Here is a 71,043-nt window from a genome sequence, read left to right on the forward strand (position 1 = left end):
GGCCATTCACATTGAGAGTGATTATTGAGAGATACATTTTTATTGACATCGTGTTACCTTTGAAGTCTTTTTTCCTGTAGATTGTCTCTATATTTCTGTTCAATGCTATTCTTAGGATTTTTCCTCTTTTATAGAACTCCCCTTAATATTTCCTGCAGTGTCAGCTTGGTGGTTGCATAGTCTTTTAAGCCTTGCTGGCCTTGGAAACTCTTTATTTCTCCATCCATTTTGAATATCAGTCTTGCTGGATAAAGTATTCTTGGCTGCATGTTCCTCTCATTTAGCGCCCTGAACATATCTTGCTAGCCTTTTCTGGCTTGCCAGGTTTCTGTGGACAGGTCTGATGTTATTCTGATGGGTTTTCCTCTGTACATAAGGAGCCTCTTTGTTCTAGTGGCTTTCAAGAGATTGTATCTACAATTATGATTTCTCAATTTTACTATTAGGTGCCTTGATTTTTTTTTTAGTATCTATAGTCTTGGGGGGAGTCCATTCTGCCTCTAGTACATGAATGCTGGTTCCATTCATGAGACTGGGAAATTTTTCATGGAGAATTTGTTCCACTATATCTTCTAGACTTCTTTCTTTCTCCTCCCCTTCACGGATTCCAATAATTCTGATGTTGGAACTTTTCATGACGTCATTTATTTCCTTGATTCTGTTTTCATGGGTTCTAAGCTGTTTGCTCCAGGATTCCTCCTGGTCTTTTCTCTCTATCTGTTTGTCCTCCAGATCATTAATTCTATCTTCTGTCTCAGTTACCCTAGCTTTTAGAGAATTCAGATTGGATTGGAACTCATTGAGAGCATTTTGAACATCATCCCTGGTGGCTTTCAGTTCTGCCTTAACATTGTGAACATCATCCCTGGTGGCTTTCAGTTCTGTCCTAATCAATTCCATTTTGTATTCCATGGCTTTCTCCAACCTAGCTATTTCCTGGATAATTGTTAGCTGAATTCCTTTTCTGACATATTGTCTATGTTGATAGCAATTAGCTCTGCTGCAGATGGCCCAGCCTCTGAATTTTTCTTCTGTTGGGCATTCCTCCTCCTGGTCATTTTGGTGAAAGATCGCTGAATGGATGTAGCTGGATGTATTGACTGTGGTGCAGTCGAGGTGCACCCTGGAACACTTCTGAGCAATCAAGAGTCCCCACCTCAATGAAAGAAAAAAGAGTGAGATAAAAAAAAAAAAAAAAAAAAAGAAGAGAGAGAGAGAGACAGGAAAAAAAAAAAGATAAAATAAAAGAGAAGGTCCAGCCCAAATGGGCCCCAAGGTAAGATTTATGAGGTAAACAAACAAAAACAGACAAATAAAAAGACTGAGAAAAGTAGATGACAAGAAAAAAAAAATATATATATGTATAAAAGCAAGACAAAAAAAAAAAAAAAAAAAACCTCGTCAAAAAGAACCCCAAGTTTAAGATTTATATACTACTAGGACAAACACAAATACATAGAAACACTGGTGGAAGAAAAACATGAGAGAGTGGTTATAAATTCTCAGTGTGGGGGAAGAAATTTATTTTGATTCTTCCTGGATGTATCTTGATATCTTTGTTAAGGGACTCAACTTTCCTAGGATAAAGAGGGATTAAAAATTGGTTTACCTATAGGGTTAGCATTGATTGGGGAAAAGGGACTACATTGAAGTTTAATTCTATATGTATATTAAAAAACAAAAATAAAAAAAGAATCAACTAAACTAAAATGAAATTTAAAAAAATTAAAAAATAGAAAAGCAAAAGAAAAACGAGGGTATATGTATCAAAAAGTTCAGGTTAAAAGGTTATTATGGAATTTGATGTACTGGACATCTTACTGTGATGTAAATAGGTTTAAAAATTATCTATAAAAAAATGAACCAGAATGGTGGGAACGAATTAAAAATAAAAGTTGTATCTATGAAGGAGTGGTAGTTGTTCTCCTGTCTTTTTTTTTTTTTTTCTGGTTGGCTTTCTGGGGGAGGGGTCTGCCACGTGGGTTTTCAGGCAATGTTTCCTGAGTTAAGTCCTCCCACTTCCCTCAAGGGTGTGGGCTCTGAGGAAACCGGTTTTTCAGACTTTTGTTCTCTGGAGGTTTTGTTTGTTTTTTCATTTGTTTTCTCTTGCCTTGACAGCTTTTGATGGTTTTTGGAGGTTTAGAGGAAAGCAAACAGCACCCAGACTTCCCTCTCAGAGACAAGCCTCAGTCTGTTCTCTGGGTGTTACAGAGCACATAAGTTCCCCCTCAGCTGCTGGCAGAGTACGTTCTGTTTTGCAGTCCCTGGGGACAAAGGAACTCCTGCTAGTACCCAAAACCACAACAGCAGTGGCTTTCTGGGCAGCTCCAGACTGCCAGAGAGGTTCCAAGCAGCGATAGCACACTGAGATTTTCCTGCTGGCCCAGGCTGGGAGTACTCAGCCTTTCCAGGACCAAGAGTGCCAGAGAGCCGGGCTGGCACCTGCACGCACCTCTCTCAGGGGAAGGTGTGGGGCGCGACTCAGACTCCAGTAGCATGGTGCAGTGTGCACGTGGAGTCTGCAAAAAGGCTGTGTTTCTGCCAGCTGGCGAGGCTCCCAGCCCCTCAAGGGAGCCACACCCCATGCACTCTCAGGTGTGCTTGTGGCTCAGGGACCAAGATCTGGTTTCTTTGCTGCACTCTCTCTGGCTCAGCGCCAGGGGTGGCTGTCCTGGGTCTGGGGACTTAAGCCCCTGTACCTAACTGCCCTGATTCCCACAATTTACCCCTATGATCCTTTGCTCTTTTTGAGTGCTTTCAACCAGACTCCAGGTTAATGCTGGTCCCCAGTTGCAGGGCACTCTCGTATTGGGGTATTACTTTCCAATGGGTCGCTTCTGGTGGCTCTCTCCCCCTTTTGTTTATCTTCCAATATCAGTCCAATGTTCCCACTTCGCTTTACCTGCCCACTGGCATCTTCTGCCCCTGTAGAGATCCAGACATGTATAATTCTAACCTCAGGCTGATTTCATGGGTGATCAGGGTTCTTTGGTAGATAATCAGCTCACTTTAGGGTACAGGTTGAAACGGCGCCTCCTCCTAGTTCTCTGCCATCTTGCCCCCCCCCAACACCTGTTTTATATTCTGTTGTTAATTTTAGCCATTTTGTCAGGTGTCTGTTGATATCTCACTGGAGTTTCCATTTGCATTTCCCAGACAACCAATGATTCTGAGCATCTTTTCATGCCTGTAAGCAGTGTTTAAGTCCCCTTTGGAAAATTTTCCATTCATGTGTTCTGCGCATTTTTTAATTGAATTACATTTTTTTTAGGTGTTTGGTTTTTTAAGATCCTTTTATGATTTGGATATTGAGCCTTTATCTGATATGTCATTTGCAACTAGCTTTTCCCATCCTGTCGTTTGTCTTTTCATTTTGTTGATAGGATCCTCCACTGTGTAGAAGTTTGTTATTGTTTTTGTTGATGATGATCATGATGAAGTCCCATTAGTTTATTTTTGCTGATGTTTCCCTTTTCTGAGGAGACGATTTAGTAGGAAATTTTTATGGCCAAAGACAAAGAGTTTACTGCATGTCATCTCCTCTAGGATTTAAAAAAAAATTTATTTATTTATTTTTTAAATTTCTTTTTAGTGTTCCAGAATTCATTGTTTATGTACCACACCCAGGGCTCCATGCAATACATGCCCTCCTTAATACCTACCACCAGGCTCACACAATCTCCCACCCCCATCCCCTTCAAAACCTCAGTTTGTTTCTCAGAGTCCACCGTCTCTCATGGTTCATCTCCCATCTCCCCCTCCAATTTCCCCCATCTGTATTTCTTCTTTGGAGAAATGTCTGTTCATGTCTTCTGCCTACATTTTAACTGGAGTATTAGTTTTTTTTGGGTGTTGAGTTGTATCAGTTCTATATATTTTGGACAGTATTTCTTTTTTTTTTTTTTAAAGATTTTATTTATTTATTTGACAGAGAGATATCACAAGCAGATGGAGAGGCAGGCAGAGAGAGAGAGAGAGAGAGAGAGAGAGAGAAGCAGGCTCCCCGCTGAGCAGAGAGCCCGATACGGGACTCAATCCCAGGACCCTGAGATCATGACCCGAGCTGAAGGCAGCGGCTTAACCCACTGAGCCACCCAGGCGCCCCTTGGACAGTATCTCTTTATTGCACAGGATATCTTCTCCCTTTCAGTAGGTTGTATTATTATTACTTTTTTCATTGTTTTTCCACTGTGAAGAAACTTTTTATTTTGATGTAGTCCCAATAGTTCATTTTTGCTTTGTTTCCTTTGCTTTAGGAGACAGTCTAGAAGAATGTTGCTATGGTCCATGTTAAGAAGTTACTGTCTATGCTGTCTTAGAGGATTTTTATGGTTTCAGGTCTCACATTGAGATCTTCTAACTCTTGAGTTTGTTTGTCTGTATGGTATTAGGAAGTCGAGTAATTTCATTCTTTTGTGTGTAGCTGTCCAGTTTTTCCAACACCATTTGTTTTAAAGATAGTCCTTTTCCTTTTTGATATTCTTGCCTGCTTTGTGGAAGATTAATTGACCACATAATTGTGAGCTTCTCTCTTGTTCCCTTGGTCACTGCATTATTTTTGTGCCAGTACCACACTGTTAGGATGACTACAGCTTGGTAGTATAACTTGAACTCTGGAATTGTGACTCCTCCAGCTTTTTCTTCTGAACATTGCATTGGCTGTTTAGTATCTTTTGTGGTCACATACAAATTTTTAGGATTGTTTATTTGAGCTCGTTTTGTTTAATAGAAATTCAATAAGCCAACTTATCATTAGTTTCAGATGCAGTATTCAATAATAGGTCAGGTGTGTATAATACCCAGGGCTCATTGCATCATGTGCTCTCCTTAATGCCCATCACCCAGTTACCCCATCCCCCATCCATTTCCCCTCCAGCAACCCTCAGTTTTTTTCTGTAGTTAAGAGTCTCTCATGGTTTTCCTCCCTCTCTGATGACTTCCCATTCCATTTTCCCTTCCTTCCCTTATGATCCTCTGTGCTGTTTCTTATAATTCACACGTGAGTGAAACCATATAACTATTGTCTTTCTCTGATAGACATTTTACTCAGCATAATACCCTCCAGTTTCATCCAGGTTGATGTGATGGTAAGTATTCATCCTCTCTGATGACTGAATAATATTACATTGTAGATATGAACCACATCCTCTTTATCCATTCCTCTGTCCATGAATATCTGGGCTCTTTCCATAGTTCGGCTATAGCAGATATTACTGCTATAAACATTGGGGGGCAGGTGCCACTACTTTTCTAAATCTGTATCTTTGGGGTAAATACCTGGTAGTGCAATTCCTGGGTCATAGAGTAGCTCTATTTTTAACTTCTTCAGGAAGCTCAATACCATTTTACAGAGTGTCTGTATGAGCTTGAATTCCCACCAACAGTGTAAGAGGGTTCCCCTGTCACCACATCCTCACCTTTATTTTTTGTTCCCTGCCTTGATAATTTTAGCCATGCCAACTGTTGTTAAGTTGGTATCTTACTGTGGTTTTGATCTGTATTTTCCTGCTATTGATGTTGAGCATTTTTTCATGTGTCTTGGTCACTTGAATGTCCTCTTTGTAGAAAGGTATGTTTGTGATTACACTAATGTGTTAAGCTAGAACAAATCTGCTCTGAAACCTGTCCCACACTCTATCTCATATTAAAACAGAAACAATATTAGCTTTCTAGATTATGAAGTGGTATCTGTCTCTACTTATGCTCTTGAATGCATAGGTACTGAGCTTGGACAGAAAGAGACCATGGCTCCTGTGGGCTAGAATTAACAGATAAGAGTATAAGAATTTAGAGAAATTTGAATTCCAGGCATACAGTGAATAATTATTGTTGAGTAAATACTCCCAGGTAGGGCTTAAGAACATTACATAACAATAATTTTTTCAAATAGGTTACTGGGTGAAAAGTCTTTTTCTTTTTAAGGATTTTATCTATTTATTTGACACAGAGAGAGAGATCACAAGTAGGCAGAGAGGCAGGCAGAAGGAGAGGGGGAAGCAGGCTCCCTGCTGGGGTCTGGCAGGCCCAATCTGCAGGCACTGAGGTGAGCTCCCCACTGGGATGAGTTGAGGACAGGGGTCAGGCTGAGAGTCAGGCTGCAGTTTTGTGTCCAGGGTTGGGGGGCTGAAAGTGGGGATGGCCTCAGGGGGCCATGCAGGATTCTCCTGCTTAGAGGTTTTTACACAACTTCAAATGGCATGGCTTCCTTCTTGGGAACAAGTGGAGACCTGTGGTGTAGATTAGGGGTTCCCAATCTGGAGGGCTTGGAGGCCAGGACTCTGAGAATGGAAGCCTGAAAACCCAACCTAGGGTTAGGGTTAGGGCCTAGGGTATGGCATGCTCGATCAGCCAGCACTGAGGTGAACTCCCAAGGGGGCTGACTTGAGGGCGGGGTTCAGGCTGAGTATCAGCCTGCAGATTTGGGTTCAGGGGGGCTGCTGATGGTAGGGGTGACCTCAGGGGGACTGCAGGTTTCTCCTGGTTGGAGGGTTTTGTGCAGCTCCAGTTGGCACAGTTCTCTTCTGGGGGCAGCTGGAGTACTATGGTGTGACTCATGGGTTCCCATCTGAGGGCTTGGGTGCCAGGCCTCAGGGGATGGAAGCCTGAAAACCCAATGTAGGTTTAGGATTAGGGCCCAGGGTCCTGACAGGCATGACACGCCAGCACAGAGGTGAGCTGCTCTGGTGCCTGAGTTGAGCATGGTGGTCAGGATGAGTGGCACCCTGAGGGTTTGTATACACAGGGACTGCTGATGGTGGAGGTGAACTTAGTAGGACATGCAGGTTTGTCCAACTTATATAGTTATGCACATCTACACTGGCATGGTTTCTTTCTGGAATACAGCTGGAGTCCTGTGGTTGGCTCAGGGGTCCCAAACTGGAGGGCTTGGGGGCCAGGTCTCTGGGGACAAAAGCCCCAAATCCCAGTTTAGGGTTAGGACTTAGGGGCATGGCAGCCCCGATCTGCTGGTGCTGAGGCGGGATCCCCATGGGGCTGAGTTGAGGCCAGGTGTCAGGCTCCGGGTTTTTGGCCAATTCTGATGAGCTTTCTGCCCAATCAATATCATTTTGGGCAGAAAGCCTATGAGCATTGGTTGGCATTGTGTGGTGACTCGGGCCATATGCGACCCTGGCATGTGAAGAGCTTTCTTACTAAGTGGGTATTGCAACTGTCCAGGACCATAGGCCGCACCCACACAGCTCCCCTGATGGCCCCCGCTGAGGCAAGCTCCCGGAGGGCAGAGTTGAGGGAGGGGGTGAGGCTGAGAATCAAGCTCCAGGTGTGTGGCCTGGTGCGGGGATGGTGGTGGTGGCCTCACAGGGGCATGCAGGTTTCTCCTGCTCAGCAGGTTTTGCACAGCTGCAAAAATACGGTTCCCTCCTGGATGGCAGGCAGAGACCTGTAGTGTGGGTCAGGTTTCCCTAATCTGTTGGGCTTGGGGGCCAGGCCCCTGGAGATGGAAGCATGAACACCAAACCTAGGGTTTGGGTTAGGGCATAGGAGCATGGCAAGCCCAGTATGCCAGCAGTGAGGCAGGGCTCCCCAGAGGGCTGAGTAGAGGGCAGTTGTGGCTGGCCTTCTGAGGCAATTCAGGCCACATGTGTGCTTGGCCTTCAGGGCACTTGGATAGGGCTAAGGCAGCTCCCCTGAAGGCCCCTGCTGCTGGAGGTGAGTTTGCCGTGGGTTTCCTGGCAATTCTCACAAGCTTTCTGCCCAGATCCATACTGATTTGGGTAGAAAGGTCATGAGAATTGGCCAGTGTTGGGCAGAAATTCAGGCCGTGTGCGCACTCAGAGTTTGTACCTTTTCTCCCTAAGTGCATGTTTTACTTCATGAAAAGTGGGGTAAAAATGGAGTCATTTTCACTCTCCTGTTCTGTAGATGATCATTTTCAAACACACTGTGGTAGGATACACTAGTTTCTGATTGCATAAGGAATCCTCAGAAAGCTGCCATGAAAGATTCAGATTTCAGAGCATGTACATGTTCTATTGATATGTTCCTTTCAGTTTGCCCAGGTACAAAGGTTAAGTGGAGAGAAATATGGCAGAAGAGAAAAGGAGTTATTGAGCATTCAGGAGGTAGTCTTTTCCCTTTCTCATGAAAGACATGGGCCAGCATAATTTTAGAAGAAGGAGGGGGGATCCCAGATCTTTATGGCAGAGAGGGGAGCTCTTGGTCTATCTAGAGCTGACAGGTCCCTGAGGAGAGCTGAGCTAGAGGAATGGAAGGGAAGAACTGTTGGTGCTGAGGTGGGTTCCCCAGGGGGCTGAGTTGAAGAAGGGGGTCAGGCGGTGTGTCAGCCTCCGGGTTTGTAGCTCGGGGGGTGCAGAAGGCGGGGGAGTCCTCACGGGAACATGCAGGATTATCCAGCTCTGAGGGTTCTATGCAGCTCCAAATAGACTGGTTTCCTCCTGGGTGCAGGTGGACTTCTAGGGTGTGGCTCTGGAGTTCCCAATCTAGAGGGCTTGGGGGGCAGGTCCCTGGGGATGGAAACCTGAAAATGCAACCTAGGAATAAGGTTAGGGGCTATGGACATTGCAGGCCCAATCTGCTGACACTAAGGCAGAATTTTGGGGGTCAGAGTTGAGGATGGTGATCAAGCAGCATGTCAGGCTCTGGATTGGTGGCCAAGGGTGCCACCGAAGGTGGGGGTGCCCTCTGGGAAACATGCAGGTTTCTCCTGGCCTGAGGGTTCTGAGAAGCTCCAAATGGCACAGTTTCTTCCAGGGCTGCAGGTGCAGTCCAGGCCTGAGTATCAGGGGTCCCCAATCTGGTGAGCTAGGGGCCATGCCTGTAGGATGGAGGCATGAAAACCCAACATAGAGTTAGTGTTAGGGCCTATGGGGATGGGAGGCCTGATTTGCCGGTGCAGAGGTAGGATCCTCCAGGGTTGGAGTTGAGGACAGGGGTCACATGGTGCATCAGGCTCCAGGTTGGTGGCTGGGGGCAGAGGGTGCCAAGTTTGTGGATCGCCTCAGGGAGACATGCAGATTTCTCCCCGTCAGAGGGTTGTGCATAGCTCCAAATGGCAGAGTTTCCATCTGGGTGGCAGGTGGATTTGTGGGGTGTGGCTCTGGGGTCCCCAATTAGGAGGGTTTGGGGCAAAGGCCCCCAGGGACGGAAGCCTGAAAACCCAATATAGGGTTCAGGTTAGGGCCTAGGGGCATGACAGGCCGAACTGCCAATATTGAGACCAGTGCCCCAGGTGGCTGAGTTGAGGGAGGGTTTGTCCATGTGTGTGCCTGGCTTTTAGAGTGCTTTCTTGCAAGGTTAGGGCTGTGACTACTCGGGACCTTGGGCTAGGCACAGATGGTTCCCCTGAATGTCTGCACAGCCAGAAGGGAGGTCACCGGGTGTTTCTGCCCATTCTCACAAGCTTTCTGCCCAAATTGATATCAATATGAGCAGAAAGCTCGTGAGAGTTGGCTGGCATTGTGTGTCTGCTTGGGCCACAATCCCGCCTGTTGTTTGGAGCACTTTCTGGCTAGGTGAGTGTTGTGACCATCAGGGGACTTGGCCAGGAGCAGGCGGGCCCCATGTGGGACCCAGCTGAGGGGAGCTTCCCAGGGACAGAGTTGAGGGAGGGGCTCAGGCTGAGCATCAGGCTCTGTGTTTGAGGCCCAGTGGGGCACCGAAGGTGGGGGCATCCCAGGGGGCATGCAGGTTACTCCCACTCTGAGGGTTTTGTGCAGCTCAAAATGGCACAGTTTCCTCCTGGGGTGGCAGGCGGAGTCCTGGGGTGTGGCTCCAGGGTCCCCAGCCTGGAGGTCTCATGGGACAGGCCCCTGGGGATAGGAGCCTGAAAAACCAATGGAGGGTTACGGCCAGGGCCTAGGGGCATGGCAGGCCTGATCCACCAGAGCCAGAGTGGGCACCCCAGGGGGCTCAGAAGTGGGAGGCATTGGTGTCGCAGGCACCTGCCTTGTAGAGCGCTTTCTCACAGGGTTCAGTGGGTGACCACAAGGGACCCCGGGCCAGGCCCAAGCAGCGTCACTGCGGGACCGTGCTGCTGGAATCGAGTTTGCAGGGGATTTTCTGGCCAATTCTCATGAGACTTCTGCCCAAATCGAAATTGAGCTGGGCAGAAAGCTTGTGAAAATTGGCCAATGTTGGGTGGCGAATTGGGCCCCACTGTTACCCGTGGTCTAGAGCCCTTTTTCATTTGGTGAGTGTGGAGGCCCCCTGGGAAATGGGTCATGACAATGCAGCGCCCCCGAGGGCCCCAGCCCAGGGGTGCTTTCTTGGGGCAGAGATAAGTTAGGGGTCACAGCTAGAACCCTGTGAGAAAGCCCTCAATGAGTCAGGCGCATGCAAGGCCAATGCCTCCTGCTCCTTATCCTCCTGGGTTGCCTTCCCTGCGCTGGGAGATCTGGCCTGCCATGCCCCTCGGCACTGGCCCTAACCCTCAGTTGGTTGTTCAGTCTTCCTTACCCAGGGGCCTATCCCTCGAGCCCTCAACTGGGGGAATCCTGAAACACACACCATAAATCTGCCTGCCACATGAGAAGAATCAGTGCTGTTTGGAGCTGCAGAAAACACTCAGAGCAGGAGAAAACCAGCATGCCTCCACTGAGGCCATCCCCCACCTTCGGCGCCTTACTGGGCCAAAACTTGGAGCCTGATGCCCAGTAGAACTCCTCCCTCAACTTTCTCCCGGGAAAGCTGCCCTGCGCGGGGGCCCTCAGGGTAGCTGCATGGATACTGCCCATTTCCTAGGTAGCCGCTACACGCATTGAAAGAATTATCACTCTAGACCAAAGGTGACAGTACGGCCCGAATTGCAACCCAACACCGGCCAATTCCCACAATCTTCTTTGCAAATTGATATCAATTTGGGCAGAAGGGTGGCGAGAATTGGCCAGAAAACCCATGGCAAACTCGCTTCCTGCAGCGCCTGTTTGCATGGCTTTTGTCTGGGCCTGGCCTGGTGTCCCGAGTGGTCATGGCCCGAATCCTGTGAGAATTCCCTCTGTGAGTCAGGCACATGCTAGGCTAATGCCTCCTGCTTCTCACCCTCTAGTGTTTGCACCCCAGCACTGGTGGTTCAGGCCTGCTATGACCCTAGGTGCTGGGCCTAACCCTTGGTTGGGTTTTCAGTATTCCTTCCCCAGGGGTCTCTTCCCTGAACCCTCCAATTGGGAAACCCTGAGTTACACCCCATGAGTCCACCTGCCACACAGGAGGAACCTGTGCCTTTCTGAGCTGCAGAATACCCTCAGGGCAAGAGAAACCTTCTAGCCCCCACTGAGGCCGTCTCCAACCTTCCATGCCACACTGGGTTGAAAACTCAGAGGCTGATGCCCAGTGAGAACCCCTCCCTCAACTCTGTCATGCACCACAGAAGCGAGTTCTCTGGGGGTTTTCTGGCCAATTCTCACAAGCTTTCTGCCCAAATTGAAATCGATTTGGGCAGAAAGCTTGTGAGAATTGGCCGGCATTGCGTGGTGATTTGGGCCCACCTCTCACTCTGTGGTCTAGAGTGATCATGGGCTTGGTGTGTTTCTCTGCCATTGAAAACATGGGCTGTGACCATGCGGCCCCTCTGAGGGACCCTGCCCAGGGTAGCTTTCTGAGAGCAGAGTTGAGGGAGGGGTTCTGGCTGGGTGTCAGCCTCCGAGTTTTCGGCCAGGTGAGGCACCAAAAGTTGGGGATGACCTCATGAGGGCATACAGTTTTCTCTCGGTCTGAGTGTTTTCCACAGTTCCAAAGGGCACAGTTTCCTTCCCGGTGGCAGGTTGACTCATGGGGTTTGTTTCAGTTTTCCCCAAATTGAGGGCTTGTGGGATATGCCCCTGGGTAAGGATGTCTGAAAACCCAACAGAGGGTTATGGGCAGGGTGTAGGCACATGGCAGGCCCAATCCACCAGCTCAAAGGCTTGCTCCCCTCAGGGTCGAGTTTAGGGGATGTGTCTGGCAGTCCAGCAGAATCGGGGGTTCTTTCCAGGGGGACCTCTGATTTTGAGGGTGGCTTTAGAAGCATATAAAGGTATCTTCCTCTCTGAGGGCACTGTGGAGCTCCAAATGGCACAGTTTCCCCCCCGCATGGCAGCCAGTTTCCTGGGTTGTCACAGAGATGCCCTTAATCTGGGAAGTTTGGGGGCCAGGCCTCTTGGGATGGAAGCATGAAAACAGAAACTACAGTTATGGTAAGGGCCTTTGGGCATGGCAGGCTTGATCTGCTGGTGCTGAGGAGGGCTCCCCAGTGGGCTGATGTCAGGATGGGCATCAGGTGGCACATCAGACTCTGAGTTTGTGTCCGGGGAGGCTATAGAAGCTGGGGGTGTCCTCAGGATGGTATGCAGGTTTCTCCTAGCCTGACGGTTCTGCAGAGCTCTAAAGGGCACAGTTTCCTCCCGAATGGCAGCCACAGTCCTGGGGTATCACTGAGGCATCCTTAATCTGTTCCAGTGTGAGTCTCAGATATGCCCAATCTGGCGGGCTTAGAGAACAGGCCTCCGGGCATGGAAGCCTGTACACCCCACCTAGGGTTAGTGTTAGGGCCCAAGGACATGGAAGGCCCAATGGGCTGGTGCTGATGTGGGCTCCCCTCAGGGCTGAGTTCAGGGCATGCTTCCAGCAGTGCAGAAAAATCCGGTTTTATGGTCAATGGGGCCTCTCATTGTGGGGGTGGCTTTAGGGGGACTTGCAGGTTTCTCCCCCTCTGAGGGTTTGGTGCAGCTCCAAATGGCATGGTTTCCTACCACCTGGTTGCTGGAGTTTTAAAGTTTCACTCAGGGGTCTTTAATCTGGTTGGCATAGGAGTCAGACCCCTTGGAATGGAAGTCCGAAAACTGAAACTAGCGTTAGGGTTAGGGTCTAGGGACATTACAGGCCCAATCTGCCTGCGCTGAGGTGGGCTCCCCTCAGGGCTGAGTTGAGGGCATGCGTCTGGTGGCGTGGCAGAATTCAGTTTTATGGTCAGTGGGGATGCCGATTTTGGGAGTGGCTTTAGGGGGTCATGCAGGTTCTCCCCTGTTAGGGGTTCAATCCAGCCCCAAATGGCATGGGTTCCTACAGCATGGTGGGTGGAGTCCTGGGGTATAGCTCAGGGGTCTTTAATCTATGGGGCCAGGTGGCAGGCTCAGCGGAATGGAGCCTGAAAACCTAAACTAGGGTTAGGGTTAAGGCCTAGGGGCATTGCATGACTGCTCTGCTGGCACTGGATGGGCTCCCCTCAGGGCTATGTTGAGGACATGTGTCCAGTGGCCTGGCAGAATCTGTCTTTATGGCCAGGGGGCCACCGATTATGGGAGTAGCTTTAGGGGCGCATGAAGGTTCCTCCCATGTTAAGCGGTGCATCTCCAAATGGCACAGGTTCCTACCACGTGGCAGGCAGAGTCCTCGGTGTAGCTCATGGGTCCTTAATCTGTGGGGCTGGGTGACCAGGCCCCTCATAATGGAAGCCTGAAAACCCAAACTAGGGTTAGTGTTAGGGACTAGGGGCAGTACAGGCCCGATCTGCCAGCGCTGAGATGGGCTTTGCTCAGGGCTGAGTGGAGGGCATCTGTCCAGCACTGCAGCAGAATCCAGCTTTATGGCTGGGGGCTGCTGAAGGTTGCAGTGGCTTTAGGAGGGAGTGCAGTTTTCTCCTTCTCTGAGGGTTTCGTGCAGCCTTGATGGGCATAGTTTCCTCCTGGGTTGCAGCCAGAGTCCTGGGGTGGGGCTCAGGTGTCCCCAATCTGGAGGGGTTGGGGGCCAGTTCTCTGGGGATGGAAGCCTGAAAAGCCATTGTAGGGTTAGGGTTAGGGCCTAGGGGCATAGCAGACCCAATCTGCTAGTACTGAGGTGGGTTCCCTGATGGGCTGAGTCAAGAATGGGAGTCAAGCGGCACATCGGGCTTGGGTTTTGTTGTCATGTGGGCTGTCTGCATTGAAGGTGGCCTCAGGAATGCATGTGGCTCTCTCGCGATCTGAGGGTTCTGGGCAGCTCTGAACGGAGGGGTTTCCTCCTGGATGGCAGGTGGAGTCCTTAGGTGTTGTTCAGGGGTTCCCAATCTGGAGGGCTTTTTGGCCAGGTCACTGGGCATGGAAGCCTGAAAACACAAACTAGGGTTAGAGTTCAGGCTTAGGGGCATTACAGGCCCGATCTGCCAGTGATGAGGCAGGCTCCCCTCAGGGCTGAGTGGAGGGCATCTGTCCAGCACTGTGACAGAATCTGGCTTTATGGCTAGGGGCCACTGATTGTTGGGATGGATTCAGGAGGGCATGTGTGTTTCTCCTGCTCTGAGGGTTTTGCACAGCTCTGATGGGCACTGTTTCTTCCTGGGTGGCAGCCAGAGTCCTGGGGTGTGGCTCAGGTGTCCCCAGTCTGGTGGAGTTGGGGGCCAGTTCTCTGGGGACAGAAGCCTGAAAAGCCACTGAAGGGTTAGGGTTAGGGCCTAGGGGCATGGCCGACCCAATCTGCCGGTGCTGAGGCAGGTTCCCTGATGGACTGAGTTAAGAACCATAGTCAAGCAACACTCCAGGCTTTGGGTTTTGTTGTCGTGTGGTCTGTCTGTGGTGAAGGTGGCCTCAGGAATGCATGTGGATCTTTCGCTATCTGAGGGTTCTGGGCAGCTCCGAATGGAAGGGTTTCCTCCTGGATGGCAGGTGGAGTCCTTAGGTTTGGCTCTGGGGTTCCCAATCTGGAGGGTTTGTTGGCCAGATCTCTGGGCCAGAAGCCTGAAAACATAAACTAGGATTTGGGTTAGGGCTTAGGGGTATCTAGGCTTGGTCTACTGGTGCAGAGGTGAGAACCCTGGAGGCTGAGTCAAACACAGTGGTCAGGAAGCACATCAGGCTATGAGTTTGTGACGGGGGGCGGTGTGGTTGGGGGTGTCCTCAGGGAGGTTGTTCCACTCCTAGGATTCTGCATAGCTTCGAATGGCACGATTTCTTCCTGGGTGGCAGGCGGACTCCTGGGGTGTGGCCCAGAGGTCCCCAATCTGAAGGACAGTGCCAGTGTGGCTTTAGACCTGTGGAGGGTTTGTGAGCTGCATTAGGTGTCTGTGGAAGGCCCAACAGTGCCGACTCACGCCACTGGAGGGTGTGGTGAGCTGTGGTGCAAGAGACCGTGGTAGGCGTGGCAATGCTGCTTGCCAAGACTGGAGGCAGAGGCAAGCTGCCAGTGGGAAACACACCAGAAGAGGAGTCCCTGCAGCCTGCTGGCTCTGAGGGCAGTGGTGAGGTGCTGGGTGAGAGACCCTTAAACATGAGGCACTGCAGCTTGTTTTTACAGGATGGAGTGTTGAGCTGAAGACTCTGTTTCTCCAGGCTCAAGAGTGGTGGTAACAACCGCTGGAGCCAGGCCCACACACAGCACTGTGCCCTGTTGCGCCTGGTTTGTGCTGGGTAGTGCCCCAGGTAATGTGCTGTCAGGATGGTTCAGTAGGGTCCTCCCGGTGGGGGTCTGGAGCCAGGGGGAACCAAACCTGACACATGGTGCCTTTGGAACCAAGGATTTGAGTGTTAGTTTGGAGGAGTATATTTCTTCTCCAAAAAGGACAAGGGCATCGGCCAGCTTTAGAAGGAAGTTAATGACCACTTAAGAAAACACAAGCATGTGTTTCTCCTCCTGGGAATTGGAGCAGGTGTGCAGGCTTTAGGTGGGAGGTTCCTGCTTATGCCCACCTGACAACCCTTCTTCACTCTGGCTCCACAAGACCTGAAGTTTGAAAATCAGCATCTGAATCAGTCATGCAACTTGTCCCAGAACATCAGTGTTCAGAGAATACAGCAGGTCCATGGGGCACAATATCATATCCATGCCAGGATGGGAGGTAAAACTTCTCTTTCACCCCAAACATCCTGGGTTTTCTCTCATCTCCAGTGGAGCCAAAAAGTTACACTAATGCAGCTATCAGCAATGGTGAGTGGATGCTAGAGTTCCCAAGTTTCCCTGGAGGGAGCACCTGGCAGGGGATCTCATTTTCTCTGTTTATTTCTGGCTTACAAAGGTATTTGGAACATCTATTTCCTAGGCAAACCCTTGGATTCTAAAGGGAAGATGAGATGGACTCAGTGTGTGTTTGGAACCTAGAATGCATTCCTTCGTGTAACAGTGTTTATTCCATTGGTCCTAGGCTTTAGTGGAATGGCCGGCATCTAGAGTGAGGTGCCTGTTTGTGGTCAGATAGAGGCTTGGAGGATGGCTTCTCCTTTGTCCAAGGTGATGTATCCCAATGGATTCATCTTTTTTTATCCAAAGAGTTCTGATGAGGGCAGAGGGAAAATTCCAAAGGATTCCAAAGAGCCTTGGATGATTGAAAAGGGAAGCTTGACTTTCTAGTTTCACTTGGTGGACCATCCAGAGAGTTGGCCATGGCATCCTTTCTCTGAAGTTTCATGGGTGGTGAAGTCAGAAGGAGAGTCTTTGGGAATTCCACTGGATAGAGGCATTCTGATGGCTTCCCAGGGCATGGCATCAGGAATCCTGGGGTGAATTTCTGGGGCTGCTTGCCAGACGCTGGGTGAGTCATGTTATCCCTCAGGTTTTCTGTTTTCTCCTTAGGAAATTGCTGGCGGGTTATGTTCTGCTTAAAGTGGAACCCTCCTGCACTGTTGGTGGGCATGGGGGTTGTTGCAGCCACTCTGGAAAAGAGTATGGTGGTTCCTCCATAAGCTAAGAACTGAAGAGCCCTGGGATCCAGCAGTTGCCCTCCAAGATATTTCCCTAAAGGGCACAAAAATGCACATTCAATGGGGTACAAGCACCGAAGCACCGTGATACTGACACCAACATTATCAACCATAGTAAAATGATGGAGAGAGTCCCAATGTCCATTCACTGATGAGTTATATATATATATATATATATGAATGTAGATCTATAATCTCCCACATCTTCTTAAAGGAGTAGGAGCCAGGTTTAGAAAGAATGAAATCTTACCATTTGCGAGGATGTGGATGGAGTTAGAGTGGATTTAGCTAAGCAAAATCAGTGAGAAAAGACCAATAGCCTATAATTTGACTTTTATGGATTTTCAGAAAGAAAGCAGATGAACATAATGAGGGGAGAAAGATAGGTTAATGATGAAACAGACTCAAACTTAGAGCACAAACTGAGGTTTGCTAGAGGGCAGGGGAGTGGAGGGGAAGGGTTAAATTGATGAGGGCTGTTAGGGAGGGTACTTGTTGTGATGAGCTCTGGGTGTTCTGTGCAGGTGAGGAATCACAAAATCCTACCCCTGAAGCAAAGGAATTAACACTACATGGAAGCAAATTGGAATTGAAGTCAAGGAAGGAAAGAAGACCATGTTCTACGTCATGAAGGGTGAGGTAAAAGCGGAGTGATTTTTGCTCTCCTGTTCTGTCGATGATCATTTTCAAACACACAGTAGTAGGATACACTAGTTTCTAATTGCACAAGGAGCCCTCAGAAAGCTGCCAGGAAAGATTCAGATGTCAGAGCATGTCCATGTTCCATCGATATGTTCCTTCCAGTTTGCCCAGGTACAAAGGTAAGTGGAGAGAAATAAGGCAGACGAGGACAGGAGGTGTTAAGCATTCAGGAGGTAGCCTTCCCCCTTTCTCATGAAGCCTTGGGCTGGTGTAAATTGAGAAGAAGGAGGGGGGATCCCAGAGCTTTGCGGCAGGCAGGGGAGTTTCAAGTCACCTAGAGCTGACAGAGGTCCCTGAGGAGAGCTGAGCTATGGGTGTGGCAGGCCCAAACTGCTGGTCCAGAGATGGGTTCCCTGAGGAGCTGAGTTGAGGATGGGGGTCAGGTGGTGCATCAGGCTCTGGGGGGCTGCAGAATGTGAGGGAGTACTCATGGGGACACACAGGTTTCTCCAGATCTGAGGGTTTTGTGCAGCTCCAAATGGACTGGTTTCCTGGTGAGTGGCAGGTGGATTCCTACAGTGTGACTCCAGGGATCCCAACCCAGAGGGCTTGGGGGACAGGCCCCTGTAGAAGGAAGCCTGAAAACGCAACTTAGGGTTAGGGTTATGGCCTTAGGGAATGGCAGGTCTGTTCTGCTGGCATTGATGTGGGCTCCCCACAGGGTTGAGTTGAGGGAATGTGTCCTGTAGTGTGGCAGAATCGGTGTTTCTGGCCAGCTGGACCACTAATGGTGGGAGTGGATTAGAAGGGCATGCAGTTTTTTTCCTCTCTGAGGGCACTGTGGAGCTCCAAACGGCACAGTCTGCCCCTGCATGACAGTTGGATTCTTGGGTTCTGCTTAAACTCCCCATCTGGGGAGTTTGGGGGTCAGGCTTCTTGGGGTGGAAGCCTGAAAACAGAAACTAGAGTTATGGTAAGGGGCTCAGGGCAAGGCAGGCTCTATCTGTTGGTGCTGAGGCGGGCTTCCCAGTGGGCTGACGTCAAGGTGGGCATCAGGCAACACATCAGACTCCGAGTTTGTGTTCAGGGCAGCTATAGAAGCTGGGGGTGTCCTCAGAGTGGCATGCATGTTTCTCCCAGTCTGAGGGTTCTGAAGAGCTCCAAAGGGCACGATTTCCTCATGGGTGTGGGGGCGCAGTCCTGGAGTGTCACTGAGGTGTCCTTAATCTATGCCAGCATGAGTCTCAGAGGTGCCCATCAGCAGGCTTGCGGAACAGGCCTCTGGGCATGGAAGCTTGTCCACCCCACCTAGGGTTAGTTTTTAGGGCCTAAGGGCATGGCAGGCCCAATGTATCAGTGCTGATGTGGGCTTCCCTCAGAGCTGAGTCCAGGGCATGCGTCTGGAGGCACAGCAGTTTCCCGTTTTATGGCCATGGGGTCCTCTCGTGGTGAGGGTGGCTTTAGGGGGGCTTACAGGTTTCTCCCCATCTGAGGATTTGGCGCAGCCCCAAACCACAAGCTCTCCTACCACGTGGTGGGTGGAGTCCTTTGGTGTCACTCAGTAGTCCATAATATGGGGGACATGGGGCCAGGTCTCTTTGGATGGAAGCCTGAAAACCCAAACTAGGGTTATGGTAAGGGCATAGGGGCATGGCAGGCCCAATCTGCCAGTGCTGAGGTAGGTTCCACGGTGGGCTAAGTTGAGGTTGGGCACCAGGTGTGGGCGTGGATTCTGGATTTGAATCCAGGGGGTCACAGACTCTGGGGGTGGCCTCAGGGAGCATGCCAGTTTCCCCACTCCGAGCAATCTGCATAGCTTCTAATGGCACCACTTCGCCCTAGGAGACTGGGGCATGCTGGGGTAAATCTCAGGTATCCCCAATCTGGTGGATGTGGGGGCCAGGCCTCAGGGTATAGAAGCCTATATACCCCACCTAGGGTTAGGGTTAGGGCCTAGGGACATGGCAGGGATGATTTGACAGAGCTGAAGTAAGCTCCCATCCTGGCGCAGTTTAGGACATTCATCTGGCCACGCCGAAGAATCAGGGCTTGTCCCCGGGGGGCCACCAATGGTAGTGGTGTCTTTAGGGGGACATGCAGGTTTCTCCCCCTCTGAGGGCTCAGCACAGCTCCAAATGGCATGGTTTCCATCCGTGTAGAGGGCGGATCCTGGGGTGTCTCTCAGCGATCCTTCATCCGGGCGACCTGGGGGCCAGGCTCCTCAGAATGGAAGTCTGAAAACTCAAAGTAGGGTTAAGGTTAGGGCCTTGGGTCATTGTAGGACAAATCTGCTGGATCTGAGGTGGGCTGCCCTCAGGGATGAATTGCAGGCATACCTCGGCATCACAGTATATGGCTTTATGGCCAGGGGGGCCTTGATGGTCAGGATAGCTTTATGGGTGCATGCAGGTTTCACCCCTTTTGAGGGCTTGACAGAGCTCCAATCGACATGAATTCCTACCACGTGGCATGTGGAGGCGTGGGGTGTCACTCAGACCTCCTTTATCCAGGAGGCTGTGGGGCCAGGATCCTTGGAATGGAAGCATGTAAACTGAAACTACGGTTTATATAGAGCCTTGGGGGCATGGTAGGTCAGATCCTCTGGGACAGAGGCAATCACCTAGGGGCTCAGTAGCGAGAATCATTGGATTTGCATAACCTGGCTCATAGAGGGCTTTCCCAGAGTTCATGTCGAGAACAATGAGGACCCGAATCTAGACAAAGGCCCTGACCCTGTAGACATGCACTGCAGGAAGCGAGTTCACCAGGGAATTTCTGGCCAATTCTCAGGAGCATTCTGCCCAAATCCATATCGTGAGAATTTGCTGATGTTGGGGGGCTAATCGGACTGCCTATAACCCGTGGACTAGAGCAATTTCTCACTTGGTGCATGGCATGGCCATCAGGAAAAAAGCAGCAGCTGAGGCTGCTGCTATGAGTGGGGGATGGCCTTGTGGCGGGGACAAGCAGGTGTCTCCCGCTATGAGAGGTTTCTGCAGCTCCGAAAGGCACTGTTTCCACTTAGGTGGGAGGAGGACTCATGGGGAGTGTTTCAGGGCTCCCCCAGGAGAGGATTAGAGGGACGGTCCCTGGAAAAGGAATACTGAATAACCAGGAGAGGTCTAGGACACAGAAATAGGGGCATGGCAAGCACCATCTGCCAATGCCACGCAGGGTACCACAGGAGGCTGAGAAGCAGGAGGTATTAGCCTTGCCTATGCGTGACTCATGGAGGGATTTCTGGCGGGGTTTGTGCCAAGATGAATCGGGGTCCCAGGCTAGGCCCAGGGGGCGGTCCTGCAGACATGCGACGCCAGAGGCGAGTTCACCCGGTGTTTTCTGGCCAATTCTCAAGAGCGTTCTGGCCAAATTGGGATGAATGTGGGCAGAATGCTTGTGAGAATGGCTGGCGTTGGGAGGGCCTGTGGACTGGCCTGTACCCTGTGGCCGAGGGCCCTTTCTCGCTCAGGGCATGTCGCAGCCACCCCAAAACGAGCCGAGACAACACAGCCCACCCAGTGGCCCAGCACAGGGGAGCTTTCCGGAGCAGACTTGAGGGAGGGCCTGTGGCCGGGCGTCCTCCTCTGTGCCTTTTCGGGACACTGGGACACCCAATGTTGGGGCTGGCCTCAGTGCGGGCACCAAGGTTTCTCTCCTTCTGAGGCTTTTCCACAGCTCCAACAGGCACCGATTGCACCGGGGTGGTAGGGGTGTCCCAGCACGGGACTCACGGTTCCCCAGGTGGAGGCCTCGAGGGGCAAGACCCTGGAAATGGAAGGCTGAGGAAGCAGGTGAGGGTTCGTGCCCGGGCCTCGGGACTGTCCCTGTCCCGTCTGCCAGTGGCAGGGAGGGGACCCCGGGAGGCTGAGGAGCAGGAGGCGTTGGCCTCGCTGGAGCCAGACTCCTGGCGGGATTTCTGGCGGAGTTTGGCGGTGACCACTCGGAATCCCTGGCTAGGGCGCAGCCCTGCAGCCGTGCAGCGCCCAAAGCGAATTTGCCTTTGCCGGGTGTGTTCTGGCCAATTCTCACAAGCATTCTGCCCAAACTGGGATCAGTTTGGGCAGATCGCTTGTGAGAATTGGCCGGTGTTGGGCAGCCCTCTGGACCGCCCTGTTCCCTGTGGCCGAGGGCCCTTTCTCACTCAGGGCATGTCACGGCCACCCAGAAAACGCACTGAGACGACGTGGCACCCGGGGGCCCAGGCGCAACGGAGCTATCCCGTAGTAGGGTTGAGGGAGGGGTGGTGGCCGGGCGTCGTCCTCTGACTTTTCGTGAGGCTGTGGCGCCGAGGGATTGGGCTGGCCTCTGTGGGGGAATGAATGTATCTCTCGCTCAAAGGCTTGTACGCAGCTCCAAAAGGCACCGTTTGCGCCAGGGTGGTCAGGGGACTTGTGGTGCGTGACTCAGGGTTCCCCAGTTGGAGGCCCCGAGGGACAGGACCCTGGAAATGGAAGGCTGAGGAAGCAGGTGAGGGTTCCTGCCTGGGCCTCGGAGCAGTCTCAGTCCCATCGGACACCAGGGAGGGGACCCCCAGAGGCTGAAGAGCAGGAGGCACTAGCCTCCTCTGTGCCTGACTCCAGGAGGGCTTTCTGCTGGGGTTTGGACACGACCACTCGGGATCCTGGGCCAGGCCCAGGGGGTGGCCCTGCAGTCGTGTGCCGCCAGAAGCGAGTTTGCCGGGCATTTTCCGGCCAATTTTCATGAGCATTCTGCCAAAACCGGGATTGATTAGGGCAGAATGCTTGTCAGGATTGGCCGGCGTTGGGCAGCCCTGGGGACTGCCATGTAACCCATGGCCGAGGGCCCTTTCTCACTCCTGGCATGTTGCAGCCACCCGGAAAATGTGCCGGGATGACGCGGCCACCCAGGGGCCCCAGCGCAGGGGAGCTATCCTGTAGTAGAGTTGAGGGAGGGGTGGTGGCCGGGCATCGTCCTCTGACTTTTTGGGCGGCTGGGGCGCCCTGGGATGTGGCTGGCCTCTGTGGGGGTATGAATGTATCTCTCACTCAAAGGCTTGTACGCAGGTCCGAAAGGAACCGTTTGCGCTGGGGTGGTCGGAGGACTAGTTGTGAGGGACTCAGCGTTCCGCAGTTGGAGGCCTAGCGGGACAGGGCCCCAGAAACGGAAGGCTGAGGAAGGAGGCGAGGGATCTTGCCCAGGCCTCAGGGCAGGCCCAGCCCCATTTCCTAGCGCCAGGGAGGGGATCCCTGGAGGCTGAGGAGCAGGAAGTATTGGCTTCACAGGAGCCTGACTCCCCGAAGGCTTTCTGGCGGGGTTCGGACGCGACCAGGCCAGGCCCAGGGGGCAGCCCTGAGACATGTGGCCCCCGAAGTGAGTTCTCCGGGTGTTTTCCGGCCAATTCTCACAAGCGTTCTGCCCAAATCAGGACCGATTTGGGCAGAGCGCTCGTGAGAATTGGCCGGCATTGGGCAGCCCTGGGGAGTGCCCTGTTCCCCGTGGCCAAGGGCCCTTTCTCGCTCGGGGCATGTCGTGGCCACCCGGTAAATGCGCCGAGAGGATGCGCCCCACACAGGGGACCCCGGCCAGGGGCGTTTTCCCAGAGCAGAGTTGAGGGAGGGGTGGTGGCTGGGCGTCTGCCTCTGTTCCATCCTTTTGGGCGGCTTGGGCGCCCAAGGATGGGGCTCACCTCAGTGGGGACATGAAGGTTTCTCTCGCTCTGAGGCTTGTCCAAAGCACTGAAAGGCACTGTTTGTGCCAAGGTGGTAGGGGTAGTCATGGCGCGTGACTACTCAGGGTTCCCCAGGTAGAGGCCCCGAGGGACAGAACCCTGGAAAAAGAAGGCTTTGAAGGCATTCGAGGGTTCGGGCCTAGGCCAAGGTCAGGACTGTCTCCATGGGCCAGCGTCAGGGAGGGGACACCTGTTGGAGCTCTTTGGGTTCAGAGATGAGGGAGAGAACTCAGCTGAGCGACAGACTCTGTTTGCAGCCTGGTGGGGCGCTAAAGGTAGGGATGACCTCAATGGGGGCATGCAGGTTTCTCCCGTTCTGAGGGTTTTGTGCAGCTTCAAAGGGCATGGTTTCCTCCTGGGTGGCAGGCAGAGTCATGGGTCCATAATTCAGGGGGCTTGGTGACCAGGCCTTTCAGAATGGAGGCCTGAGAACCCAAACTAGATTTAGGGTTAGGGCCCAGTGGCATGGCATGACTGATCTCCCAGCACTGAAGTGGTCTCCCCTTGGGGCTTAGTTGATGGTACACATCCAGTGGTGTGGCAGAATTTGGCTTTATGGCCAGGGGGACCACCACGGTTGGGGTTGGCTTAAGGGGGGCATGCAGCTTTCTCTTCCTCCAAGGGCTCAGAGTAGCTCTAGATGGTACGGTTTCATAATGCATGGCTGGCAGAGTCCTGCAGTGTCACTCAGAGGTCCTTAATCCGGGGGGCTTGGGAGCCAAGCCCCTCAGAATGGACGCCTGAACCCAAATTAGTGATAGAGTTAGGGCCAAGGGGCAATACAGACCCAATCTTCCAGTGCTAAGACAGGCTCCCTTCAGGGCTGAGTTGAAGGCATGTGTCTGGTGCCAGGCAGAATCCAACTTTATGGCCAGGGGGTCTGCTGATGGTGGAAGTGGCTTTAGGGGGCATGCAGGTTTCTCCTCCTCTGAGGGTTTGGAGCAGCTCCCTACCACAAGGTTTCCTCCTGCATGGTGGGTGGAGTCCTGGGTTCTTGATCAGGGATCCTTAATCTAGGGGGCTTGGGGGCCTGGCCTCATAGGATGTAAGCCTGAAAATCCAAACTAAGGTTAGGGTTAGGCCTAGGGACATGGCAGGGTCGATATGCTGGTGATGAGACTGGCTCCCTGGTGGCTGAGTTGAGGGTGGTTGTCAGGTGGTGTATTGGAATTCTGGTTTGTGTCTAGGGGGTGCGCAAATGCTGGGGGTGGCCCAGGTTCATACAGTTTTCTCCCGCTCTGAGTTTTCTGTTCAGCTCCAAATGGCACAGTTTCACCCTAGGCAGCTGGCAGTGTGCTGGTGTGAGACTTAGGCGTCCCCAATCTGATGGGCTTGGGAGCTAGCCCTCAGCCCTAGGGTTAGGCTTAGGGCCTAGGGGCATGGCAGGCCCTATCTGACAACGCTGAGGCAGGCTCCCTTCAGGGCTGAGTTGAGGGTATGTGTCTGGCGGCATGGAAGAATTTGGCTTCATGGCTGGGGGGGGGCACCAATGGTGGGGGTGGCTTTAGCGAGGCATGCAGGTTTCTCCTGCTCTGTGGGTTTTGGGCAGCTCCTAATGGCACAGTTTCTTCCTGGGTGGCAGCCAGAGTCCTGGGGTGTGTCTCAGGTGTCCCCAGTCTGGAGGGCTTGGGGGCCATGTCTCTGGGGACAGAAGCCTGAAAAGCCAACGTAGGATTAGGGTTAGGGCCTAGGGGCATGGCAGGCCCAATCTTCCATTGCTGAGGTGGGATCCCCCATGGGTTGAGTCAACAACAGGGGTCAAGCGGTATGTCAATCTCCGGTTTTGTTGCCATGTGGACCATCAGAGGTGAGGGCGGCCTCTGGAATGCATGTGGGTTTCTCCTGGTCTGAGGGTTCTTGGTAGCTCCAAATGGCATGGTTTTCTCCTGGATGGTAGGCGGAGTCCTTGGTTTTGGCTCAGGGGTTCCCAGTCTGAGGGATTGTTGGCCATGTCTCTGGGCATGGAAGCCTGGGTTAGGGCTTAGGGGTATCCAGGCCCTACCTCCTGGTGCTGAGGCTGGATCCCCAGGGGCTGAGTTGAACATGGGGGTCAGGAAGCACATCAGGCTGTGAGTTTGTGACTGCAGAGACTGTGAAAGTTGGGGGTGTCTTCATGGAGGCATGTGGGTTTGTTCCATTCTGAGGGTTCTGCTCAGCTTCGAATGGTACAGTTTCTTCCTGGGTGGCAGGCGGATTCCTGGGGTGTGACCCAGAGGTCCCCAATCTGGAGGGACAGTGCCAGTGTGGCTTTAGACCTGTGGAGGGTTTGTGAGCTGCATTAGGAGTCTGTGGAAGGCCTGGCAGTGCCAATTCATGCCACTGGAGGGAGTGGTGAGCCGTGGTGCGAGAGACCCTGGAAGGCATGGCAATGCTGCTTGCCACCACTGGAGGCAGGGCGAATGGCCAGTGGGAAACACACAGAGAGGAGTCCCTGCAGCCTGCTGGCTTTGAGGGCAGTGGGGGTGGTGCTGGGTGAGAGACCCTGAAATGTGAGGCACCACAGCTTGTTTTTACAGGTTGGAGTGGTGAGCTGTTTCTCCAGACTCAAGAGTGGTCATAAGAAACCTTGGAGCTGGGCCCCCACTCAGCATTGTGCCCTGTTTCCCCAGGTTTGCTCATTATCTGCTGTCAGGATGGTTCAGGAGGGTCCTCCCAGTTGGGCTCTGGAGCCAGGGGAAACCAAACCCAACTCATGGTGCATTTGGAACTGAGGAGTTGAGTGTTTGTTTGGAAGAGTATGTTTGTTTCTCCAAAAAGGACAAGGGCATTGGTCGGCGTTAGAAGGAAGTCAATGACCACTTAAGAAACAAGCATGTGTCTCTTCTTCTCCCAGCAATTGGAGCAGGTGTGCAGGCTTTAGGTGGGAGACACCTACTTATCCGCACCTGACAACCCTTCTTCACTCTGGCTCCACGAGACCTGAAGTTTGGAAATCAGCGTCCGAGCCAGTCATCCAGCTTGTCTCAGGATGTCAGCGTTCAGAGAAAACAGCAGGCCCATGGGGCACAATGTCACATCCATGTCAGGATGAGAGGTAAAAGTTCTCTTTCACCCTAAACATCCTGGGCTTTTCTCTTGTCTCCAGTGGAGCTCACAAATGGCACACTGAACCAGCTGTAAGCAATCTAGTGTGGGTGCCAGAGTTCCTGTTTCTCTGCAGGGACCACCTGGCAGGGATCTCATTTTTTCTGTTTATTTCTGGCATACAAAGGTATTTGGAACATCTTTTTCCTAGGCAATCCCTTGGATTCGACAGGGAAGATGAGATTGACTTGGTGTGTGTTTTGAACATAGAAAGTACTCCTTCATCTAACCGTGTTTATTCCACTGGGCGTAGGCTGTGGTGGAATGGCCAACATCTAGAGTTATGTGGCTGTTTGTGGTCAGAGAGAGACTTGGATGATGGCTTCTCCTTTGTCCAAGGTGATGTATCCTAATGGATTCGTCTTTGCCTCTAAAGAGTTCCAATTAGGGAAAAATCAAAATGATTCCAAGGAGCTTTGGACAATTTAAAAGGAATGCATGTCTTCCTAGTTTCACTCAAATGGCTATATATGGTTGGACATGCTGTATTTTCTCTGCAGTTTCATGGGTGATGAAGTCAGAAGGAGAGTCTTTGGGAATTTCCCTGGATAAAAGCAATCTGGTGGTTTCAAGGGACTTGGCATAAGGAACCCTGGGGTGAATTTCTGTGGCTGCTTGCCTGACGCTTGGTGAGTCAAGTTATCCCACAGGTTTTACATTTCCTCCTTAGGAAATTGCTGGCAGGGAATGTTCTGCATAAAGTGGAACCCTCGGGGGGCACCTAGGTGGCTCAGTGGGTTAAGCCACTGCCTTCTGCTCAGGTCATGATCCCAGGGTCCTGGGATGGAGCCCCGCATTGGGCTCTCTGCTCAGTGGGGAGCCTGCTTCACCCTCTCTCTCTGCCTACTTGTTATCTCTATCAAATAAATAAATAAAATCTTAAAAAAAAAATGGAACCCTCCTTCACTGGTGATGGGCATGCGGGTTGTTGCAGCCACTCTGGAAAAGAATATGGTGTGTCCTCCAAAGGCTAAGAACTGAGCAACACTAGGATCCAGCAATTGCCCTACTAGGTATTTCCCTAAAGGGAACAAAAATGCACATTCAGTGGGGCACAAGCACCGTGATATTTACAACAGCATTATGAACCATAGTAAAATAATGGAGGGTGTCCAAATGTCCATTCACTGATGAGTTATTTTATATATATATATATATATATATATACACATATATATTTATATATATACATATATATGTGTATATATGTATATATGTATACACATATATGTATATACACACACATATAGAGAGATTTATATACATGTTTGTGTATGTATGTATGTATGTATGTGTATTCATTCTACCACATCTTAATGGAATAGGAGCCAGGTTCAAAAAGGATGAAATCTTACCATCTGCAGGGATGTGGATGGATCTACAGTGGATTTAGTTAAGTAAAATCAGTAAGAAAAGACCAAAAGCCTATAACTTGACTTCTATGGAATTTCATAAAGATAACAGATGAATATAGTGAGGGGAGAAAGGCCAATGAGGAAACAGACTCTAACCTACAGCACAAACTGAGGGTTGCTAGAGGACAGGGTTGTGGGGGGAAGGGTTAAATGGGTGACAGCTATTAGGGAGAGTATTTGCTGTGATGAGCTCTGGGTGTTCTATGCAGGTGAGGATATCACAAAATCCACGCAATTAACACTGAAGCAAAGGAATGAACACTGCATGGAAACAAATTGGAATTGAAGTCAAGGAGGAAAGAAGAAGACCATGTTCTACTTCATGAGACTGAGGTAAGACTGGAATGACTTTTGCTCTCCTGTTCTGTAGCTCATCATTTTGAAACACCCTGTGACAGGATACACTAGTTTCCTATTGCATAAGGAGCCCTCAGAAAGCTGCCATGAGAGATTAGATCTCAGAGCATTTCCATGTTCCATTGATATGTTACTTTCAGTCTGCCTAGGTACAAAGGTAAGTGGAGAGAAATATGGCAGAAGAGGAAAGGAGGTATTAAGCATCCAAGATATAGCTTTCCCCTTTCTCATGAATGCCTGGGCCAGTGTAAATTGAGAAGGAGAGGGGATCTAGGCAGGGGAGTTCTAGGTCTGCCTAGAGCTGACAGGGGTCCCTGAGGAGAGCTGAGCTAGTGGTGTGGCAGGCCTGAACTGCTGGTGCTGAGGTGAGTTCTCCAAGGAGCTGAGTTGAAGATGGGGGTCAGGTGGTGCATCATAATTTGAGTTTGTAGCCAGGGGTCTGCAGAACATGGGGGAGTCCTCATGGGAGCATGCAGGTTTCTCTGGTGCTGAGGATTCTGCACAGCTCCAAAGGGACTGGGTGGCAGGTGGACTCCTACAGTGCTGGGTGGCAGGTGGACTCCTACAGTGTGGCTCCAAGGTTCCCAATCTATAGGGCTTGGGGGACAGGCCCTTGGTGAAGGAAGCCTGAAAACGCAACATAGGTTTAGGATAATGGCCTTGAGGAATGGCAGGCGTGATCTGCCGACACTGAGGTGGGATACCCTTGGGATTGAGTTCAGGGAATGTGCCCTGCAATGCAGAAGAGTCAGGGTTTCTAGCCAGAGGGATGGCTGATGGTGGGGGTTGCTTTCGAGGGGCATGCTGGTTTCTCCCTCTCTGAGGGAACTATGGATCTCCAAATGGCATGGCTTTCCCCTGTATGGCAGTTAGGTTTCTGGCTTGTTACAAAGAGGTCCTGAATCTGGGGAGTTTGGGGGCCAGGCCTCTTGGGATGGAAGCCTGAAATCAGAAACTAGAGTTATGTTAAGGGCCTAGGGCCATGGCATGCTCAATCTGCTGGTGATGAGGTGGGCTCCCTGGTGGACTGACTTTAGGGTGGGTCTCAGGTGGCACGTCAGACTCCGAGTTTGTGTCCAGGGGTGCCACAGAAGCTGGGGGTGACCTCAGGGTTGCATGCAGGTTTCTCCCACCCTGAGGGTTCTGCAGAGCTCCAAATGGCACGGTTTCCTCCCATGTGGCAGACACAGTCCTGGGGTGTCACTGAGGCATCCTTAATCTATACCGGCATGAGTCCCAGAGGTGCCCAATCTGGCGGGCTTGGGGGCAGGCCTCTGGGCATGAAAGCCTGTACACCCCACCTAGGGTTAGGTTAAGGGCCTAAGGGCATTGCAGGCCCAATGTGCCCATGCTGATGCGGGCTCCCCTAAGGGCCGAGTTGAGGGCATTGATCTGGCGTTGCAGCAGAATTCGGTTTTTTGGCCATGGGGGTGACTTACGGGGGCTGGAAGATTTCTCCCCATCTGAGGGTTTGGCACAGCTCCAAACCACAAGGTTTCCTTCCGTGTGGCAGGTGGAGTCCTGTAGTGTCACTCAGTAGTCCTTAATCTGGGGAATGTGGGGGCCAGGCCCCTTGGGATAGAAGCCTGAAAACCTGAACAGGGGTACTGGTAAGGGCCTAGGGGCATGGTGGCCCGATCTGCTGATGTTGAGGTGGGGTCCCCTCAGGGCTGAGTTGAGGGCATGTTTCCAGAAGCTCAGCAGAATTAGGTTTTATGGCCAGGGGTTGCCGCAGATGGTGGGAGTGCCTTTATAGGGGCAGGTTTCTCCCCCTCTGAGGGTTCAGCACAACTCCAAACGTCACATGTTCCTACTGTGTGGCAAGTGGAGTCCTGGGGTGTATGTTCCTTAATCCAGGGGGCTTTGTTGCTTGGACCCTCAGAATGGAAGCCTGAAAACCCAAACTAGGGTTAGGGCTAGGGGCATGGCAGGCCTGATCTGCCAGTGCTGAGGTGGGATCCCCTATGGGCTGAGTAGAGGGTATGCATTTGGTGGCAGGATGGAATCCAGCTCTATGGCCAGAAGGACTGCCAATGGTTGGGGTGGCTTTAGGGTGGCATGCAGGTTTCTCCCCCTCTGAGGGTTCATTGCAGCTCCAAACCACAAGGTTTCCACTCGTGTGACAGGCTGTGTCCTGTGGTGTTGCTCAGAAGTCCTTAATCTGGGGTGCGTGGTGGCAAGGCCTCTTGGGATGGAAGCCTGAAAATCCAAGCTAGAGTTAGGGTTAAGGCCTAGGGACATGCAGGCCCGATCTGCTGGAATTGAGGTGGTCTCCTGGGTAGGCCGAATGGAGGGTGGGAATCAGGCAGGAGTTGTGGTCTGGGTTTGTGTCTGGGGGGCAAAGAAGCTGGTGGTGTCCTTGGGGGGCATGCAGTTTTCTCCTGCTCTGAGGTTCCTGCACAGTTCCAAATGGCACCATTTTGCCCTAGGAGGCCAGCGTAGTGCTGGTGGTAGTCTCAGGCATCCCAGTCTGATGGGCTTGGGGTACAGAAGGCTGTACACCCCACCTAGGGTTAGGGTCTAGGGACATGGCAGGCCTAATCTGTAGGTGCTGAGAAGGGCTCCCCTCAGGGCTGAGTTGAGGGCATGTGTCCAGTAGCTTGGCAGAAACTGGCCTTATGGACTGTGGTGCCACCAATTGTGGGGGTAGCTTTACAGGGGATTGAAGGTTTCTCTCCCTCTGAGGGCTCAGCAGCTCCAAAGTGCAAGGTTTCATCCCATGTGGTGGTTGGAGTCCAGCAATGTCGCTAAGGGGTCCTTAATCCAAGGGGTTTGGCACAGGGCCATGTGTTCCAGTTTCCTTGTGGATGGCACCCAGAGTCCTGCATTGGGAATAAGGGGTCCCCAGTCTGGAGAGCTAGGTAGCCAGGCCTCTGGGGATGGAAGCCTGAACACCCCACCTAGGGTTAGGTTTAGGACGTAGGGGCAGGGCAGCCCTGATCTGCTGGTGCTATGGTGACCCATCCTGATGCCTGAGTTGAGGGCGCATGTCTGCAGGACCATGAGACTCCTGGTTCCTGGGCCTTGGGGGCGCCAGAGGTGGGGGTGGCCTCAGGGAGGCATGCAGGTTTCTCCCACTCTGCAGGTTCAGCATTTTTCTAAATGGCAGGGTATCCTCGTGGGATCAGGTGCAATGATGGGGTGCAGCTCAGGGGTCCCCCATCTAGGGGGGTTTGGGACCAAGTGTTGGAGGAAGGACGCCTGAACACACAATGTGGGCTAGGGTTAGCATTAGGGTTAGGGTTAGGCTTAGGGTTAGGCTTATGTCTTAGCGACAAGACATGTCGGATCTGCCAGCACAGATACTGGCTCACCCAAGGGCCGAGTTGAGGGCAGGACTCAGGAGGCTCCTAGGCCCTGGGTTTTTGGACTGAAGGGGCAAAAATGGCGGGAATGACCTCAGGGGAGCATGCCTGTTTCTACAGCTCTGAGGGTGTTAGAGAGCACCAAATGAAATGGTCTCCTCCTGGCTGAGAGGCTGCGTCCTGTCATTACTCTGATGCTCTCACTTATTGGAGAAATTGGGTGTCAGCCCTCTGGGGTCCGGAGCCTGAACACCCAACCTAGGGTGAGTGTTTGGTCCAGGGATAATGGCAGGCCTGATGTGCCAGGGCAGAGTCAGGCTCTCCGGAGGGCTGAGTTGAGGGCATTGTTCTGGCAGCTCGTCAAGCTCCGGGATTGTGGTGTGGGGTTCCTCGGAAGGTGACAGTGGCTTTAGGGGGCATGGAGGTATCTCCAGCGAGGAGGGTGCTTCACAGGGCCATGTGGTCCAGTTTAGTCATGAGTGGCAGCCAGAGTCCTGCATTGGGAATATGGCATCGTCAGTCTGGAGGACTAGGGAGCCAGGCCTCTGGGGACGGAAGCCTGAACACCCAACCTAGGGTTAGGGTTTGGTCATAGGGGCATCTAGTGGCGCTGTGGTGACCTATCCTGAGGCCTGATTTGAGGATATGTGTCTTCAGGACCATGAGATTCCTGATTCCCGGCCCTTGAGAGCGCTGGAGATGGCAGTGGTCTCAGGGAGGCATGCAGGTTTCTCCAGCACATTTCTAAATGGCAGGGTATCCTCCCGGGATCAGGTCAAATGATGGGGCGCAGCTCAGGGGTTCCCCATCTGGGGGGTTTGGGGACCAGGCGTTGGAAGATGGACTCCTGAACACACAACCTGGGCTAGAGTCAGGTTAGGGGTAGGGTTAGGTGTAGGGTTAGGGTTATGTGTTCGGGCCAAGGCATGTCGGATCTGCCAGTGCAAATATCCGCTCACCCAAAGGCTGAGTTGAGGGCGGGACTCAGGAGGCTCCTCAAGAGCTTTTGGCTTGGAGGAGCAAAGTTGGCAGGAAAGTCCTCAGGAGAGTATGCTGGTTTCTACAGCTCTGAGGGTGTTAGCACCAAATGAAACGGTCTCCTCCTGGCTGAGAGGCTGTCTCCTGCCGTCAGTCTGATGCTCCCATCCATGGGAGGAATTGGGTGTGAGTCTCTCGGGGCACGTCACAGGCACCCTAAAACAATTCAAGATGACATGGCCTACCCCAGTGCCCCGGCAAAGGGGCCCTTTTCCGGAAAAGAGTTGAGGGAGGGGTGGTGGCCGGGCGTCCGCCTCCGACTTTTCTGGTGTATGGGGCACACAGGGATGGCACTAGCGTCTGTGGGGAATGAAAGTATCTCTTGCTCGAAGGCTAGTAGGTAGCTCTGAAAGGCAGGGTTCCCCAGTTGGAGTCCAGAGGGACAGCATTCTGGGAACGGAAGTCTGAGGAATGAGGTGAGGTTTGGAGCCTGGGCCTTGTGGCAGGCCCGGCCCCAGGGGACAGCAGCAGGGAGGGGACCCCCAGAGGCTGAGGAGCAGGAGATGTGGGCCTGGCTGCAGCCTGACTCCCGGAGGGCTTTCTGGGGGTGTTCGGATGCAACTTCTCGGGATACCGGGCCAGGCCCAGGTGGTGGCCATGCAGACATGTGGCACCCCAAGCGAATTCACCGGGTGTTTTCCGGCCAATTCTCACCAGCGTTCTGCCCAAATCGGGATCAATTTATGCAGAAGAATGCTCGTAAGAATTGGCCAGCATGGAGCAGCCCTGCAGACCGCCCTGTTTCCCGTGGCCGAGGGCCCTTTCTCACTAGGGCATGACACGGCCACCTGGAATACGTGCGGAGACCATGCTGCCCACCCGGGGGCCCAGGGGCAGGGAAGCTTTCCCAGAGCAGTGTTGAGGGAGGGGTTGTGGCCGGTCGTCCACCTCTGACTTTTGGGGTGGCTGCGGCCCCCAAGGATCAGGCTGACCTCAGTGGAGGCACGAAGGTTTCTCTCCATAGGAGGCTAGTCCATAGTACCGAAAGGCACTGTTAGCGCCGGGGCAGTAGGGGGAGTCGTGGCGCAGGTCTCAGGGTTCCCCAGTTGGAGGCCCTGAGGGATAGGGCACTGGAAACTGATGGCTGAGGAAGCAAGTGAGGTTTTGTGCCCGGCCTCATCTGCCAGCGCTAGGGAGGGGACACCCGGAGGCTGAGGTGCAGGAGGCATCAGCCGTGCTGGAGCCTGACTCCCGGAGGGCTTTCTAGTGGGCTTCGGGCGGGACTACTCTGGATTCGGGGCCAGGCCTAGGGCGCGGCCCTTCAGGCGTGCAGTGCCTGAAGCGTTTGACGGACATTTTCCGGCCAATTCTCACGAGAGTTCTGCCCAAATCGGGATCGATTTGGGGAGAACTCTCGTGAGAATTGGTGGGCATTGGGCAACCCTGCGGACGGCCATGTTCCCCGTGGCCAAGGAGACTTTCTTGCTTGGGGCATGTCGTGGCCACCCGGAAAACACACTGAGATGACATGGCCCACCCGGGGGTCCCAGCGCAGGGGCGCTTTCCCTGAACAGAGTTGAGGAAAGGTTTGGGGCCTGGCGTCGGGGCCTGGGGCCTCCGACATTTGGGGCGTCTGGGGCGCCAAGGGGGCGGCCTGCAGACGTGCGGCACCCGAAACGAGTTCACTGGGCATTTTCTGGCCAGTTCTCTCGAGTGTTCTACCCAAATCAGGATCGATATGGGCAGAACACTCATGAGAATTGGCTGGCGTTGAGCAGCCCTGCGGACCGCCCTGTTCCCTGTGGCCAAGGGCCCTTTCTCCCTCGGAGCATGTTGCAGCTACCAGGAAAACACGCCGAGATGACATGGCCCACCCTGGCGTCCGGGCGCTTGGGAGGTTTCCTGGAGAGAGTTGAGAGAAGGGTTGTGGCAGGGTGTCTGGCTCTCACTGTTTGGACTTCTGGGGTGCCCAAGTCTGGGGCTGGCCTCAGTGGGGGCACAAAAGTTTCTCTCACTCCAAGGCTTGTCCACAGCTCCAAGAGGTACCATTTGGGCCAGGGCAGTAGGGGGAGTCATGGCGGGGGCCTCAGGATTCCCCAGTTGGAAGGCCAAAGGGAAAAAGTCCCTGGAAATGGAAGGCTGAGAAAACAGGTGAGGGTTCACGCCTGGGCTTAGGGACAGGGCAGGCCCCATCAGCCAGCGCCAGGGTGGGGACCCCCAGGGGCTGAGGAGCAGTAGGCGTTGGCCTGGTCTGCATCTGACTCATGGAGGGCTTTCTGGCACCGTTGGAGCCACAACCACTCAGGATCCCGGGCCAGGCACAGGTGCAGCCCTGAAGACATGTGGCACCCAAAGCAAGTTTGCCAGGGTTTTCCTGCCAATTCTCACTGGGTGCATATAGTGGCCATTTGGAAAATGCGTTGAGACGATGTGGCCCACCCAGGGGCCCCAGTACAGGGGAGCTTCCCTGGAGTATGTGTTCAGAAGGAGGTGTTCTGAGGAGGTGTTCTCTCTACTCTCTCTCTGTGCCTACTTGTGATCTCTGTCAAAATCTTAAAAAAAAAAAAAAAAAAAAAAAAACAAAAAACCACCAAGCATGTGTCTCTCCTTCTCCCAGGAATCAGAGCAGGTGTATAGACTTTAGGTGGGAGGTGCCTGCTTATCCCCACCTGACAACCCTTCTTCACTCTGGCTCCACAAGGACCGAAGTTTGGAAATCAGTGTCTGAGTCAGTCATGCAGCTTGTCCCAGGACATCAGAATTCAGAGAAAACAGCAAGCCCATGGTGCACAATGTCACATCTATGTCAGGATGGGAGGTAAAACTTCTCTTTCACCCCAAACATCCTGGGATTTCTCTCATCTCCAGTGGAGCCCCAAAGTCCAATGCAGCTGTCAGCAATGTAGAGTGGCGGCCAGAGTTCCTGAGTTTCCCCTGCAGAGGAATCTCATTTTCTCTGTTTATTTCTGGCTTACAAAGGTATTCGGAACATCTCTTTCCTAGGCAACCCCATGGATTCTAAAGGGCAGATGAGACGGACTCGGTGTGTGTTTGGAACATAGAATGTGTTCCTTCATCTAACACTGTTTATTCCATTGGTCCTAGGCTGTGGTGGAATGGCTGGCATTTCGAGGTAGGTGGCTGTTTGTGGTCAGATCGAGGCTTGGATGATGGCTTCTCCTTTGTCCAAGGTGATGTGTCCTAACGAAATAGACTTTTCTATCCAAAGAGTTCCACTGAAGGCAGAGGAAAAATTCAAAAGGATTCCAAAGAGCCTTAGACGATTGAAAAGGGAAGCTTGACTTTCTAGTTTCACTCAGTGGACCATCTAGAGAGTTGGACATGCCGTCCTTTCTCTGCAGTTTCATGGGTGGTGAAGTCAGAAGGAGAGTCTTTGGGAATTGCCCTGGATAGAAGCATTCTGATGGCTTCACAGGGCATGGCGTCAGGAACCCTGGGGTGAATTTCTTTGGCTGCTTGCGGGACACTGGGTGAGTCATGTTCTCCCCCAGGTTTTCTGTTTCCCCCTAAGGAAATTGCTGGTAGGGAATGTTCTGCTTCAAGTGGAACTCTCCTGCACTGTCGGTGAACATGTGGGTTGTTGCAGCCACTCTGGAAAAGAGTATGGTGGTTCCTCCAAAACCTAAGAACTGAACAACCCTGGGATTCAGCACCTGCTCTCCTGGGTATTTCCCTAAAGGGCACAATGCACATTCAGTGGGGCACAACCACCGTGATATTTACAGCAGCATTATCAACCATAGCAAAATGATGGTGGGAGTCCCAATGTCCATTCACTGATGAGTGATTTCATATATATGTATATATATGAATGTATAGATAGATAGATAGATAGATAGAGATAGATAAGGATATATGTAGATATATAATCTCCCACATTTTCTTAATGGAATAGCAACCAGATTCAAAAAGAATGAAATCTTACCATTTGCAAGGATGTGGATGGATCTAGAGTGGATTTAGCTAAGCAAAATCAGTAAGAAAAGACCAATAGCCTATGACTTGACTCCTATGGAATTTCAGAAAGAAAACAGATGAACATAGTGAGGGAAGAAAGATAGGCTAATGAGAAAACATACCTCAACCTTACAGCAGAAACCAAAGGTTGCTAGAGGGCAGGGGTTTGGAGGGGAGGGGTTAAATGGGTGACAGCTGTTAGGGAGGGTACTTCTTGTGATGAGCTCTGGGTGTTCTATGCAGGTGAGGAATCATGAAACTCTACCCCTGAAGCAAAGGAATGAACACTGCATGGAAACAAATTCGAATGGAGGTCAAGGAAGGAAAGAAGAAGACCATGTTCTACTTCATGAAGGGTGAGGTAAAAATGGAGTGATTTTGGCTCTCCTGTTCTGCCAGTGATCCTTTTCAATCACATTGTGGTAGGATACACTAGTTTCTGATTGCATAAGGAGCCCTCAGAAAGCTGCCAGGAAAGATTCAGATGTCAGAGCATGTCCATGTTCCATCGATATGTTCCTTCCAGTTTGCCCAGGTACAAAGGTAAGTGGAGAGAAATATGGCAGAAGAGGAAAGGAGGTGTTAAGCATTCAGAAGGTAGCCTTCCCCCTTTCTCATGACAGCCTTGGGCCAGTGAAACTTGAGAAGCAGAGTGGGGGGTATCCCAGAGCTCTGAGGCAGACAGGGGAGTCTAGGCAGACAGGTATGCCTAAAGCTAACAGGAACCCCTGAGAAGAGCTTAGCTAGGGGTGTGGCAGGCCTGAGTTGCTTGTCTGGAGGTGGGTTCCCTGAGGAGCTGAGTTGAGGAAGGGGGCCAGGCAGAGCATCAGGCTCTGGGGGGCTGCAGAATGTCGGGGTGTCCTCATGGGGGCATGCTGGTTTCTGCGGCTCTGAGAGTTTTGTGCAGCTCCAAATGGACTGGTTCCCTGTTGAGTGGCAGTCAGACTCCTAAGGTGTGGCTTCAGGGTTCCCAGTCTAGAGGGCTTTGGGGACAGGCCCCTGAGGAAGGAAGCTTGAAAACGCAACTTAGGGTTAGGATTATGACCTTAGGTCATGGCAGGCCCAATATGCCAGCACTGAGGTTGACTCCCCTTGGGGTTGAGTTGAGGGAATGCAACCATCAGTGCAGCAGGATTGGGGTTTCTGGCCATGCGAACTGCTGAGTGTGGTGGTGGCTTTAGAAGGGCATGCTGGTTTCTCCCTCTCTGAGGGAAGTGCAGAGTTCCAAACAGCATGTCCCCACCCCTACCCCCATGGTGGTCGGATTCCTGGGTTGTCCCAGAAAGGTACTTAATCTGGGGAATTTGGGGCCAGGCCTCTTGGGATGTAAGCCTGAAAACAGAAACTAGAGTTATGGTAAGGGCCTTAGGGCAAGGCAGGCCTGATCTTCCAGTGCTCTTGGCAGGCTGCCCAATGGGGTGACATAAGGACGGGTATCAGGCAGCATGCCAGATTCCGAGTTTGTGTCCAAGGAGGCTACAGAAGCTGGGGGTGTCCTCAGGCTGGAATGCAGGTTTCTCCCACTCTGAGGGTTCTGCAGAGCTCCAAAGGGCTTTCTTCTAATGTGGGGGCTTTCCTCCAAGGGGTGGCACAGTCCTGGGGTGTCACTGAGGCATCCTTTGTCTGTGCCAGCCAGAGTCTCAGAGGTGTCAAATATGGAGGGGTTGGGGGACAGGCATCTGGGCATGGAAGCCTGTACACTCCACCTAGGGTTAGGGTTAGGGCCTAAGGGCATGTCAGGCCCAATGTGCCGGTGCTGATGTGGGCTCATCATCTCAGGTTTGAGATGATGGCATGCATCCAGTGGCACAGCAAAATCTGGTTTTATGGCTATGGGGGCCTCTCATGGTGGGGGTGGCTTTAGGGAGGCTTGAAGGTTTCTCCCTGAGGATTCAGTGGAGCTCCAAACCACAAGGTTTCCTCCCAAGTGGTGGGTGCAGTCTTGTGGTGTCACTCAATAGTCCTTAATTCAGGGGATGTGGGGGCATTCCATCTTGGGATGGAAGCCTGGAAATCCAAACTAGGGTTATGGAAAGAGCCTAGGGGAATGGCAGGCCTGATCTGCCGGTGCTGAGGTGGGCTGCCCAGTGGGCTTAGTTGAGGGTGGGCATAAGCAGCACATCAGATTCCGGGTTTATGTCCGGGGGACACAGATGCTGGGGCTGGCCTTAGAGGGAATGCAGGTTCCCTGCTCTGAGTTTTCTGCACAGCTCCATATGGCACCATTTCACCCTAGGATGTTGGCGGCATGTCAGTGTGAGTCTCAGGCATCCCCAATCTGGTGGGCTTTGGGGTCAGGGCTTTGGGTATGGAAGACTGTACACCCCACCTAGGGTTAGCTAGGGACATGGCAGGCCTTATATAATGGTGCTGGGGTAGGCTCCCCTCAGGGCTGAGTTTAGGACATTTATCCAGTGATCCTGAAGAATCAGGGTTTGTCGCCAGGGGGCCACTGATGGTAGTGGTGACTTTAGGGGGATATGCAGGTTTCTCATCCTCTGAGGGTTTGGCACAGCTACAAATGGCAAGGTTTCCATCTGTGTGGAGGTCAGATTCCTGAGGTGTTGCTCAGGGGTCCTTCATCCAGTAAGCTTGGGGGCCTGGCCCTTCAGAATGGAATCCTGAAGATCCAAACAAGGGTTAGGGTTGGGCCTTGGGTCATTGCATGTCCTATCTGCCAGCTCTGAGGCAGGCTTCCCTCAGGGCTGAATTGGGGGTATATGTCCAGCATCACAAGTATCTCACCTTATGGCCAGAGGGGCTGCTGATGGTTGGGGTAGCTTTATGAGGGCATGCAGGTTTCTCCCCCTCTGAGAGTTTGGTGCAGCTCCAGTCAGCCCAGGTTCCAATCACTTGGTGTGCAGAGTCCTGGGGTGTCACTCAAAGATCCTTTATCTGGGGGCTTGGGGGCCAGGACCCTTGGAATGGAAGCCTGAAAACTGAAACTAGGGTTTCTGTTATGGTCTAGGGGCAAGGCAGGCCCGATCTGCCGACGCTGAGGCAGTCACCCCAGGAGTCTGAATAGTGAGAGGCATTGAACTCATGTATATCTGGCTCATAGAGGGCTTTCTAGCAGGGTTTGGGCCACAACCACTCGGGACCCCAGTCTAGGTGCAGACAGAGACCCTTCAGACATGTGCTACAGGAAGCAAGTTCATTTGCAGTTTTCTGGCCAATTCTCATGAGCTTTCTGGCCAAATCAATATTGATTTGGGCATAAGCTCGTGAGAATTGACCAGTATTGTGTAGCGATTCAGGCCATGCTGGTGCCCATGATATAGAGCACTTTCTTGTTAGTTGTGTGTCGTAGCCATCTGGGAACACAGGCAGAACTAACATGGCTCTCCCAAGAGACCACGTGCAGGGAAGCTTTCTGGAGGCAGAATTGAGGGAGGGGTTTCAGCTGGGACTCAGCCTCAGTTTTTGTGGCCCCATGCATTGAGGTTGGGGGTAGCATCAGGGTGTGCATGCAGTTTAATCTCACTCTGAGGGTTTTGTGCAGATCAGAGTGTAACAGTTTTCTCCTGGGTGCCATGCGGATTCCTGTAGTATGTTTTAGGGGTCCCCAATCTGGAGGACTTGAGGGACAGTCCCCTGGGGACGGAAGCCTGAAAACCCAACCAAGGGTTGAGGCCAGGGCCTGGGGTCATGGCAGGCCCGATCTACCAGCCTCAGGTGGACACCTCAGGGGACTGCATAGCAGGAGGCATTGGCCTCATGTGCATCTGGCTCATAAAGGCTCCCAGGGTTTGGGCTGCGACCACTCGGGACCTCGGACCAGGCCCAGGCCTTGGCCTTGAAGACATGTGCTGCAAGAAGCATGTTCACCAGGGGTTTTCTGGCCAATTCTCATGAGCTATTGGCCCAAGTCTTTATTGATTTGTGCAGAAACCTTGTGAGAACTGGCCGGTGTTGGGCGGCGATTCAGGCCACGCTGGTGCCCATGGTCTAGAGCGCTTCTTCACTAGGTGTGTATCTCAGCCATCCAGGAACGTGAGCCAGGCCCTTGCGGATCCCCCAAGGAGGCCTTTCAGGGGAGCTTTCCAAGGGCAGAGTTGAGGGGGGGTTCTGGGTGGGCATCAGCCTCTGTGTTTGCAACCTGGTGGGGCGTGGAAGGTGAGGAGTAGCCTCAGGGGGGGCATTAAGGTTAATCCCACTTTGAGGATTTTGTGCAGCTCCAAAAGGCACAGTTTCCTTGTGGGTTGCAGGCAGAGTCATGAAGTGTGGCTCAGGCATCCCAAACATACTGGACTTGAGGGACAGGCCCCTGAGTTGGAAGCCTGAAAACCCAACCAAGAGTTCAGGGCGGGCACCACAGGGGGCTGAGGAGTAAATGGAATTGCCTTCACATGCTCCAGGATCGTAGAGGGCTTTCTCACAGATTTCAGGCTTTGACCACTCAGGACCCCAGACTAGGACCAGGTGACGGCCTTGTGGATATCTGCCGATGGAGGGCGTTCACTGGGGGTTTTCCAGCCAATTCTCATGAGCTTTCTGAGAATCAAAAAGCTAATCATCTATTTGGGCAGAAAGCTCAGGAGAATTGTCTGGTATTGGGCAGCGTTTGGGGCCATACTGGTGACTGTGGTCTAGAGCACTTTCTCACTACGTGCATGACATGGCCATTTGTAACACCAGCAGGGTGCACATGGTTTCTACACGGGCCCCTGTGCAGGGAAGCTTTCTGAGGGCCAAGTTAAGGGAGTGGGTACGGCTGGGCTTCAGCCTCCATGCTGGTTGCTGACGGGGTGCCAAAGGTGGGAGATGGCCTTGTGGGGGCCTGTAGGTTTCTCCCACTCTGAGGGTTTTGTGCAGCTCTGAGCGGCATGGTTTCCTCCTGGGTGGCAGGTGTAGAGAGGCAGTGTGGCTCAGATTTCCTCAATTTGAGGGCTTGAGGGACAGGACCCTGGAGAAGTAGGACGGAAAACCCAAAGGAGGGTTAGTGCCAGGACCTAGAGGCATGGCAGGCATGATCCGCCAGTACTGATGCGGGCACCTCAGGGGTGAGTAGCAAGAGGCATTGGCCTCATGTGTGCCTGGCTCATAGAGGGTATTCTCGCAGGGTTCTGGCCAGGGCCTGAGGTATGGAAGGCCCAAATGTCCAGCACCAGGGTAGGCAGCCCAGGTGGCTGAGTAGCAGGTGGCATTGGTCTTGCATGCACCTGGCTCACAGAGGGCTTTCTCACAGGGTTCCATCCTCGACCACTCTGTACTCCGGGCTAGACCCAGTCAGTGGCCCTGCAGACCCTGCTCAGGAAGCTTGAGATCACCAGGTGTTTTCCAGCCAGTTCTCACAAGCTTTCTGCCCATATCTATATTGATTTGGACAGAAACCTCATGAGAATTGACTGGTGTTGAGCAGTGATTCGAGCCGCACTGGTGCCTGCAGTCTAGAGCGTTTTGTCACTATGTGTCTATCAGCCATCCAGAAACATAGGCAGGACCCATACAGCTCCCCCGAGAGCCCACGTGCAAGGGACCTTTCCAGGGGCAGAGTTGAGGGAGGGGCTCTGGCTGGGCATCAGCCTCCGTATTTATGCCCTGTTGTAGTGCTGAATGTTGGGCGTAGCCTCAGGAGGTCATGTAAGTTTTTTCCGCTCTGAGGGTTTTCTGCAGCTCCGAGTGGCACGGAATCCTCCTGAGTGGCAGGCAGTCATGCAGTATGACCCAGGGGTCCCCAATTTGAGGGCTCGAGGGACAGGATCCTGGGGAAAGAAGACTGAAAACCCAAAAGAGGGTTAGTGCCAGGACCGAGGGGCATGGCAGGCCCAATCTGCCAGCACCAGGGTGGGCACCCCAGGGGGCTGAGTAGCTGGAGCCATTGACCTGGAGTGCACCTAACTCATAGAGGGATTTCGCGCAGGTTCTTTACTTGACAAGTCGGGAACCCAGGCCAGGCTCAGGAGGTGGCGCAGCAGACATGTGCCATAGGAAAAGAGTCCACCATGGGTTTCCAGCTGGAAAACCCCAACAAACTCGCTTCATGTGCCTCATGTCTAGAGGGCCACCCCTGGGCCTGGCCCGGGATCCCTAGTTGTCCCAGCTAGAACCCTGCCAGAAAGCCCTCAGTGAGTCAGGTGCATGCCAGACCACTGCCTCCTGCTACTCAAGCTCCTGGGATACCCTCCTTGGCATTGGCAGATGGGGCCTGCCATACCCCTAGGACCTGGCCCTAACCCTTCCTTGGTTTTTCATTCTTCCTTTCCCAGGGTCCTGTCTCTTGAGCCCTCAACTGGGGGAACCCTGAAACACACCCCATGAGTCCTCCTGCCACCTAAGTGGAAACAGTGACTTCAGAGCTGCAGAAAACCCTCAGACCAGGAGACAGCTCCATGCCCCCACCCCACCCCGAGGCAATCTGCCACCATTGGAGCCACACTGGGCCAAAAACTCAGAGGCTGACACCCAGCCTCAACCCCTCCCTCAACTCTCCCCCCAGAAAGCTCTCCTGCACTGGGGGTCCTCAGAGGAACCATCTGGTCATGGCCCATTTCCTAGGGGGTCTCAACATGAACCGAGCTTGAAAGGGCTCTAGACCATAGGTGACAGTATGGCCAGAATGGCCGCCCAGTGCCGGCCACTTCTCAGGAGCTTTCTGACTCAGTCGATTTTGATTTGGGCAGAAAGCTCCTGAGAATTGGCTAGAAAATCCCCGGCAAACTCGCCTCCTGTGGCACATGTCTGCAGGGCCTCCAACTGGGCCTGGCCCGGGGACCCCAGTGATGGCAGCCAGAATCCTACGAGAATGCCCTCTATGAGTCACACATGCCCGAGGACAAAGACTCCTGCTTCTCACCCTCTAGTGTTCCCACCCCAGTGCTGGTGGTTCAGGCCTGCTCTGCCCCTAGGCACTGGACCTAACCCTTGGTTGTGTTTTCAGTGTTCTTTCCCCATGGGTCTGTCCCTTGAGCCCTCTAATTGGGAAACCCTGAGTCACACCCCATGAGTCCACCTGCCACCCAGGAGGAAACCATGCCTTTTGGATCTGCAGAGAAACCTCAGAGCAAGAGAAACCTTTATGCCCACACTGAGGCCATCCCCAACATTTGGCACCACACTGAGCCAAAAAGTCGGAGGTGACCCCCAGCCACAACCCCTCCCTCAGCTCTGCTCCAGGAAATATCCCGTGCACAAGGGCCCTTGGGTGGGAAGTGCAGTCACGGCCCATTTTCCAGATGGCTGCAACACACACTGATCAAGAAATCACTCTAGTCCACAGTGTGGTCCCAATTGCCACCCAATGCTGGCCAATTCTCATGAGAATCGATACCGATTTGGGCAGAAAGCTCGTGAGAATTGGCCTAAAACCCCCCGGCAAACTCTCTTCCTGTGGCGCATGTCTGCAGGGACACCACTTTTACCTAGACTCGGGTCCTGAGTGGTTGCGGCACAAACTCTGTGAGAAAGCCATCTACAAGCCAGGTATGAGTCCAACACCTCTTGCTATTGAGCCCCTGAGTGATTGCCTTTGTGCCAGAAGATCTGGCCTGCCATGCCCCTAGGCTCTAAATTAACCCTAGTTTCGGTTTTCAGGCTTCCATTCCAAGGCTCCTGTCCCCAAAGCCCTCAGATAAAGGACATTTGAGTGATACCCCATGACTCCACATGCCACGTGATAGGAAGTCATGCTGATTGGAGCTGTGCCAAGCCCTCAGAGGGGTTGAAACCTGCATGCACCCATAAAGTTATCCTGACCATCGCGGCCCTCCGGCTATAAAGCCAGATACTTGTGACGCCGGAAGCATGTGCCCAATTCATCCCTGAGGGCAGCCTGCCTCAGATCTGGCAGATATGGCCTGCAATGACACAGGGCCCTAACCCTAACCCTTGTTTGGGTTTTCAGGATTCAATTCCAAGGGGCCTGGACTCCAAGCCCTCCAGATTAAGGACCCCTGAATGACAACCCAGAAATCCACCTGCCACACAGATGGAAACTGTGCCATTTGAAGCTGCGTTGAACACTCAGAGGGGGAGAAACCTGCATGTCCCCCTAAAGCCACCCCTACGATCGCCCCCCTCCCCAGGACAAACCCTGATTCTTCAGGATCATCAGATGAATGTCCTAAACTCAGCCCCATGGGGAGCCCACCTCAGTGCTGTCAAATTGGGCCTGCCATGTCCCTAGACCCTAAGTGTAACCTTAGGTGGGGTCTACAGGTTTCCATACCCAGAGGCCTTGCCCCCAAATCCGCTAGACTGGAGATGCCTGAGACTCGTGCTGGCACACCCCAGTCTCCTAAGGTGAAATAGTGCCAGTGGGAGCTGCAGATTCCTCAGAGCGGGGAAATATGCATGCCCCCGAGGTCATCCCCAGCATCTGTGACCCCCCTGGACTCAAACCCGGAATATGACCCCCTGCCTGGGGCCTACCCTCAGCTCAGCCCACCAGGGAACCCGCCTCAGCACTGGCAGAAATGGCACTGCGATTTCCAAGGCCATGACCCGAGGCCCTTACCATAACCCTAGTTTGGATTTTCAGACTTCCATCCAAAGAGACCGAGCCCCCACATCCCCCAGGAAAGGACAACTGAATGAACCCACAGGACTCCACCCACCACGTGGGAGGAAATCTTGTGGTTTGGGGCTCGCCAAACCCTTAGACGGGGAGAAACCTCAAGACCCCTAAAGCCACCCCCACCATGAGAGTTCCCCATGGCCATAAACCCGGATTCTGCTGTACCACACCGATCGCATGCCCTGGACTCAGCCCTGAGGGGAGCCTCCATCAGTGCTGCCACATTGGGCCTGCCATGACCTTAGGCCCTAACCCTAACCCTAGGTAGGGTGCACAGGCTTCCATGCCCAGAGGCCTGTTACCCAAGACTGCTGATGGGCAACTCTGAGACTCACACTGGCATAGATTAAGGATGCTTCAGTGACACCCCAGGACTGCGCCCCCAACCTATGAGGAAACCGTGCCCTTTGGAGCTCTGCAGAACTCTCAGATTGGGAGAAACATGCATGCCACTCTGAGGACAGCCCCAGCTTCTGTAGCCTTCATGGACACAAACTCGGAGTCTGACGTGCCACCTGATGCCCACCCTGAAGTCAGCCCACTGGAAAGCCTGCCTCAGTACCAGCAGATGGAGCCTGCTTTGCCCCAAGGCCCTTACTACAACTCTAGTTTCTGTTTTCAGGCTTCCATCCCTAGAAGCCTGGCCTCCCAACTCCCCATATTAAGGACCCCTTTGTGACAACCCAAGAATCCGACAGCCACGTGTAAAGGGGTGGGGGTGGGAACCATGCTGTTTGGAGCTCCGCAGTGCCCTCAGAGAGGAAGAAACCTGCACAACCTTCTAAAACCACCCCAACCATCAGTGGGTCCCCTGGCCAGAAATGCCGATTCTGCCACACCATAGGATGCAGTTGTTCAACTGAACCATAAGGGGATCCCACTTTAACGCCAGGAGATTGGGCCTGCAATTTCCCAAGGCCATAACCCTAACCCTAAGTTGCGTTTTCAAGCTTCCTTCCTCAGGGGCCTGTCCCCAAAGCCCTCTAGACTGGGAACCCTGAAGCCACACCTTAGGAGTCTGACTGCCACCCAGCAGGGAACCAGTCCATTTGGAGCTGCACAAAACTCTCAGAGCCGCAGAAACCAGCATGCCCCCATGAGGACACCCCGACATTCTGCAACCCCCCAGAGCCTGATGCTCTGCCTGGCCCCCTTCCTCAACTCAGCTCCTCAGGGAACCCACCTCCAGACAAGCAACTCAGGCCTGCCACACCCCTAGCTAAGTTCTTCTCAGGGGTTCCTGTTAGCTTTAGGCATACCTGTCTGCCTAGACTCCCCTGTCTGCCTCAGAGCTCTGGGATACCCCCCACTCTGCTTCTCAAGTTTCACTGGCCCAAGGCTGTCATGAGAAAGGGGGAAGGCTACCTCCTTTCCTCTTCTGCCATATTTCTCTCCACTTACCTTTGTACCTGGGCAAACTGGAAGGAACATATCGATGGAACATGGACATGCTCTGACATCTGAATCTTTCCTGGCAGCTTTCTGAGGGCTCCTTATGCAATCAGAAACTAGTGTATCCTACCACAATGTGATTGAAAAGGATCACTGGCAGAACAGGAGAGCCAAAATCACTCCATTTTTACCTCACCCTTCATGAAGTAGAACATGGTCTTCTTCTTTCCTTCCTTGACCTCCATTCGAATTTGTTTCCATGCAGTGTTCATTCCTTTGCTTCAGGGGTAGAGTTTCATGATTCCTCACCTGCATAGAACACCCAGAGCTCATCACAAGAAGTACCCTCCCTAACAGCTGTCACCCATTTAACCCCTCCCCTCCAAACCCCTGCCCTCTAGCAACCTTTGGTTTCTGCTGTAAGGTTGAGGTATGTTTTCTCATTAGCCTATCTTTCTTCCCTCACTATGTTCATCTGTTTTCTTTCTGAAATTCCATAGGAGTCAAGTCATAGGCTATTGGTCTTTTCTTACTGATTTTGCTTAGCTAAATCCACTCTAGATCCATCCACATCCTTGCAAATGGTAAGATTTCATTCTTTTTGAATCTGGTTGCTATTCCATTAAGAAAATGTGGGAGATTATATATCTACATATATCCTTATCTATCTCTATCTATCTATCTATCTATCTATACATTCATATATATACATATATATGAAATCACTCATCAGTGAATGGACATTGGGACTCCCACCATCATTTTGCTATGGTTGATAATGCTGCTGTAAATATCACGGTGGTTGTGCCCCACTGAATGTGCATTGTGCCCTTTAGGGAAATACCCAGGAGAGCAGGTGCTGAATCCCAGGGTTGTTCAGTTCTTAGGTTTTGGAGGAACCACCATACTCTTTTCCAGAGTGGCTGCAACAACCCACATGTTCACCGACAGTGCAGGAGAGTTCCACTTGAAGCAGAACATTCCCTGCCAGCAATTTCCTTAGGGGGAAACAGAAAACCTGGGGGAGAACATGACTCACCCAGTGTCCCGCAAGCAGCCAAAGAAATTCACCCCAGGGTTCCTGACGCCATGCCCTGTGAAGCCATCAGAATGCTTCTATCCAGGGCAATTCCCAAAGACTCTCCTTCTGACTTCACCACCCATGAAACTGCAGAGAAAGGACGGCATGTCCAACTCTCTAGATGGTCCACTGAGTGAAACTAGAAAGTCAAGCTTCCCTTTTCAATCGTCTAAGGCTCTTTGGAATCCTTTTGAATTTTTCCTCTGCCTTCAGTGGAACTCTTTGGATAGAAAAGTCTATTTCGTTAGGACACATCACCTTGGACAAAGGAGAAGCCATCATCCAAGCCTCGATCTGACCACAAACAGCCACCTACCTCGAAATGCCAGCCATTCCACCACAGCCTAGGACCAATGGAATAAACAGTGTTAGATGAAGGAACACATTCTATGTTCCAAACACACACCGAGTCCGTCTCATCTGCCCTTTAGAATCCATGGGGTTGCCTAGGAAAGAGATGTTCCGAATACCTTTGTAAGCCAGAAATAAACAGAGAAAATGAGATCCCCTGCCAGGTGCTCCCTGCAGGGGAAACTCAGGAACTCTGGCTCCCACTCCAGATTGCTGACAGCTGTGTTAGTGCGACTTTGTGGCTCCACTGGAGACAAGAGAAAAGCCCAGGAGTTTTAGGGTGAAAGAGTAGTTTTCCCTCCCATATTTCTATGGATGTGACATTGTGCACCATGGTCCTGCTGTTTTCTCTGATTTCTGATGTCCTGGGACAAGCTGCATGACTGACTCAGACACAGATTTCCAAACTTTGGTCCTTGTGGAGCCAGAGTGAAGAAGAGTTGTCAGTTGGGGATAAGCAGGCACCTCCCACCTAAAGTCTGTATACCTGCTCTGATTCCTGAGATGAGAGACACATCCCTGTTTCTTAAATGGTCATTCACTTCCTTCTAATGCTAGCCAATGCCCTTGTCCTTATTGGAGAAGCAAATAGAGTCTTCCAAACAAACACTCAACTCCTCGGTTCCAAATGCACCATGAGTCAGGTTTAGTTTCCACCTGGGTCCAGAGCCCCACTGCGATAACCCTCCTGAACCATCCAAGCAGCACATTACCAGCAAACCTGGGGCAATGGGGCTCAATGCTGAGTGGGGACCTGGCTCCAGAGGTTGTTACCACCACTCTTTAGCCTGGGGAAACAGAATTTTCAGCTCACCACTCCCTCCTTTAAAAACAAGCTGCAGAGCCTTACCTTTCAAAGTCTCTCAGCCAGCAACTCTTGACTGCCCTCACAAACAGCAGGCAGGCAGCACTGACGCTTCCTCGCCACTGTAGTGCAGCTCGCCACTGCCTCCAGTGGTGGCAAGCAGCATTGTCATGCCTTCCAGGGTCTAGCACCACAGCTCACCACTCCCTCCTGTGGCGTGAATTGGCACTGCCGGGCCTTCCACAGGCTCCTAGAGCAGCTCACACCCCCTCCACAGGTCTAAAGCCACCCTGGCACTGTCCTTCCAGATTGGAGACCTCTGGGCCACATCCCAGGGGTCTGCCTGCCACCCAGGTGGAAACCATGCCATTCAAACCTATGCAGAACCCTCAGAATGGAACAAACCCACATGCTTCTCTGAGGACACCCCAACTTCGACTCCCACTCTGGCCACAAACTCACAGCCCGATGTGCTTCCTGATCCCCGTACTAGACTCAGCCCCTGGGGTTCCTCTCTCAGCGCTGGCAGATCGGGCCTGGAAACCCCTAATCGCTAACCCAAACCCTAGGTTGTGTTTTCAGGCTTCTGTGTCCAGAGACCTGGCCAAAAAGCCCTCCAGATTGGGAACCCCTCATCCACATCCATGGACCCCTCCTGCCATTCAGGAGGAAACTGACATTCAGAACTTCCCAGAACTCTCAGACTGGTAGAAACCGGCAGGTATTCTTGAGGCCACCCTCACTGAGGATGGCCCAGGTGAGAATAAAACCTGGAGGCTGACATGCCACTTGACCCCCATGCTCGACTCAGGCCCCTGGGAATCCTACCTCAGCACTGGAAGATTGCGCCTGCCATTCCCCTAGGATTTAAGCCAGTTTGGTTTTTCAGGCTTCCATTCTGAGGGGCTTAGCTCCCAATCCCCCCAGATAAAGGAACCCTGATTGACACTCCAGGACTCCGTCAGCACATGGTAGGAAACCTTGCCATTTGAAGCTGTGCTGAACCCTCAGAGGCAGAGAAGCATCCATGCCCTCTTAAATCCTCTGTGACAATCAGTGACTCTCTGGCAATAAAGCTGCATCTGCTGTGCCGCCAGACACATGCCCTCAGGGGAGCCTGGTAGGTTGCACAGTGCTGGCAGGTCACACCTTCCATGCCCCTAGGCCCTAACTCTAACCCTAAGTGTGGTATACAGGCTTCCAAGCCCAGAGGGCTGGCTCCCTAACCCATCAGATTGGGGACACCTGAGACTTACACAGGTACTCCGCCAGCCTCCTAGGGTGAAATGGTCTCATTTGGAGCTATGCAAAAACCTCAGAGCAGGCAAAACCTGCATGCCTCCCGAGACCACCCCCAGCATCTGCCCCCCCCCCCCCCCGAATCAAATCCAGACTCCAACCCGCTGCCTGATGCCCACCCTCAACTGGCCCACCATGGAGTCCACTTCAGCACTGGGAGATTGGGCCTGCCATGCCCCTAGGCCCTAACCCTAACCCTAGTTTGGGTTTTCAGCTTCCATTCCAAGGGGACTGGCCTCCATGCCCCCCAGATTAAGGACCCCTGATGGACAACACATGAGTCCACATGCCACATGGGAGGAAACCTTGTGGTTTGAAGCTGTGCCAAACCCTGAGATGAGGAGTAACCAGCATGCCCCTGTAAAGCCACCCCTGCCATCAGTGGCACCCCTGACCATGAAGCCAAATTCCGCCTTGCCACAGGATGCATGTCCTCAACTCAGCCCTGACGGGAGCCCGTTTCAGTGTCAGCAGATGAGTCGTGCCATGCATCTAGGCCCTAACCCTAGTTTGGGTTAATAGTTTCCATTCCAAAGGGCCTGGCCACCAAGATCCATGGATTTAGGGCCCCTGACCAATACCACAGGACTCTGCCCACCACATGGTAGGAACCTGTGCCACGTGGAGCTGCGCCAAACACTTAGCGTGGAAGAAACCTGCATGCCCCCATAAAGCCACCCCCACCATCAGCATCCCCCTGGTCAAACCCAGATTCTGCCATGCCACTGGATGGATGACCTCAACTCAGCCCTGAGGGTAGTCCACCTCAGCATGGGCAGATCAGGCTTGCCATGCCCTTAGGCCCTAAGCCAAACACTTAGGTCTGGTGTACAGGCCTCCATGTCCAAAAGGTTGGCTCCCACACCTGCCAGATTGGAGAAGCCTGAGTCTCATGTCGGCATTCTGCTGGCCACCTAGGGCAAAATGGTGCCATTTGGAGCTGCACAGAATCCTCAGAGAGGGGAAACCTGGATGCCCCCCTAAAACCACCCCCACCATTGGTGACCCTTCAGCTACAAACCCAGATTCTGCCACAGCACCAGATGAATGCCCTCAACTCATCCCTAAGGGGCCCTCACTGCGTGATGCCTGTCCTCAACTTAGACCCCTGGGGATCCTACCTTAGCATTGGCAGATTGGACCTGCTATGCCCATAGGCCCTAACACTAACTCTAAGTTCTTTTTTCAGCCTTTTGTCCCAAGAGGTCTGTTCCCTAAACCCTCCAGATTGGGGATCCCTGAGCCACACCCCAGGACTCTGCCTGCCACCTAGGAGGAAACCATGCTGTTTGGAGCTGCATAAAACTCTATGGGTGGGAGAAACTTGCATGACCCCCCAAGGCCACTTCCATCTTTGGCACCCCACCAGGCCACCAACACAGAGCCTGACATTCAGCCTGAGCCCCTCCCTCAACTCTGTCCCTGGAAAGCTGCCCTCAGTGGGGGACCTCATGGGAGCCGCGTGTCCCAGGCCCAAGCTTCTGGATGATCGCAACACACACCTAGACAGAAAGCATTCTAAACAGCAGGCTCGAGTGTGGTCCGAATCACCACACAACACTAGTCAATTTTCCTGAGCTTTCTGCCCAGATTGATAATGATTTGGGCAGAGAGCTTGGGAGAATTGGCTGGAAATCCCCCTCTGGCTGCACAGGCCTTCAGGGGAGCCACCTGGGCCTGGCCTGAGGTCCCTAGTGGCTGTGGCCCAAATCCTGCAAGAAAGTGCTCTAAAAGATAGGCACACATGTGGCCAAACCCTCCCTATACTAAGCCTCCTGGGTTGCTGGTCTCAGTGCTGGCAGATCAGGCCTGCCATACCTGTAGGCCCTAACACAAAACCCATGTTGTGTTTTCAGGCTTCTGTCCCCTGGGGCCTGTACCCCAAGCCCTCCTGATTGAGGATGTTGGAGCCACACTCAAGGAGTCTGCCTGCCTCCCAGATGAAAACTGCAGAGATGCACAGACCCCTCAGACCAGGAGAAACCTGCATATTTCCCTGAGGCCAACCCCAAATTCAGTAACCCCCACCATAGCCTGACAAGCTGCATGACCCCTGTTCTCAACTCAGACCCATGGAGATCCTGCCTCAATGCCCACAGATCAGACCTGCCATGCCCCTAGGCCTTAACCCTAAACCTAGGTTGTGTTTTCAGGCTTCTGTCCCTAGAGGCCTGGCCCCCAAGCCTTCCAGATTGGGGACTCCTGAGCCACACCCCAGGACTCCGCCTGCCACCTAGGAGGAATCCATGTCATTTGGAGATGCACAAAACCCTCAGAGCAGGAGAACCCTGCATGCTCCTGTGAGTCCACTCCCATCTTCAGTACCCCACTGGGCCACCAACACAGCCTGATCTCAGCTGGACCCCCTCCCTCAACACTGCCCCCAGACAGCTCCTATTAGCTGGGGCCTTCAAGGGAGCCTTGTGGTCCTGGCCTGAGTTCCCGCATTGTTGCAACACACTCCTAGTGAGAAAATGCTCTAAACAATGGATGCAACTCTTGGTTCTTCTGTGGACCTAGGTTAGGGGCTAGGTTCCACAGTGGCTACAACAGCCTGCATACCTACCAACAGTGCAGGAGGGTTCTGCTCTAAGCAGAGCTTTACCTACCAGCAATTTCCTAAGGAGGAAATGGAAAGCTGATTCACCCAGATTTAGGCAAGCAGCTACAGAAATTCACCCTAGAGTTCCTAAAGCCAAACTCCTTAAAGCCACCAGCATGCCTCTAACCTGGAGTATTCCCAAAGACTCTCCTTGTGACTTCATCACAAATGATACTGCAGAGAAAATATGGCATGTCCAACTATCTAGATGATCCATTAAGTGAAACTAGAAAGTCATGCTTCACTTGTAAATCCTCAAAGCCTCCTTAGGATCATTTTGAATTTTCCCTCTACCCTCACTGTAACTCTTTGGCTGAAATGATGAATCAGTTAGGATACATCACCTTTGACAAAGGACAAGACATTATCCAAGTCTCTATCTGACCACAAACAGCCACCTAACTCTAGATGCTGGCCACTCCACCACAGCCTAGGCCCAATGAAATAAACACTGTTAGATGAAGGAATGCATTTTATTTTAAGAGTACACACTGAGTCTATCTCATCTTCCCTTTTGAATCAAAGTGATTGCCTGGGAAAAAGATGTTCCAGATACCTTCGTAAGCCAGAAATGAACAGAGAAAATGGGATCCCCTGCCAAATTCTACCTGCAGGGGAACTCAGGAACTCTGGCATCCACTCTTGATTTTTGATAGCTGTTTCAGTTTGACTTTGTGCCCCCCCTAGAGACAAGAGAAAAGCCCAGGAAGAGAAGTTTTACCTCCCATCCTGACGTGGATGTGACATTGCACCCAACACACCTGCTGCTTTCTATGAATGCTGACATCCCATGACAAACTGCATGATTTACTCTGACGCTGATTTCAAAACTTCAGGACTCATGGAACCAGAGTGAAGAGAGTTGTCATTTGGGGATAAGCAGGCATCTCCAACCTAAGGCCTGCACATCTGCTCCAATTCCTTGGAGTAGGGGAGACACATGCTTGTCTCTAAGTGGTAATTAACTTCCTTGTACAGTCGACCAATGCCATTGTCCTTTTTGGAGAAGCGAATATACTCTTTCAAAAAATCTTCAATTCATTGGTTCCAAATGCAAAATGATTCAGGTTTGGTTCTCTCTGGCCCCAGACCCCTACCAGAGACCCCTCCTGCACCATCCTGACAGCCCATTACCACCATACCTGGGGACATGGGGCACAATGCTGAGTGGTTGGATGACTCCAGGGGTTGTTTCCACCACTCTTGAGCCTGGGGAAACAGTCTTCAGCTCAACACTCCATTCTGTAAAAACAAGCTGCAGTGCCTCACGTTTCAGGGTCTCTCACCCAGCACCTCCCCACTGCCCTCAGAGCCAGCAGGATGCACTGACTCCTCTTCCAGCATCTTTCACACTGCAGCTCGTCACTGCCTGCAGTGGTGGCAAGCAGCATTTCCATGCTTTCCAGTGACTCTTGAACCACAGCTCACCACTACCTCTACTGGCATGGTTCTGCACTGCCTGGCACTCCAGCGTCTTGAAATGCAGCTCACAACTGCCTCTACTGGTCTCAAGCCACACTGGCACGTCTTCCACCATCCCTCAGACTGCAACACAACACTGCCTCCAGTGGAGAGAATCCACACCACCTCGCCATCCCAAACCTTGCACTGTGTCTGTCCCCTGCACCCATTGTCAGGAAGCTCCGGTGACATCTTCCAGCATCTCGCCCACAGCAGCTTATCACTGCTTCTCTTGGCAGCATGCTGAACTGCATCATGTTTCAGCATCTGTTTCAGTAGAGTTCAGCATTGCCTCCAGTGGTGGAAAGATGAGTGATGAGAGCTGCTTGATGGCATGGCAGTGCAGAAATCTGTCACTGAAAGCAGCGCTGAGCTTCATTGGGAGAGCTGCTGGAAGATGTGCCAGTGTAGCTTGCAGGCACAGGAGGCAGTGGTGATCTACATTGTGATAGCCTGGAAGAAATGGCATCATGGTTTCCCATTCCTGGATGCAGTGGTCAGCAGCAGTGCAAGGAATGCCAGAAGGATTTGAGTGCTTCTGGCGGCAAAGAGAGGCAGTGTTGAGATGCAGTGTGAGACGATGGACAACATGGCTGTGCACTTTGTTGCCACTGGAGGCAGTGCTGAGCTGTCATGAGAGACGCTGGAAGGGGTGACAGGGAAGTATCCTGCCACTGGAGGCACTGCTGAGCTGCAGGAGTGGCATGCCCCTTAAGGCCACCCCCACCTTTGGCAGCCCCTTGGCCACAAACCCAGAGCCTGACTAGCTTCCTGAGCCCTGCCTTTAACTCAGCCCACCAGGGATCACACCTTAGCAGTGGCAGTTCAGGCTGGAATGCCCCTAGGCCCTAACCTCAAACTTAGTTTGGGTTTTCAGGCTTCCATCCCCAGAGGCTTGGCCCCCAAGCCCTCCAGACTGGGGACACCTTAGCCACAGCCCTGGCCTCCAGGACAATATCCCAAATTGATATCGATTTGGGAAGACAGCTCCTGAGAATTGGCTGGCTTTGTGTGACAGTTTGGATCACATGCATGTGTGTCATTTGGAGTACTTTCTCATTAGGTTCATTTTACAACTGTCCTGGACCATAGACCGGGTCCACATAGTCCCCCAAGGGACCCCACTGAGGCAAGCTCCCCAGGAGCAGAGTTAAGGACTGGGGTCAGAGCATCAGGCTCATGTTTGGGATTCAGGGGGCACCATAGTTGGAGTTGGCCTCAGGGGGCCATGCAGGTTTCTGGCTCTGAAAATTTTGTGCAGCTCCAAACAGCACATTGACCTCTTGGGTGGCAGTGGAGTCCTGGCATGTAGTTCAGGGGTTCCCAATCTCAAGGGCTTGGGGGCCAGGCCTCTGGGGATAGGAGCCAGAAAATCCTACCTAGGGTTGTGGTTAGGACCTAGGGGCATTCCAGCCTGATCTGCCAGCCTGAGGTGGGCTCCCTGGGAGGCTGAGTTGGGGGGGGACTCAGACAGACACAAACCCCCCAGGTTTGTGCCCTGGGGTGTTCTTGAAGGTGGTGGTGTCCTCAGTGGAATATGCAGTTTTCTCTCACTTTGAAGGTTTTGTGCAGATTCAGCTGGCATAGTTTCCTCTTGAGATGCAGACTGATTCCTGGGGTGTGACTCAGGGGTCCCAATAAGGAGGGCTTGGGGGCCAGGCCTCTTGAAACAGAAGCCTGAAAACCCATCCTAGGATTAGGGTTAGGGCCTAGGGGCATGGCAGGCCCAATCTGCCAGCATTGAGACAGGCTCCTCTGGAGGCTGAGAGGAGGGTGAGTTTGTGGCATTCTCCAGAGTTCTGGGCAGCCTGCACCTGGGGTTTGGAGCATGTTCTTACGAGGTTTAGACCATGGCCAAGCAGGACCATGGGCAGCCCCAGGCGGCTCCACTGAGGGCCCCCACCTCCGGAAGTGAATTCGCCAGGGCTTTCCAGCCAATTGTGATGAGCTTTCTGCCCCAATTGGTAATGATTTGGGCAGAAAGCTCATGAGAATTAACTGATATTGTGAGGTGGTTCAGTCAACATGCACACGTGAGGTTTGAATTGTTTTTACTCTAGGTTTTTACTCCAGGTTCTTGTTGCAACTGCCCAGGGGCTCCCTTGAAGGCCCCAATGAGATGTGCTCCCTGAGGGGCTGAGTTGAGGGAGGGGCTCAAGTTGCCCTCAGGCTTTTAATTTGTTTCTGGAGGGGAGGCACTGAAGGTATTGGCCTCAGGGGTGCATGCAGGGTTCTCCTGCATTGAGAATTTTGCGCAGCTCCATATGGCACAGTTTCCTTGTGGGTGGCAGGCGAAGTCCTAGGGTGTGGCTCAGATATCCCCTATGTGAAGGGCTTGGGAGCCAGGTTTCTGGGCACTGAAGGTGGAGAACCCAACGTAGTGTTAGTTTTATGGCCTAATGTCTTGGCAGTCCTGATCTACCAGTGCTGAGGCAGGCTCCCAAGGCTGCTGAATTAGAGCTGGTTTTGCTAGCATTCTGCAGTGATTTAAGCCACCCAAGAACCTGGTATTTGGTGTGTGTTCTCGAGAGGTTTGGGCTGTAACAGATGGGACATCCAGCCAGGCCCAGGCAACTCCCCTGAGGGCCCCTGTTGCTGGAAGCAAGTTCACCTGTATTTTCTGGTCAGTTCTCACATGCTTTCTGCCCAAATTGATATCAATATCGATTTGGGCACAAAGCTTGTGAGAATTGGCTGGCATAATAGGGTGATTCTGGCTTCATGGGCAAGCGTCTTTTGATATACATTGGGGAAATTTGGTCCATGACCATGTGGGACCACAGGCGAGCCCTAGCAACTCCCCTAGAAGTCCCCACCATGGCAAGTGAGTTTACCGGGGGTTTCTGGCCAATTTTCATGAGCTTTCTGCCCAAATCAATACATATTTCAGGAGAAAGCTCATGAAAATTGCCTAGAAGCCTCTGGCAAAATTGCTTCTGATGGTGGGTGACCTCAGAGGAATTACACAAGTTTGTCCTGTAATCCTGAAAGTTCTTGGCCCAAACCTCTTAAGAACTCGTTTCACAAGCTCAGTGCTTGCCTTGCCTCCATACCCAACAACATGAGCCCATTCTCACAAGCTTTCTACCCAAATCAATGTCAATTTGGGTAAGAAGCTTGTGAGAATTGGCTGGAAACCTCTTGTGAACCTTCTGATGGCGGGACCCTTGGGAATTAGGTGGGCTGGGCCTGTAATCTAGGGAGGTCTCCACACAATCCTCGCAAGAGTTCCTTCCAAAGGCGGAGCAGGCGTGGCCCAAATCGCCAGACAATGGGGGCCTGTTCTCACGAAAAGCTGTCAGAAAGCGTGAGAATTGCTTTCTACCCAAATCGAAATTGATATGGATTTGGGTAGCAAGCTCATGAGAACTGGCCTTAAAACTCCAGAAAACCTGCTTCTGAGTAGGGGGCCCCTCAGGAGAATCACATTGGCGATGTCTTGGCTTGAATCTCAAAGAACTCAGTCCAAATGCTGATTGCATGTGGCCCGAATCGCCAATGTAGGCCTATTTTCACGAGCTTTCTACCCAAATTGATATCGATTTGGGTAGAAAGCTCATGAGAATTGGCCAGAAACCTCTGGAACTCACTTCTGAGTGCTGGGGCCCTCAGGGGAATTGCTCAGCCTCTGCTGTAAACCAGCAACATCTTGGTCCAAACCCCAGAAGAACTCGTTTGAAACCCTTAGCAGTCTTGCAGTCTGAATCATGGGTCAACACCAGCCAATTCTCACAAGCTTTCTACCCAAATCTATATCAATCTGGGTAGAAAGCTCGTGAAAATTGGCCAGAAACCTCTGGCAAACTCACTTCCCACGACAGGGGCCCTCATGGGAATTTCCCGGGCTTGACCCATAATTCCGTGATGTCTTGGCCTGAATCTCCTGAGAATTATTCCCAAATACTGAGGGCATGGACCAAATTGCCAGACAACATGGGCAAATTCTCATGAGCTTTCTATGCAAATCAATATCGATCTGAGTAGAAACCTCATGAGAATTGGCCCAAAACTTCCAGGGAACTCGTTTCCAAAAGTGGGGGACCTCTCACTGCCTCCAGTAGCCATATTCTGCACAGGCACACCATTAATTATCTCACACTGAAGATTATCACTGCAAATCTTCTGGCAGGAATTGCATTGCAGCTAACGCCTGCGTCCAGTGGCGGGAACTGACCTTCCCATTTCTTCCAGTGCAGCTCTACACTGCCTCCAGTGACAGAATTCTGCACTGTCATGCCATCAAGTACCTCTCATAATTCAGCTTTCCACCACTGGGGGTAGGCTTCAGTGCAACAGATGCTGAAAGATGGCACAATTCAGCTTGAAGCCAAGGGATGTAGTGCTGAGCTACAGCGGGTGAGACATTGGAAGACAGGTCACTGGTGCTTTCCAATGATGGATGCAGTGCAGAGATACAGTGCAAGGAGTGGGAAGGAGAGGCAGTGTGGATATCCACCATTGGAAGCAGTGTTAAATTGCAGCCTGAGTGATGGTGAAAGACGTGCCAGTATGACTTGAGACCAGTGGAGGCAGCTGCAAGCTGCATTGTGAGACACTGGGAGGTCCAGCAGTGCAGGTTATAGCTTCTGTTTCCCTAGGCTCAGGAGTGGTGGTAACAACTCTTAGAGCTGTCCAACAACTCAGCTATGTGCCCTGTGTCCCCGGGTTTGGTGGTAATGAGCTGTCAGGATGGGGTATGAGGGGCCTCCACGTGAGGGTCTTCAGCCTGGAGGAAACCAGACCTGACTCATGTTGCATTTGAATGAACCAAGAGTTGAGCTTTTTTTTTTTTTTTTTTTTTGGAAGAGTAACTTCACTTCTCCAAAAAGACAATGGCATTGGTCAACTTTAGAAGCTAATTACTACTTAAGAAACAAGCATGTATTTCCCCTTCTCCAAGGAATGGGAGCAGGTGTGCAGGCCTTAGGTCAGAGATGCCTGTTTATCCCCACCTAACAACACTTCTCCACTCTGGCTCTATGAGACCTGAAGCTTTGAGCATCAGCATCTGAGTCAGTCATGCAGCTTGTCACAGGACATCAGCATTCAGAGAAGGCAGCAGGCCCATGGGGGGGCCTGACACATCTGTGTCAGGATGGGAGGTAAAACTTCTCTTGCACCCCAAAGCTCCTGGGCTTTTCTCCTGTCTCTAGTGGAGCCACAAAGTCAAACTGAAGCAGCTGTCAGAAATTGCATGGGCTATTGGTGGGTGGGTGTCAGAGTGGGTGCCAGAGTTCCTGAGTTTCCATGCAGGTAGAACATGGCAGGGGATCCCATTTTCTCTATTTATTTCTGGCTTATGAAGGTATTTGGAACATCTTTTTCATAGGCAATCACTTTGATTCAAAAGGGAGATGAGATAGACTCAGTGTGTGCTCTTAACATAGAATATGTTCCTTCATCTAACAGTGTTTATTCCATTGAGCCTAGGTTTTGGTGGAGTGGCCAGCATCTAGAGTTAGGTGGCTGTTTGTGGTCAGATAGAGACTTGGATGATGTACCTTGTTCTTTGTCAAAGGTGATGTTTCCTAACTGATTAGTCTTTTCATCCAAAGAGTTACAATGAGGACATAGGGAAAATTCAAAATGATTTCAAGAAGACTTTGATGATTTAAAAGTGAAGCTTGACTTTATAGCTTCACTAAATGGATCATCTAGATAGTTGGACATGCCATATTTTCTCTGTAGTTTCATCTGTGGTGAAGTCAGAAGGAGAGTCTTTGGGAATTCTCCTGGATAGAGGCACACAGGTGGTTTCAAGGGTCTTGGCATCAGGAACCCTGGGGTAAATTTCTGTAGCTTCTTGCCTGATGCTGGGTGAATCAGGTTATCCCCCAGGTTTTCTGTTTCCTCCTTGGGAAATTTCTGGCAGGTGATATTGTGCTTAAAGCGTAATCCTCCTGCACTGTTGGTGGGCATGCAGGTTTCTACAGCCACTCTGGAACAGAGTATGGTGGTTCCTCCAAAAGCTAAGAATTGGATAACCCTAGGTTCCAGCAATTGTATTCCTAAGTATTTACCCAAGGGACAAAAAGATTTACATTCAGTGGGGTCCAAGCACCAGGATATTTATAGCATTAACAATAATGGATTAAGCTATGGAAAATCTGTAAGGAAATACAAATACCCACTGACTTCACTCCTTTGGCATTTCAGAAAGAACACAGATGAACACAGTGGGGGAGGAAGATAGGCAAATGAGAAAACAGACTCAACCTCAGAGCAAAAATTGATGGTTGCTGGAGGGCAGGTACCTGGGGAGAAGGTATAAATGCTGTTAGGGAGGGCACTTGTGGTGATGAGCATCAGCTATTGTATGCAAGTGAGGAATCACTAAATCCTACCCCCAAAGCAAAGGAATTAACACTTCATGGAAACGAACTGGAATTTAAGTAAATAAAGAAAAGAAAAAGATGTTCTACTTCATGAAGAGTGAGGCAAAAATAGAGTGATTTTCGTTTTCCTGTTATGTACATATTAGCTTTCAAACACACCATGGTAGGATATGCTAGTTTCTTATTGCATAAGGAGTCCTCAGAAAGCTGCAATGAGAGATTCAGATCTCAGAGCATGTTCATATTCCATTGATATGTTGCTTACAGTTTGCCCAGGTAGAACAGTAAGTGGAGAGAAACATGATAGAAGAGGAGAGGAGGTGCTAAGCATTCAGGAGGTAGCCTTTTCCCTTTCTCATGAAAGCCTTGGGCCAGTAATTTTGGAAGGGGTTATCTGGGAGCTTTGTAGCAAACAGGCTAGTTCCAAGTCTGGGTAGAGCTGACAGGGGCCCCAGAGGAGATCAGAGTGTTTTCTGCAAGGAATTGTGGGAAGAGCTGGCTCCAGGGATGGCTGTGTGTCCCCCTTTTGACAGTTGTGACAGGTCAGGGTGGTGAACATGTTCCTGGCTGAGGACAGGTGAGGCACAGATGAAGAGTTGGCAGAACACCTTCTTCTGGGCCACCAGACTTACCCAGCACATGCAACCTCTTCCTCTGTCCCTGTCACTCCAATTCAGACTTCTCCACATTGCCAGGCCGAGTCATTGGTTTGTGCTTCTTTATCTGCATGTGTGTTAAGTTTCTATAGTTCGATGGTTGGAACGATGGGTCATCAGAACATTGTTCCTCTTTTATTTCCTGTTCTTCTTTCAGTCACTGAAGTGAATCAGACCTGCTAGTGGAAGGGACAGTCTGTGTGTTTTTCTTTCCTGTTTTCATTAAACAATGGGAAAATAGTCTTCTGAAATATTCAAAGAATCCTTTGTGGGGGTTCATGATTTTTCTTCCATGAACCACTTTCTGATATTTGAAATGATTTTTTGAGGGGTGCCTGGGTGGCTCAGTCATTCAGCATCCGCCTTCAGCTCAAGTCATGATTCCAGGATCCTGGGATTGATCCACACATTGGGTTCCCTGCTTGGCAGGAAGCCTGCTTATACCTCTCCCACTTCCTCTGCTTGTGTTCCCTCCCTTGATGTGAGTCTCTCTCTGTCAAATAAATAAATAAAGTCTTTTAAAAATTATTTTCTTTAATAAAGCACAGCTTCAGAGCTGTAAACGGGGTGCCATGCCCTTTGTGAGGGGGAGAAATGGAGGAGGAGTGTAGGTTGTTTAGGGGCCCAGGGAGTGCCTCATTGTGCACCCAATGGAACACAAGCCCCTGTTAGCTTTCCTTGGGGAAGAGTGAGGGGATTGCTACTCACCTCATGGCACATCCTGGGCTATGAAACCTGACCTGATGAATCATTTACAAATTGAGCTGGGAATTTATGAAGAAAACAGAATGAACCTTGGAGGATGCCTGTATCCTTTGCACTTGGATAGCTCCCTGGAGCAAAGGAACTCATCACCTGTGAGATGTGTCAGGATCCCTAAGGGTGTGGGCTTTGCTTCATGGGAAGAGGTTTTGTCTTCATCCTTATCTGAACCAGAATCATGTTCTCTGGTTATGGAGATCCAGACCTTTACATGACCATGTCATTATTATTCTTGTTATTTTAAGAAAACAATCTAAACATTGACTTTGGGATACCAATATCAAAAGGAAAAATGTGAAGGCCAATATATATATGAGGACTCAACTTGTGGTATCTCTCATTAGTATGGGTAATGTAGAGCTGCCCGTATGACAAAGAACAAGGAATTCTATTTGAATAGAAGTGTGCTATGCACACGTAGTGCTTTATTCTATCTTTTCCTTACTTCTCTGAGGGAAAAATAGAATGATGATTGGAGCTTGGTTTCTGATTTTAAGGACTGGAAGCCAAGATGTTTGAAAGAGAAGTGTTCATGCTGACGTGGTGCTCCATGCCCAGTGAATGAAGGTTTGTAGCTTGGACTTGGAAGCGTTTGGAGGATGCTGCCCAAGGTTCCCGCACGCAGAGTCATTCAGCTGGTTTGCCTAAATGGACCCGTTCCTGCCTTTTGAAAGGTAGCTTGAAGGTGCCTTGAAAGCCTAAGGCACTGGAGGAATGATCTGGAAAAGATATCAGAATTCCAGAGCTAACAATGAACACGTTTCTGAGACTGGAGTTTGCTTCTCTGTAAGTAGCATTGGGCTGGGGTGGAAAACAGTCTCTGGATCTTAGGAGTCGCTGTGTCTGTAGGTGTGAGACTGGCAGGGTAGTCAGATCAGATAGCTGGGAGATTGTGAGTCATGGTGGTGGGCCATCACTCTTGATGAGCAGAGTAGCTTGCTCCAGGGACTGGGCTCTGCCCTCCTGCTGCAGATGTGTAATGAAAGTTTCTTCCTTTTGGGTTTTCAAGCCCTCGTCTCAGCAGGAGCTTTGCAGGAAGCAGGCCACAGGCAACATTACTGATTCTTGCTCAGTGTACCCCTTATTTCCTCAGATGAGGCACCACAGGTGTCTGTGAATTCAGCCAACAGAAGCACTTCTTCCAGACCCATACCCCGAGAAATCCTCCACATTCCTGTACTGTGTGGAAAAGGTCAGTTTTCATTTGGAACTGAAATCTCCTGCCATTAGGTTCCCATACCACACAGCACACCAGTTTCTTTGAAGCTCTAGTTCCACATGGGTCCTCATGTGCAAGACTGAGACCAAACCCGGGAGGCCTGCTGCTGCTGCTGCAGGTTCCTTTCTGAAAAGTGTGCAGCAAAGCCTGGTTTGTGATGACATACTAGGAAATAGGGACAGATGCACCATTCTTCCCCACCACAGGAGAATGCCAGATGTCAATTACAGGTGGGTGGTGCAGGGAGCAGAGATTTCTGTTTACCAGGCATCCTTCTCTTGGCCAGAGGGAGATTTGGACCCTGTGATGCTTCTCTGCTCAGCTTCCTCAGATGAGCACATCAAGCAAGGGTAGGAAGTGTGTGTGCTCACCTGAAATCGAGGAAGATGTCTGGTTTCAGGTTTCATGTGCAAGTGGATTCCTTTTATGGGTCATTTTCCTGATGGTCTTTAGGGTACTGTAGGTGGACCCATTGTCCTGGGAATCCTGACTATGTAACAACTCTGGTCCCTTTTCCCCAGGGTTCTGTTCTGGGAATATCGGAGGGAATCTGTGATGAAATCATCCAATTAGGCCTCCATTTCTCCCTTACTGAGATGGACTAGTGACTGTGATAACTGCTCTGGAAATAGAAAGCAAGACACAGGGCTGGGGTGCTGAATGGGAGGTGGCACTGGTGCTTGCTATTCACCTAGGGTCCAGGTGGGACTTAAATAGAAAGGTGATGCTTGAGTCAAGTTCAAAAGAAAGTGAGTGATCTCACATCAAGAGCCTTCTAAACGGAAGGGAAAGCATATGAAAAGGCCCCGGGGGCAGGAGCATATCATGTATGTCCAAGAGCAGCAAAAAGGTCCTGTGTCCACAGGAGACAGCTTAGGACGTGACCCCAGGGAGGTGACAGTAGAGCGACAGAAAGCCATTTCAGGGCTGTGACCCCATGGGATCCTGTTTCACTGGACCATCCTGGCTACTGTGTTGAGAACAGTTGACACAGGGTTGAGGATGCAAAGGAGATGAATGATGAAGAGGAACTCAGGCAAGATATGGGCTCCAGTGTGGACCACACAGGTGGCCTTGGAAGGAGGGGTGAGTCCTATTCTGGGTACCTATCAAAGATGGAGCTCATAGGATTTGCCAATGGGTTCGATATTGGGAATAGGAGAAAAGAGAAATTGGGGTAACTCCTAGCTCTTGTGATTTGTCTCAAACAAGGTGAAGGAGAAGGTTTCTGGGGGCAGGAGGTGTTCTGTGTTCCACCTGCTGAGGAAGGTGCCTTTCACAATGGATCTGCTATTTGTGTCCAGCAGACCTTTGAACTTCTGACCTCTCAGCAACTGTCAAGTACAAGTCTCCCCCACTTCTCTTAAGGTTCATGGTAAGCCATTTGGCTTTTTGGAAAGATCTATGTTATTATCTAGCTCCAGTATCAGGAAGAAACCTGAAGAGTATTTCCCTCTTATGAAAAAGTCAACAAGTGGGCATTGAGTTAAGTATCTGTTTTGTTGGGCACCACTACAGTGGTGGCATGCACGCCAACTAGCTCCTTCATGGGCACTGCTCTCTGCATCCAGCCACCAGAACTTTAAATTGTGTCTATGAGCATCTGTTGTGCTTTGTCTCCATTTATTTTGTGCATCCATTAGGATATTGTGTCCTGAGGCCTAAGAAGGCCCAAAGAGAAGGAACTTTTGGTGTCTGAGTATGCTAACTCATTTTTCTTTAAAAGTAAATGATCATTCCTTTTTCCATTTACACCATTTCTGCTATGAAAGGTTTTCTAGGAACACTATACTTTCAAATAGTGGGTGAGCCTGTGCCCCATCCTGCAGGGTTAGCTTTCTTCTCCATGCTACACAGAACATTCCATGACTTGTGGATTTTAACACTCAAACAAGGCACCTTGGAACACCTTTCCCCCTTTCCCCCTTCCCCTGAATCTGGCAACCACCAATTTTTCTCAGTATGTATGCATTCAGTACTTTTTGGATTCCATGTGGAGTATCCATGAGAGCCTCTGGTGTTTGTCTTTCTGTGTCTGAGTGACTTAGCATAATGCTCACAAGGTTGATGTTTTCATGCCTGGTTATTGTGAATAATTCTGCAGTGAACATGGGAGTGCATCTCTCTTTTGGAGAGAGTGTTTTAATGTTCTTCAAAGAAATACTCAGTAGAGCAATTACTGCATCATGTGGTAGTTTTATTCATTTTCCCCCCAGAACTTCCATAGCATTTGTTATAGTGGCTGCACCAGTTTCTATTCCCACAAACAGTGCACAGGATCCCCTTGTCTACACACCCTTGACCACACCTGGTGTCTGTCTCCAAGACAACTGCCTTTTCAACAGTTGTGAGGTGACAGCTGATTACAGTTTTCACTTATGTTTCCCTGATGACAATTAGTGACATTCAACAACTTTTTCTGTATCTGTTGGCCACCCTTTTGCCATCTATGGAAAGCATGTAGTCACATATTCTCCCCAGTTTTTGTTCAGTCAATTTTGTTCAAGTCCCTTCTATATCATCCTGATAGCCCATTACCACCAAACCTGGGAACACAGGGCACAGTGCTGAGTTGGTGGATGGCTCCAGAGGTTGTTACCAGCACTCTTGAGCCTGGGAAAAGAGACTATATGGCTCACCACTGCATCCCATAGAAACAAGCTACAGCGTGTAACCTCTCAGGGTCTCTCAACCAACACCTCACCACTTCCCTCAGTGCCAACAGGCTGCACTGATTCATCTTCCAGCATCTTTTGCACTATAGGCCCTGTGCTCTGTGCCACATTAAGAGATTCATAGGTTGGCAGTGATCTTTATTTTCAGATAAAGGAGAAAAAAAAATAAAGAAAGGAATAACTCTGGTTTCTTTGGAAACCTCCCTTCCTCCGTGATTCCCTTGGCTCCCACTTTGCTGTAAACAGAGTTTATAGCTATAGCCTCATTTCTCATAAATTCCTGGAGGCTTCTGTCTCCTGTGGTCTTCTGGGTAACATAGGAAGTGAGCTCCCTGGCCACCAGCAGGCCTGCCTCTCCAGGCATCTGATGCGCCTCCAATGACCTAATGGAGGAGCTTTCAGAGAGATGGTTTCATCTGACACATCCACAGGAAAAACTGAGTGGAAAAATATCTCCCTGCTTGTTCTGGATGCAAAAGAAGGTTTTTCTCATATCACTCTCCACTTCTGAGCAACCAACATCCAGGAAAGAGAGTTCTGATTCATGAAACTTCCCTGGAGTTATAATTAGGGTTCTCTCCATCCAGGATATATAAAGAACTCCTCAAACTCAACACACACAAAACAGATAATCATATCAAGAAATGGGCAGAAGATGGGAACAGACACTTCTCCAATGAAGACATACAAATGGCTATCAGACACATGAAAAAATGTTCATCATCACTAGCCATCAGGGAGATTCAAATTAAAACCACATTGAGATATCACCTTACACCAGTTAGAATGGCCAAAATTAGCAAGACAGGGAACAACATGTGTTGGAGAGGATATGGAGAAAGGGGAACCCTCTTACACTGTTGGTGGGAATGCAAGTTGGTGCAGCCACTTTGGGAAACAGTGTGGAGATTCCTCAAGAAATTAAAAACAGAGCTACCCTATGACCCTGCAATTGCACTACTGAGTATTTACCCCAAAGATACAGATGTAGTGAAAAGAAGGACCATCTATACCCCAATGTTTATAGCAGCAATGGCCATGGTCACCAAACTGTGGAAAGAACCAAGATGTCCTTCAATGGACGAATGGATAAGGAAGATGTGGTCCATATACACTATGGAGTTTTATGCCTCCATCAGAAAGGATGAATACCCAACTTTTGTGGCAACATGGACAGGACTGGAAGAGATTATGCTGAGTGAAATAAGTCAAGCAGAGAGAGTCAATTATCATATGGTTTCACTTATTTGTGGAGCATAACAAATAGCATGGAGGACATGGGGAGTTAGAGAGGAGAAGGGAGTTGAGGGAAACTGGAAGGGGAGGTGATCTATGAGAGACTATGGACTCTGAAAAACAATCTGAGGGTTTTAAATGAGTGGGGGGTGGGAGGTTGGGGGAAACATGTTGTGGGTATTAGAGAGGGCATGGATTGCATGGAGCACTGGGTGTGGTGCAAAAACAATGAATACTGTTACGCTGAAAAGAAATAAAAAAAAATTGATGTAGAATCTAATATAAAAAACATTTTCATGTTCCAAAAAATACGATCATGCCTAATTTGAAAGTGGGAAGGCCAATTTAACATGAGAGTGTGTAAGCAAATACACAAATGGAAACATGACCTTTTGATTTTACTATTCAACTTGAAATTAATTTCTAAAATGTCCATACTTTGGCCAAACTATTTTCTGGAACTGAAAGGGACAAAATATATAGTAGGAAGTACAATGATGTTTTAGAATATAAAATGGTAAGTGTTTCTGACTACAAGTTTGGGAGGAATCTGAGTTGAATACTTTATTATAAAACTGTTATGGACTCCCATGGTTTATCTCCCTCTCTGATTTCTCCTCCTTCAGATTTCCCTCTCTTCCCCTATGCTCCTCCATGTTATTGCTTATGTTCCACATGTGAATTGTGAATGAAACCATATGATAATGGATTTTATCTTCTTGACTGACTTACTTCCTCAGCATAATCAACTCTAGTTCTGTCCATGTCAATGCAAATGATGGGTATTCATTTTTTCTGATGAAAACAAACAAACAAACAAACAAACAAACCAACCCAAACAAAACTATAGTGCTAAGTATAGTGCTTTCCTGAGTTTTGTAGTAGTGAATTATTGAACCTGAGGGTTGTGGTAACCCATCGATTTGTAGCCAGTTGGTGAGAAGTGTGGGCATCCTAAGGACCTCCTGAACTTGTAACTGGCATTGGAAGTGAGGGCAGTTTTGTGGACGACTGAGCCCTTAACTTATGGGGTCTGTGCTGACTCTGGGTGCTCAGTGACAGAACTGAATTGAAGTGCACCCAGTTTGGGATGGGATAAGATATTTTCCATAAGTAATGACAGGTGTTTGCAACTTAGTAGCATTTTCAGACTGTGTCCTATCTACCATTAGGGTGGCTCTCTGAGGAAAGCCACTCCTTGAGGGAGATTAGTAAGCAGGTGGTTTAATGGAGAGTATTATGGGGATCAACAGGTGCTGAAGTGAAGGGAAGGGAATACAATTGTGCAGGGTTGATTACAGCTGTGATGCAGTCTCAGTGGAAGCCTCTATTATCCCATCTAAAGTATTCCACAGGTGGGATGACCCCTCAAAGTTGTACCAATTTGGAGCTAGGAGACTGTATTGATCAGTTATTATATGTAGGCCACCTGAAAATGGGTATAGCTTTGGATGAGGGTATTTTGTTTAGCTGAAGTGGAGAAGGAAGTTGATGACTCAAGACTGTCTACTGGTAGCACTCCCAGAGGCTGGGATAATGAATTCTTTCGTGAAGGGGAGTCCAAGTGCTTAATTACAGAATCCACCCCATGGTCTACTCCTTATACTGCTCTCATCCATTTCTTCTCAAAAGTTTTGAAAGTAGTTTCACTGGGATTCTGGTATCCAAAACTTAGAAAGATTACTGGGATGAACTATAACCCCCACTATCCCGGTTTTCAATTGAGTCTCATCCTCTGCCCCCCTTTATTACATGTCTTATATTGCCCTCACTTTCAGCTAGAACTTGTGGTCTCAGTGACTTATATGGTAGCATGGCCCAAACTCTCATCCCCAAGGAGTTTGAGCCCTGATCTATAAGACTCAATCCATTTGTCTAGTTACCATTAAAACTGGGCAAAGAGTGCCATGATATATCTCAACGGATCCCCTGGCATCAATCATGTTATTCCCTGCCCTTTTGGATAACAGCAGTTTTATTTCCTCTTGACAATGATCCCTGAAAGATATTGAATTTGCCTACCTGTACTTTAAAAGAAATTGTCTGAAATACCTAGAGAGTTATGTCTTGTAGTTCAATGGGATTCTTGCTGTAAAACCTACTTCAAGTAATCTCCTGCTGGTAAACAGGAACTCTGAATCTTAGAGCCTAGAACTAATGATGGCATGTGAAATATACATTCCCTAGTGAGTCAGTGAGAGTGATAAGAAACAAGGGTCCCTCGGTTTCCAGGCAAAAGTATTATCCCTGTTAAGAACCTGGCATCATATAAAATTTGTTGATTTGAAATGTACACTGCATTCTGGAGAGTGGGGCACCATATTAAAAAAGCTATCACACTCAAATATGCTGTGCCTTCAACAGGCTGTCTCCTTGCTTTATAAGATCAGTAGTTTCAGGATGGTATAATATATGATATGACCAGTGGATCTCATGGTCCTTATCTAAGTATAGGTAAGTGTAACCTATACTTACATCTTCTTTGCTATAAAGTGGGTCCTATAGTCTGATGAGATGCTATGTGTGATCATATGCTGGTGGGTCATTCAATCAACCTTCTCAGGGAGGGGTAGTCTAAGGTATTGAGGCAAAAAAGGCAAGCAAATGTGCAGAATTTATCTTTATTATTATTAATTGTTGTCCAGATAGCTCACACACATAATATCCTGCTTTTCATACAGAACTAGCCCCATGTAAAGTTCTTCAGAAGTTTAGAGGAAAGCAAATTGCACCCTGACTTCCATCTTGGACAGAAGCCTCAGTCTGTTCCCATGGGTGGTCCAGAGAATATAGACTCCCCTCTGCCACCTCCCACTGCAGATCATATCCCCAGCCACCATCTCAGGGTTTATAGGAGCTCTCGTTTGTCTCTGCACCCTGGTGCTACTAAAACTTTGAGCAATATTGGTCCAGGAGCCTGCTTCCAGTGGCTGCTTTTTCTGGGCTGCTATTTGGGCAGGTACAGACCACCAGAGAGATCCTAACCAGAGATAGCGCACTTAGATCTTCATGCCCACTTGGGCTAGGAGTGTTCAGACTCTCAGTCAGTTCTAGAGACTACAGGCAAGTGCCTGCATGGACCTCTCTCAGGGGAGGGTGCAGAGCATGGCTCAGGCCCAGGTCGTGCAGCATGTGTGCAGAGTGCAAAAGGCTGTGGTTCTAGAGAGCACCAGCTGGTGTCCACCTAGACTCTTTCATGCACTGGTGGCTCAGGGACATGGCCTAAAGACTTTAACACAGTCTCTCTGGTACGGCACTGGTGATGGCTCTCCTGGGTCCGTGGGCTTAAGCCTGTGCCCATGACAGCCTGATTCCATCAGTTTCCCCTTAAGATCTTTTGTTCTTTTTGAGTGATTTTAACAAGACTCCAAGTTAACCGTGGTTCCCAATCCTAGGGCACTCTCATATTTGGGTATTGCTTTCCAATGGGTCGCTTCTGGTGGTTCCCTGCCTTCTGTTTATCCTCAGATATCAGTCCAATTTTTCAAACTCATCTATTTTAACTCACCACTGGTGTCTTCTGCCACTATAGAGATCCAGAAGTGTATAATCCTACATCTCAGGCTGATTTCATGGGGGTTCACAGTGTTCTGGTAGACAACCAGCTCACTTTAGGGGACTGGTTGAAACAACGTCTCCTACTTCTCCACCATCTTGCCCCCTGTCCCTGTATGTGTGGCTTTTAACTGGTGCTGTTGGCTGAGGGCATTTTTTAGTTTTAGGTCCTCTCTTGCAGGATAACCTGTTTTTTTTTTTTTTTTAAATATTTTATTTATTTGACAGAGAGAAATCACAACTAGGCAGAGAGGCAGGCAGAGAGAGAAGGGAGCAGGCTCCCTGCTGAGAAGAGATCCCAATGCAAGGCTCCATCTCAGGACCCTGGGATCATGACCTGAGCTGAAGGCAGAGGCTTTAACCCGCTGAGCCACCCAGGAGTCCCATAACCTGGGTTTTTTTTATATAGTCAATGTAAACATTCAAGAGTGTGAGAAAAGAATTCTAAAGGTTGAGTTCAATGCTTAGAAGTCACATGGCATTACTTTGCCACATTCTATTGGTTAAAGAAAATCAAAGGCCAACCCTGATCCAGGGGTTAGATTCCACATCTTTTTTTTTTTTTTTTTAAATTTATGTATTTGACAGACAGATCACAAGTGGGCAGAGAGGCAGGCAGAGACAGAGAGAGGGCGAAGCAGGCTCCCCACTGAGCAGAGAGCCCAATGTGGGGCTCAATCCCAGAACCCTGGGATCATGACCTGAGCTGAAGGCAGAGGCTTTAACCCTCTGAGGCACCCAGGTGCCCCAGATTCCACATCTTGATGAGAGAAAATTTTAAAAAATCTGTGGTCAAATTTAATATTTGAATTTTTTTAAATTTATTTTTTATTTTCAGCATAACAATATTCATTATTTTTGCACCACACCCAGTGCTTCATGAAATCCGTGCCTTCTATAATACCCACCACCCGGTACCCCGACCTCCTACCCCCCACCCCTTCAAAACCCTCAGATTGTTTTTCAGAGTCCATAGTCTCTCATGGTTCATCTCCCCTTCCAATTTCCCCCAACTCTCTTCTCCTCTCTATC

The 71,043-nt window shown here is 50.8% G+C and overlaps 1 long non-coding RNA gene across 4 annotated transcripts; it reads left to right on the plus strand.

The window, feature by feature from the left end:
- Positions 1–5,946: 5,946 nt before the first annotated feature.
- Positions 5,947–53,120, plus strand: LOC131827425 (uncharacterized). 4 transcript variants are annotated; one of them, XR_009352021.1, is made up of 6 exons: positions 5,947–6,043; positions 17,144–17,258; positions 25,784–25,984; positions 26,535–26,663; positions 27,659–27,782; positions 51,367–53,120. It is a non-coding gene; the product is annotated as an uncharacterized LOC131827425 (long non-coding RNA). The 4 variants fall into 4 exon arrangements; XR_009352019.1 differs by having other exon boundaries at positions 17,144–17,253; XR_009352020.1 differs by lacking the exon at positions 5,947–6,043 and adding an exon at positions 16,072–16,149.
- Positions 53,121–71,043: the final 17,923 nt, after the last annotated feature.

The sequence above is a fragment of the Mustela lutreola genome, chromosome 1 (assembly GCF_030435805.1).
Source record: "Mustela lutreola isolate mMusLut2 chromosome 1, mMusLut2.pri, whole genome shotgun sequence".
Lineage (NCBI taxonomy): Eukaryota > Metazoa > Chordata > Mammalia > Carnivora > Mustelidae > Mustela > Mustela lutreola.